At 41.1% G+C, this 66,535-nt stretch overlaps 2 protein-coding genes across 3 annotated transcripts; both read left to right on the plus strand.

Annotated features, from left to right (window-relative positions):
• Positions 1 to 583: 583 nt before the first annotated feature.
• On the plus strand, positions 584 to 33,832 carry TMEM209 (transmembrane protein 209). Of its 2 annotated transcripts, XM_043966762.1 has the most exons (16): positions 584 to 733; positions 10,451 to 10,587; positions 10,680 to 10,738; positions 11,050 to 11,181; positions 13,090 to 13,322; positions 14,682 to 14,886; positions 15,530 to 15,705; positions 16,691 to 16,762; positions 18,176 to 18,272; positions 20,132 to 20,257; positions 21,626 to 21,723; positions 22,098 to 22,212; positions 22,309 to 22,406; positions 22,979 to 23,052; positions 29,839 to 29,933; positions 31,474 to 33,832. In XM_043966762.1, exons 2-15 carry the CDS (start codon positions 10,451 to 10,453, stop codon positions 29,891 to 29,893), a joined length of 1,677 nt encoding a protein of 558 aa, XP_043822697.1. In that variant the 5' UTR covers positions 584 to 733; the 3' UTR covers positions 29,894 to 29,933; positions 31,474 to 33,832. The 2 variants fall into 2 exon arrangements, with proteins under 2 accessions (XP_043822697.1, XP_043822699.1); XM_043966764.1 differs by lacking the exon at positions 29,839 to 29,933.
• LOC122728802 (putative cation exchanger C521.04c) lies at positions 32,582 to 60,479 on the plus strand. The gene is given in 19 exon segments (XM_043967568.1): positions 32,582 to 32,587; positions 36,048 to 36,228; positions 39,241 to 39,384; positions 41,423 to 41,514; positions 43,997 to 44,140; positions 44,534 to 44,716; positions 46,245 to 46,341; positions 47,819 to 47,960; positions 49,193 to 49,376; positions 54,007 to 54,106; positions 55,424 to 55,542; positions 56,614 to 56,651; positions 57,443 to 57,570; positions 57,909 to 57,941; positions 57,944 to 58,056; positions 58,195 to 58,289; positions 59,285 to 59,363; positions 59,911 to 60,019; positions 60,406 to 60,479. Coding segments are annotated over 19 exon segments (2,061 nt in total).
• Positions 60,480 to 66,535: the final 6,056 nt, after the last annotated feature.

The following is a 66,535-nucleotide window of genomic DNA, read 5'->3' on the forward strand; positions in this document are numbered from 1 at the left end:
AACCTCTCAAGCACCTTAATATTCTAAGTTACAGAAGGGTTTTCTCACAAGGAGTGAAATCTCTGGCAACAATTCCCGCTTCTCCCACCCCGCAAAATTAAAAGTGTTAGAACTCTGACAGGATTAGAACTCTGAGACTTTGACAGGAGGGCACTCCTGCGATTCTATACAGTGGGAGGAGCAATTTCTTGTCACTCGCTGGTGACATTTAGACTATTTTTAACTAGGCAGGCTACAAGGCGTCGGATATTTAGCAAAAGCTGCGCAAACTGAGGAAACATCAACTGTGTTTGAGAAAAGCAAGGCCCTTGAGCCTGCGTACCTGTTTCTATTTTAATTTAACGCAGCTTATTTTGTCCTTTTTTAACTCTGTTTTCGGCTTTTTAAGTAGGCCGGTAACAGATGCAGAAATGTGACCCTCCCTAATTCGAGCTCCGCCCTCTCCAGTAACTTCCCAAGGCCAGTGTGCGCAAGCACCAACCAACAGCACACGTGCGCATGCGCCCCTATTTCCAAGGCAACGCTCCCTACTCTCGCAAGAAGAGATTTCAGACTGGCCCTTTACCCCCGGCTCTCGCCCTTCCCGCCCTCCATTCCACCTTGCTCCGGAGGTCCGATTTTCACGTTTTGATTGGGCCTCGCGCCCCGGGGCTGGGCATACGCGAGCTCACGTGACTGTGCGCAGGCGCGTTGAGAACTTGTGCGGGACCGCGGCTGCGGGAAGTTGAGCAAGGTTCGTTGTTTATATGTGTGTGTATTTGTGTCCGTGCGTGTTAATTTTTCCTCTCTGGGGAGTGGACGAAGCTTCCGCTACCCGCCGGGCTGGGGGAAGAAGGCTCGGCCCCGGACGGGGCGCGGCGGCGGCTGCGGCGTGCGTGAAGCGAGGCTGGCCCGAGACGCCCGTGGCCCGAGGCTGTGGGGGAGCCGCGAGCGGCCTGTGCTGAAGCGAGGGCGGCAGGGCCTAGGGGGTGACTGAAGGGAGTCCCGGGGTACAGCGCTGATTTGGGGAGGGGGCGGAGTGCAAATAGGTGTAAGTAGCCCCTGCTTTGTGGCGTGGGAGGCTGGGACCGGACGTCTCGGTGTAGGGAGGGAGCTGGGGGTTCAAAGATTTAGGTCTCCTACATGAAGGCCTATGGCAGGACCATAAGGTTGGAGCCGGAACAGGTTTTGGAGGCCGCCGAGTCCAATCCCCTCCCTTTACAGATGAAGAAACGGAGACCCCGAGAGGTTAGGTGACTTACCCAGGGTCACACAGCTATTGAGTATCGGAGGCAAGATTTGAACTTGCTTCTTCGTTACTCCTGGGTCCTTCGGTCTATGCATCGGGGCACCCGTGGGCTATAGCGCGTCACCACTAGTATTATGAACCTGAAGTGGGCTTTGCCATGCTCCCTGCCCCTCCCCTCCCCCGTCACTTGGGGCTCTGCAAAGGGTCAGGGCTTGAAACTCCATTCTAGTCTGGCTCCTGATGATGGTGTTCAAAGCGGTGTAACTTGTCTGAGCCTGATTTCTGCGTGTATCGAATCAGGCTACTGTCTGTAGTACCTTCTTGGAAGGGTTCTTGTAGGCCTCCAATGAAATCCTGCATAGAAAGCTGTAAAAAGTCAGCTGCTGTTGTCCGCCAACCCCCCCCCCCCAAAAAAAAATCCTGTGTGTGCGGGCCTTAGCAGATAGATCGTGTTCGAGAACAGCAACACAGTTTATAGCAACTCTTGGTGGAGGCTAAGAATTGAGAATCAAGGGAATGCCCATCAATTGAGGAATGATGGAAAAAGCTGTGCTATATTATTGCAGTGGAATGGTCTTGTGCTACAGGAAATGACAAACAGTATGATCCCTGAAAAAATCTGGAAAGACTAATGAACATCGATGTATGGTGAAGTGAGCAGAGCTGGGAGGACATTGTGCATAGTGACAGCAGTATTGTTCAATGAGCAATTGTGAATGACTTAACTACTCTCAGCAATGCAATGATCCAAGACAGTCCCAAGGAACTAATGAGGAAGCTTACTATGCACCCTTATAGAAAGAACTGATAAAAAGAACACTTGTGGATTGTACATATATAACCTGGTTGCAATCTTGTGGAGGGGGGAGGAAAGGGAGGGAGGGAGAAAAATTTGGAACTCTAAATCTTATCAAAATGAATGTTGAAAAGGACGCTTACATGTAACTGGACAATAAAATAAATAAAGAGTAAAGAGAACAGCAACACAGGTATACGCTGGAGCATTGGTTAGGACCTTCTGATTACATAAAAGACTGCTAGACTGTGGGATGAAAAACTTCTGACTTGGACCTTATATACATTTTTAAGCTACTGTGTTCCAGGCCAGGTGTTAGATTCTGGGAATACAAAGGAAAATTGAAAGAGTTTACATTCTATTGAAAAGATAAAACTGATACACAAGTGAATAAAAATTTTTGTAAAGGAATTTCAGAGTGGACAGAGCAAGGAGAGATGTTCAGGACAGGCCTCAGTCAAAGCATTTGCCCTTACTATGTGCCTGGCACTGTGCTAACCACTAGGGAGAGATAAAAGACACACAAAAAAAAGATTGAGGCTAGCTGTAAGGAACTCATTTTAATAGAGGAGACAAGGGGTTAACAATTAGATACATATAAGATATATACAGAGTAGATCTGGGGAAATCATCTCATGGGGAAGGCACAGGTTAGTACCAAGGGAGACATAATGCAAAAGGCAGAATTTGAACAGTCTTGTAGGAAGTGAAAGAATCAAAGCTGTAGGGGTGCTGGAGTTAAGAGCATTGCAGGCATGAGGGACAGCCAGAGCACAAAGGCATAGAGTGGAAATGGAGTATTGTGTCAGAGGAACAGCAAGTAGACTAGTACAGCCGAATCATACAGGGTGTAGAGAGTAAAAGTGTAAGACTGGAAAGGTAAAAAAAAAAAAAAGGGCCCATTGCCAAGAGCTTTAAATGCCAAACAGAGGACTTTATAGTTAATCCTGAAGGGAAACAGGGAGCCACTCAAAGTTTATCTAGCAGAGGTGATAGGTTCAGACTTAGAATTTATAGGAAGATCACTTTGGCAGCTGAGTGGAGGATGCATTAGAATCCTAAGAAACTTGAGACAAAACTAATTAAAAAGCTGCTGCAGGGGGCAGCTAGATGGCGCAGTGGTTAAAGCACTGGCCCTGGATTCAGGAGTACCTGAGTTCAAAGCCGGCCTCAGACACTTGACACTTACTAGCTGTGTGACCCTGGGCAAGTCACTTAACCCCCATTGCCCCGCAAAAACAAAACAAAACAAAACAAAAGCTGCTGCAACAGGTCAGGCCAAAGGTGATGAACACTGTTTTAAGAGAGATGATGTGATGGTAGAATTGACAGGGTTTGACAACAGTTAGGTTGTATGGGGAGAGTGTTAGGTAGAATTCAAGGATGTTACACTGAGGTTGTGAACCAGGTTGATGGGGAGGATGATGGTACCCTTTGACAGTAATGATAAACTTAGGGAGAGGGGAAAGATAATGGGTTCTATTTTGCCTATGTTGAATTTGAGCCTGTGGGATGTCCAGTTATTAATGTCCAAAAGATTTTTGGTGATATGGGACTGGAGCTTAAGAGAAAGACTAGGGCTAGATATAAATCTGGAAATCATCAGCTAGAGATAGACCATAGCAGCTAATGACTTTATCAAATGAAAATGTATAAATAGAGGGAAGAGGATCCAGGGCAGAGCCCTGGGCATCACTCATAGCCTGACTTAGATGAAGAGCCAGTAAAGGAGATTGAGAAGGAACAGTCAGATAGGACGACAACCAAGAAGGAACAATATTATGGAAACCTGGAGAGGAAAAAGTATCTAAGACAAGGTGCTCAATAGTGTCAGGTGCTATAGGGTGGTCAAGAAGAATGAGAAAGGGCCATTAAATCTAGCAATTAAGAGATCATTAGGTGGTGCAGTAAAGGACAGGCCCAGGATTTAGGAGGACCTGGGTTCAAATGCAGCCTCAGACACTTCACACTAGCTGTGTGACACTGGGCAAGTCACTTAGCCCTCATTGCCCTGCCCAAAAAAAAAAAAGAGAGAGAGATCATTAGTAACTTTCAGAGAGGGTAATTTCAGTAGAATGATGAGATCAGAAACCAGATTGCAGAAGGTTTGGGAGAGATTAAGAGGAGAAGAAATAGACATTTAAGATTAGATTACTTTCTCCAAGAATTTAACAGAGGTACAGATAAAAGGGTAGCTAGCAGAGATCATAGGATCAAGTGAGAGGTTTTTTAAGAATGGGGGAAAGATGGGCATATTTATAGATAGAAGAAAAGAAGAGAAGACAAATAGGTAAGATAGGGAGAGATTAAAGGTGAGAGTGGGGGATGATAGTATGAGCATTTTGCTTGAGAAAATAGGAGGACATGGGATTGAGGGTACTTTTAGACCAGTTTTGCCTGGGCAAAGAAAAGAGCCACCTCTGTGTAAAATGACCTGGGTCCATTTGAGATTACGTAACAAATTTGTAGTAGACCCAATTAACAGTTTCATGATTTTCTCCAGTACCATGTGAATAGGAAAAAAGGACTTGGCTGTGGTGGGAGTAATTGAAAGTTGGGAGCAATAGGAGAAGGGGACAAGGGATTTGAGATTATAAGATTGTGTAGAATTGAACTGTTTCACCAGTCAGCCCATATAAGGAAGGGAGGGTAGTGCAGCTAGGGATGGGAAGTGATAACCTGGGAAAGAACTGAGAGGAAAAGGCAATGAGGTTATTTATGGTGAGATTGAAGCACATAGTTAGGATTTAGTAAGGCATAGGGAAAGTTGAAATGATAGAAGATAAGATCAGATGAGAATTTCTGAGATCATGAACATGGAGATAGAACAGTTGTGGCTGATAAAGCCACGGGTATGACCAGCTCTCAGTATGTATCTGAGGGGAAGTAGGTCATGGAATGAATAGTCCAGTCAACACAGTGCTGCCAAAATAATTTTCCTTAAGTATAGATCTGATCATGTGACTACTCGATCAATTCTGTTGACTTCCTATTGCCTCTGGAATAAAATATAAGCTTTGTTTAGCTTTTAAAGTCTATGTAAAATGGCCCCAACCTACTTTTCCAACCCTAACTCCAGTTACCAGTTATCTCTTCTGATGGTCTTTTCTCAGTTCTCATCCTTCTCAACTTATCAACTGCATTTGACATTGTTGACCACCCTCCCCTCCTGGATATCCTCTCTTCTTGATGTTGGGCTAGCACAAAGCTTCTTAAACTGTGGGTAACTGAATGTGGGGATCATGAAAAATTTGGCAACAGTAAAAGTGTGTGTGCCCATTTTATCTACATATATCCCTGGGGGCACATAAAAATTTCTGATGAAAAGGGTTGTGAGTGAAAAAAGTTTAAGAAGCCCTGGTAGAGCAGATCTGAAGGGGAACGTGGTTGGGAGTTAGAAGCAGCAGGGTTTGTATATCAGCAGCTGTCAGGTGAAAGTCACTAGCATGGACTTTGTTAACCTCTTTTTTTTTTTTTTTTAGTGAGGCAATTGGGGTTAAGTGACTTGCCCAGGGTCACACAGCTAGTGAGTATTAAGTGTCCAAGGCTGGATTTGAACTCAGGTACTCCTGACTCCAGGACCGGTGCTCTATCCACTGCGCCACCTAGCTGCCCCTAGGATGGACTTTGTATGGCAGGTGGTACTTGAGCTGAGCCTCAAAGGAAATTTAGGATTGTAAGAAGGGTGTATTAATCTTCTCATGTTTGAGGTTTTTTTTTCATTGTTAATAACAGTGCAATTTTATTCCATCACAGTCTTATACTGCCCCATATTCAGCTGGTTTCCCAATCCATGGGCAACCACTTTGTGGTTGTTTACTACTACAACAAATGCTCTTCTGAATATTCCATAAATCAGATATTTTTTAAATCTCTTAGCTCCTTGGGGAAAGAGCTCTGGAGTGAAATCTGGTCAAAGCAAATTTTTAGTCATTTTCTTCCATGTTCGTATTGTTTGGAGTATTCGTAATTTCATCAACAGTATATTTAGTGTCTCTTTCCACAGCCCCTCTAATGTAGACCATTTCTTTTTTTTTTAATAATAAACATTTTTATTTATAGTTTTGAGTTCCAATTTTTATCCCTCTTTCCCTCCCTCCCCTAACCCTTCCCTGAGGCATCAAACAGTCATATATGGGTTATACATGTATGATTATATAAAACATTACCATATTTGTCATTTTGTACAAGAAAACTTGATTAAAAGGGAAAAAAATGAAAGTGAAAAATAGCATGCTTCAGTTTGTTCCTTCAGTATCACTTCTTTCTTCGGGGGTGGATAGTATGTTTCATCAGTAGTCCTTAAGGATTGTCTTGGATCTTTGTATTGCTGAGGAGTCAAGTCATCAAACAGTATTGCTGTCTTTGTGTACAATGTTCTCTTGATTCTGCTCACTTCACAATACATCATTTCATACATGTCTTTCCAGGTTTTTCTGAAGTCATCCTGCTTGTCATTTCTTTTATTTTATTTTCTTTTTAAGTGTTTTATTATTTTCCAGTTACATGTAAGGATAGTTTTCAACATTTGTTTTCTTTTTTTTTGTTTTTAGTTTTTCAACATTTGTTTTCATAGGATTTTTAGTTTCAATTTTTTCATCTGCCCTCTCTTCCCCCCTCCCCAAGATGGAAAGCAATCTGATTTAGGTTATATATGTACAATCACATTAAATATATTTCTGCATTAGTCCTACAGTTAAAGAAGAATTGGACCACAAGGGGAAAAAAACCCAGCCCCAAAATAGAAACAGTATGGTTCAATCTGCATTCAGAATCCACAGTTCTTTTTTTCTGGATGTGGAGAACATCATCTTTCTTTCTTTCTTTCTTTCTTTCTTTTTGTGTGTGTGTGTGGGGGGGGCAATGGGGGTTAAGTGACTTGCCCAGGGTCACACAGCTAATCCGTGTCAAGTGTCTGAGGTCAGATTTGAACTCAGGTTCTCCTGAATCCAGGGCCGGTGCTTTATCCACTGCGCCACCTAGCTGCCCCCGGAGAACATTTTCTATCATGAGTTCTTGGAAATTGTTTTAGATCACTGCACTGCTAAGAAGAGCCAAGTCTATTACAGTTGATCATCACACAATTTTGCTGTTACCATGTACAAAATTCTCCTGGTTCTGCTCCTGCTTGTCATTTCTTATAGCACAATAATATTCCAACACCATCATATACCACAGTTTGTTTAGCCATTCCCCAATTGATGGGCATTCCTTTGATTTCCAATTCAATGTAGACTATTTCTATCTTGTGTGATCTTTGCCAGTTTTCTGGCAAATGATATGATGTGAAGTCCCCAAAATATATGAATTTAAATTTCTCTTATTATTATTTGGAACAGTTTTTCATATTGTCATTAATAGTTTACATTTCTTTTGAGGGCTGTTCTTATCCTTTGACTACTCATCTATTGGGGTGTGACTCTTTATGTTTTAATGTCCTCTGTATTTTGAGTATCAGACTCTTATCAGAGATATTTGGTGCTGAGATTGTTTTTTTTTCCTATTTTATACTTTTCAATTTCATGTAATTGAAATTTTCCATTTTATCTTTTGTTCTTTCCCCTAATATATTCTTTGTATTCTCCTACTAGCCATTTTTGGTAGAATTTTGGAGTTAGAGGGGACCTTAGCCCCAATCCAGTCCAACCCTCCGTCTTTGTCCAATCTAGGCCAATTCCATGAAAGGAATCCTCACTATAACAGATTGGACAAATGGTCATTCAGCCTCTTCTCAAAGACCTTCAAGGAAGGGGAACCTACCATCTCTCAGCACCCCATTTCACTTTTTTTCTGACATCAAGCCGAAATTTGTCTCTTTTCAGCTTTCACAATTGTACCCCATTATTTCCTTTGGGGCTAAACAGATTTTAATTCTTCTTCCGTGTGACAGCCCTTCAAATACTTAAAAAGAGCTGTCCTATACCCCCTCGGTCTTTATTTCTCCAAGCTAAACATAACCAGTTCTTTCAATCAGTCCTACTTTGACAAGGATTCAAGGCCCTTCACTATGCTGATTGCCCTCCTCTGGATACTCTTCAGCTTTATCAATAGCACTTTTAAACCCTGGTGCCCAAAATTGTGGGTAACATCTGACAAGCAGATGTAGTGGGACTGTTACATTCCTATGCCTAGAAGCTTATGTTCCTCAAGACAAGATCATATTATGTTTCTTGGCTGCTTTATCACACTTTTGTTGAGCTTTCAGCAACTAAAACGTATTGATCTTTTTTCAGAACAACTGCTAACTATTCCTTCCCCGTCTTAGGAATTTGATTTTTTTTAATACCCAAGTGTAAGACTTATATTTATCAATAACAAAATTCATCTGGAAAAAACAAAAAATCAAGAATATCCAGGGAAATAATGAAAAAAAATTCACAGGAAGGTGGGTTAGCAGTACCAAACTTGGAGCTTTACTATAAAGCGGCAGTCATCAAAACTATTTGGTACTGGCTAAAAAATAGAGTGGTAGATCAATGGAATAGGCTAGGCTCAGGAAATGCAGTAGTAAATGACACTAGTAATGTAGTGTTTGATAAACCCAAAGACTCCAGTTTCTGGGTTAGGAACTCAGTATTTGACAAAAACTGCTGGGAAAACTGGAAGATATGTTGCCATCTTACACCTTATACTAAAATAAGGTCAAAATGGATACACGATTTAGACATAAGAGGTGATACCATAGGTAAATTAGGAGAGAAAGGAATAGTCTACCTATCAGATCTTTGGAAAGGAAAACAGTTTATGACCAAACAAGAGATAGAGTATATTATAAAATGCAAAATGGATGATTTTGATTACACTAAATTAAAAAAATTTTGTACAAACAGAAGCAATGCATCCAAAATTAGAAGGGAGGCAGAAAGCTGGGAAACAATTTTTGAGGCCAGTACTTCTGATAAAGGCCTCATCTCTAAAATATATAGGGAACTAAATCAAATTTATAAGAACCCAAGTCATTCCCCAATTGAGAAATGGTCAAGGGATATGAGCAGGCAATTTTCTGATGAAGAAACCAAAGCTATCCCCATATGAAAAAATGCTCTAAATCTCTAATGATTAGAGAGATGCAAATAAAAACAACTCTGAGGTACCACCTGACACCTATCAGATTGGCTAAAATGACAAAAAAGGAAAATAATAAATGTTGGAGAAGCTGTGGGAAAATTGGAACACTAATCCATTGTTGGTGGAGCTGTGAACTGATCCAACCATTCTGGAGAGCAATTTGGAATTATGCCCAAAGGGTGATAAAGCTGTGCATACCCTTTGACCCAGCAATACCACTTTTGGGTCTTTTTCCCAAAGAAATCATGGAAAGGGACCCACATGTACAAAAATATAGCTGCTCTTTATGTGGTGGCAAGGAATTGGAAGTTGAGGGGGTGCCCATCAATTGGGGAATGGCTGGACAAGTTGTGGTATATGAATACAATGGAATACTATTGTGCTGTAAGAAATGATGAGCAGGAGGAGTTCAGAGAAACCTGGAGGGTCTTGCGAGCTGATGATGAGTGAGATGAGCAGAACCAGAAGAACATTGTACACAGTATCATCAACATTGAGTGTTGATCTACTGTGATGGACTATATTCTTCTCACCAATGCAATGGCACAGAAGAGTTCCAGGGAACTCTTGATAGAAGAGGATCTCCAAATCCAAGGGGGGAAAAAAAAAAAAGAACTGTGGAGTATAGATGCTGAATGAACCGTACTATTTCTTTTGTTTTTGATGCTGTTGTTTTTTTCTATTTTGAGGTTTTTCATCATTGCTCTGATTTTTTCTCTTATAACATAACTAATGCAGAAATAGGATTAATGTTGTTATGTGTGTGTATGTATGTATGTATGTGTATATATATAAATAACCTATATCAGATTACCTGCTATCTAGGGGAGGGGGGAGGGAGGGGAAGGAGGGAGAAAAATCTGAAATTGTAAAGCTTGTATGGACAAAAGTTGAGAACTATCTTTACATGTAATGGAAAAAAATAAAATACTTTATTAATTTAAAAAAAAAGACTTACATTTATCCCTATTAAAGTTCATCTTATTAGATTTAGCCCAGTGCTTTAGTCTGTCAGGATCCTTTTGAATCCTGACTCTTCTCATCCAGTGTATAAGCTGCCCCTTTCAGTTTTTTGTCATCTGCATACTTGATGAGCATACCAATCGATTCCTATGTCCATCATTAATTTTTTTTTTTAAAAAGCAGAGGGGGTGCAACTAGGCGGCGCAGTGGATAGCGCACCGGCCCTGGAGTCAGGAGGACCTGAGTTCAAATACGGCCTCAGACACAACACTTACTAGCTGTGTGACCCTGGGCAAGTCACTTAACCCCAATTGCCTCACCAAAAAAAAAAAAAAAAAAAAAACCTCTCCAAAATGTTTTAGCAATGGTTCTTCCTTAATTCTGTCTCCAAATAGATGCAACGAGAACACAGTCCCTCTGCTTCCCTCATTGATAGAACCATCAAGATGAGAAAAGAGACAGAAGCTAGGAAAGTGGTTTTAGCTTGGGGACTCCTGAATGTTTCTATGGCCGGCATGATATATACTGAAATGTAAGTCCACTAACTAGAATAAAAGCAATTTTTTCAAAATATGTGAAAATATTTTCTAACAGGTATTTTAAAAGAATTTTAATTTTTTTCAGGACTGGGAAATTATTAAGTTCATACTATAATGTTACATACTGGCCCCTCTGGTATATTGGTAAGCTTTTTCTGTGTTGTGATATAACTTGTGTTTACTGTTATGTAAAAATGCAATTCAAATTTTTTAATTGCTTTTTGAATGGGATGCTCAAACAATTTAAATTTATTTTAATCTTTCTGGATAATGAATGGTGTGTGCTGTACTGTGGTGTACATTATTAAATAAAAATTGTGCTGAGAGCAATAAAGAAATGCAAAATTAAACTATAATTTCTTTATACAAGTTAGAGCTTTGTTTTTCATTAAGATTAGTAGGAATGATGATAAGGTGGTTGTTTTGTGTTTTAATTACCTGGTGTTTCATTCCAGAGCTTGCACTTGCATCTCTCTTCAGCATGAATGCCTTATTTGATTTCTGGAGGTATTTTAAATATACTGTAGCACCTACAAATCTGGTCATCAGTCCTGGACAGCAGACACTTTTAGGACTGAAAACAGCTGGTAAGTGTTTTGTATCTCTTGATGAAATTAGCAACAGCTATCTCTTAATTTCAGAAATTTCCTTTTCAAAGCTTGATATTGATGGAAGAAGCAAGCATCAAGACCATATAATCTATAGGGCCCGTCTTAAGCAAGTCTGAATCTAAATATAGAGGACAAATAATTGTCTTTCCTAATTTGCATGTTTGGAAAGGAATTTACATTTTGAACATGCTAAGTTTGAGATGCCTATGAGACATGCAAGTGGAAGTTGATAAGTGAATAGAACATAGGAGGAAGATTATGTATGGACCAAATATATTGATTTTTTGGTCACCTTTTTTGGGTAATGATACTATTCTTTATATTTTTCCCGAATTGTTTAGTTATATTCCCACTTTGGGATATCCTCTCAATATGACCTCATTGTTTTCAAATTTGTATTGCTTCCAGCATGGATTTCTTCTGTATTTACTTGGTCTGATCCATCTGTTCTTCCTAACTGAAGTCTTCTCATAGCACATCAGGTGCTGATGTCCTGATACGCTCCTGATGTAGTCCCCTTGTCACTGATGGGCAGAGTGATGCTGACAAACATGTTCCATTTTCCATGTATTAGTTTTCCTTTCATTATAAATGTTCTTGGGATGATCTAGCTTAAAGTCTAATACCAAGCTTTTTGTAGATTTGTTTGTGAACATTTTGTTATTTGGTCAGGCAAAATTGCTTGTGACTTTCTGCCATCCTGTTCTGTAATATTTTGCTGATGAATTATACTCAGAACTAGTCTTGCCTTTGTCTGCCATGCCTTTCCCTTTTGGTCAAGAGAACCAGTGTTTGCTGACTAAGATTGTATTTTTGGGGGGCAGCTAGATGGCGCAGTGGATGGAGCACCAGCCCTGGAGTCAGGAGTACCTGAGTTCAAATCCAGTCTCAGATGCTTAACACTTACTAGCTGTGTGACCCTGGGCAAGTCACTTAACCCCAATTGCCTCACTTAAAAAAAAAAAGATTGTATTTTTTTTAAAAATATTCCTTCATATTCATAAAACAACACCCTTATTCTTTGTCAGAATACCTGCATTCAAATCCTAGCTATAACCATGTGACCATGTAAGTCACTTAACTTTTCTGAGCCTGTTTCTTTTTTTTTTCTATTTTATTTTTATTTTTTATTTTTCTCAAGTATATATAAAGATATTTTCTGAGTTCCAAATTTTTCTCCCACCTCCCCTTCCCCCTCCTGAGGCCAGCAAGCAATTTGATATAGGTTATTTATTATAATCATGTTAAACATATTTCCACATTAATCAGAACAAAAAGAAAGAAATGAAAGAAAGAATAAACAAGAACAGTAACCAAAAACAGCAGCAACTAAAAGTGAAAGTAGTATGCTTCGGTCTGCATTCAGACTCCATAGTTCTTTTTCTGAATGTGGAAAGCATTTTCCACCATAAGTTTTCTGTGAGCTTCAGTCTCTTTAACTGTAAAATGGGGGTGATGGTACTTGCATTTATCTGTTTCATAGGATTGTTGTGAGGAAGGGTTTTGTTAACAGTGTTTATAGAAATGTAAGCTGTTTTACTTTGGTTTTTTCCAGACAAAACAACCCCAACCATTTAAACTTTTCTTCTTAGAAACTATTTTTCTTTCTCTTTAATCATTTTGTTGACACTTCTTTAGGTCCTTTAGGGTCTGTCCTTCAAACCTCTTTACTATTATAACCCTGACTTTATTATTAAAATTTTGAAATATCCTAATTCTTCTCATTCTTAAGGTCCTGGACTTAAGTCTCAATAGTATTTAGTTTTTGTTCTTTTTTAAAATATGGTGCCTTTTGTGACTTTGACTCCTTAGGGTTAGAAAATTAACATGTTAAATACCAAAGGCTGCTAACAAACTCTATTTTCCATTTTCCTTTTATTTCAGTTGTGCAAACTACTCCTCCACGTGAACTGGTGGCAAACAATATACCTCCCTCTACACCTTCTCCTCCAATACAGGGTCAGAGTGTGTTGAGTTATAGCCCATCTCGCTCCCCAAGTGCAAGTCCCAAGTTTACTATGACAGGATATAGCCCTCAACTCCAAGGTCTGTCATCAGGTGGCAGTAGTTCTTACAGCCCTGGAGTGACCTACTCACCTAGTACTAGTTATAGTAAGGTAAGCTTTTCTTTTGATTACTAAAGGAGAAACATTTTAGCACCATCTCGAAGGTATATACAGTATTCATGCTGGCATTTCACCACATTGTCCTGTTTAAAAGAAAACAAAATGAACTCTTAAATGTCAGTGGCTGGGGCAGCTAGATGGCGCAGTGGTTAAGCACCGGCCCTGGATTCAGGAGTACCTGAGTTCAAATCCGGCCTCAGACACTTGACACTTACTAGCTGTGTGACCCTGGGCAAGTCACTTAACCCCCGTTGCCTGCAAAAAAACAAAAAAAAATGTCAGTGGCTTTGGCCCATTTTCTTTTCATTGTTACACTTTCCCCTATTTTTCCTACTTCGTTCTGCAAAGCTTTTCAGTATCCTTACAGAATTCTAAGAGTCTTGTCTTTCATAGGCTCTCATTTTATCTGAACATCTTTCCAGTTAAAAACAAGTTAGGACTCTTCATCAGGACTTGAAGTGTGTACTCCAAATCTCAAAATAATGAGGGTTGTTTAGGCATGCATAGTCTATCTCCTAGTCATTTATCATTTTGGTCTGATAGTACCAGGATAAAGAGCTACGGAAATTAGAAGATATTTGGTTTCCTGAAGCATATGCCATTTCCTTTGGGAGGTATTGTAGTACAATGGAAGGCTGAGAGTAAGCAGTAGGGGTTTCTGATCATTGTATCAGGGAACTTGTCTATAGAGAATAATCTCCTTGTTGAATTCTGTGTTGCTCATTGTTAGGCTAGCAGTACCTGGAAGTAAAATTTACCCATTATTTTTTTCTTCCAATTAACTTTATTTTCTTTTAACATATTGTATGCATTATTAATTATATGTATTAAAATATGATCAATCAGATTTTGGGAGGAAATGAGAAAATTTTGTGGAAATAGCAGTTTTTTTGAGGTATCACTTAAAAATTTAGGCATAGCAGGTCTTTTCCACACAGCATATTTGTTATAGGGCCTTATTAACTAGTTTTTATGTAGCCTCTGTATAGTATTGCTCATGATTTTTGCTATGAATACTGGCATATTCTAGTTAGACTTTTCTTTCCATTTTCATGAAAGGACTTGTAATTTACCATAACTTAATATGAAATTGAAAGCAGTAATTTTCTCTGTTTACCTAGTGACCTCTATGTGCTGTCCTTTCTTGTCTTTCTGTCCCTTCTGTCTCAGACTGCCTCACATCATTGTGATAAAAACATTTTACAAAACTTTGAGCACTGGGGAAATAGGAGTTTGTAGGATACTTCATCCAGATGAAAGAGGGTTCATTTTCAAACCAGACTAACAAGATGAAAAAAGTCTTCCTACCTTTAAATTGCGGCTTTTAAGTAAATCTCTTATTTCAAATAGGTGTCTGGTTATAGTCCTTCCCCTGGTTCTTCTCCATATCCTACAACCATTGGTCCAGCAGAGAGCTCTGGCTTGCGATCTCGGTACCGGGCCTCAACAACTATCTATAACTCTCCAACTGGCAAAGAAGACTACATGACAGATCTCAGAACCTTGGACAGTTTTCTTCGAGGGGAAGAAGAGAAGCAACATAGGGTTCAGCTGGGTAAAAAAAAATGATTTCATTCAGTCATAATAAAATTGGATTGTGGTATTTGTTTTTTCTATATACAGGGTGGTCAGAAGAATATGCCATTTCCTCTGGGAGGCATTGTGGTACAATGGAAGGCTGAGAATAAGCAGTAGGAGTTTCTAGCCCCAGATATGCTATTAACTAACTAGCTGTGGAACTTTGGGCAAGTCATTTAACCATTCTGGGTCTCGGTTTCTTCATCTATAAAATGAGAAGGTTGCACTAGATTTTTCCAAGGACTCTGAACTCTTAAACTTTATGATTCTATGAGCTGAAATAACTCACTTTTTATTGGCATACAACCCCCAATTCAATTCCCTATGCACAAAGCTCTGCTAGGGATACAGAGGTAAAAAATGATACAGAGCCCCGGCCCTTAAGGAGATTACAATCTCCTAGAGGAGGTAAAAACACACCAAAAAAGTATGTCACAAGGTAAATATGGGAGCAAAAGAAAAGTGTTTGGTGGTAAGTCTATGACCTCTCTAGTGTCAGCAGTTGCTTTTACTTGGGGGGGGGGGGGGGTGGCGCACAAATTCAGTGAGGACAGAGTTCCATCTTTTGACCAACTGTAACAATTCCAGTAAACTGATGCTTACTAAATTGATAATTATAGGGAGTACAGATTCTACCTCACCTTCTAGCAGTCCTACTTTCTGGAACTACAGTCGTTCCATGGGCGATTATGCACAGACACTAAAGAAATTTCAATACCAGCTGGCTTGCAGGTCTCAGGCCCCAAGTGCTAACAAGGATGAAACTGACCTTGGTTCTAAACAGGCTGCAGAAGAGGTAAATGAAAAAATTATGACTTTATGATTTATAAATGTGCAGAAGTTCTAACTGTCATTTGTTCTTTAAAAAATATTTTAATCTCAACTTTTAAGTTGAAGCATTACTAGAATTAGAGTTGGGAAAGCTTGAGTTCATTCTCCCCCACTAAAGCCTACTATTTGTATGATCAAGAACAAATCATTTTATCTCTATGCGCTTAATTTTTTCCTCTGTAAAGTAGGAATGATAATACTTGTAATATCTACCTAACAGGTAGATATATTATGAGATGCAAATGAGATAACCTATTTAAAGTGCTTTGCAAACTTGAAAATCCTATTTAAATGTCAGTTACACTATAATAGGAATCATTGACTGTTTGGCACACTTGGTAAAACTTGAAAAATCTGCTATTCTTTGTCAGTCAGCCATCTAGCATTTATTAAGTGCCTACCATATGCCAGGCACTATTTCAAGCTCCATGGATATAAAGAAAGGCAAAAAAACAGCCTCTGAAGGTGCTCACAGTGTAATGGATTGATATTCTTTGTGTGCCTTATACTGAATTAGGTTGCACTTTTCATCATGTAGGTCAGGTAGCAGAAAGTACTATCCTATAGAGTGTTTTCTGCCATCACCATCATAAAATGCTTGATGTCTTATTTACACTTGGCATATACTGGAGTCTGTTCATTTAGTGACTTAGTTTTACTTAGATTTAGTTACTTTGTTTCTTTTATGCTTAATATATGTCTGTTTTTGTATTTTTTAACTTGATTGTTTAAAAAGTAAGAGAGTTGAATAGCAACTCTTAAATACTTAAAAAAGAAAAGTCTGAACCACAATAATTGAATAAGTGGTGATGTTTACGTAAATACGAGTTAAGATTTTCTCAGGGTTGATATGGTACTTTTAAAGGACTGGAAATGAGAATTACTGTGGTCTCTGGCAAACCTTTTCTACATTGATTGTCCTTTTCAAATCATGTACTATTTTTGAATAGGTGTGGGCAAGAGTGACTATGAATCGACAACTTCTTGAACATATGGATTCATGGACTGCCAAGTTTAGAAATGTAAGTTCTGTCATTACTCTAATGCAAAGTATAGTTAATATGTCACTATTGTGGGTGAGGGCAGCTAGGTGGGACATTTGATAGAGTGCCAGGCCTGAAATTGGGAAGACTCATCTTCCTGATTTCAAATCTACCTCAGACACTTACTAGCTGTGTGACCTTGGACAGGTAACTTAATTAAACCTGTTGGCTGCATTTCCTCGTTTGTAAAATGAGCTAGAGAAGAAAATGCAAACCACTCCAACATCTTTGCCAAGAAAACTCCAAACCAGGGTCATGACTGAAATGACCAAACAATTGTGAGTTAATATCCCAAAGAGATCAGAGAAAAGGGAAGAAGACTTATATGTACAAAAAATATATTTATAGCAGCTCATTTTGTGGTGGCAAAGAAAAAGTATAATGCTTTCAGAAAAACCTGGGAATGCTTATATGAACTGATCCAAGTGAAGTGAGCAGAACCAGGAAAACATTGTATATAGTAATAGCAATATTGTAACAAAGATCAGCTGTGAAAAATTGAGCTACTCACTTTATTTTTCTTGCTTTTTTTGTTTTGCAACATGGCTAGTGTGGAAATTTTTGCATGACTTCACATGTATAATTAATACATTGCTTGCTTTCTCAATGAGTGGGAGGGGCTAGAAGGAGGGAGGGAATTTGGAACTCAGTTTTTTAAAAAGTTAAAAATAAATTTTAAAAATGTATTTGTGGGTTGCCTAAAAAACTGCATTTGAATGTTACGTGCACAAAATAATCAATAAACACTTATTGGGGCAGCTAGGTGGCACAGTGGATAAAGCACCGGCCCTGGATTCAGGAGTACCTGAGTTCAAATCCGGCCTCCGACACTTAACACTTACTAGCTGTGTGACCCTGGGCAAGTCACTTAACCCCAATTGCCTTTCGGAAAAAAATAAAACAAAAAACAAAACACTTAGTAAGTGTCTGTTTCAAGACATTCTGCTAGGCAGAGGAGATGGGAGGGAGGAAGGGAACTATCTACCCTTAAAAAAACTGGTATTTTACTGGTAAATTGTGGAAAGGAGGAATCACTGAGAATAAGGGACATCAAGGAAGGCTTGACAGGAATAGCATCTAAGCCGAGTTCATCAAATTAAGAATAGAAATGAAGAACTGAGAATGGGATCTGCAGTTGGAGTCTGTTGGCAAACAAGAATAATTTAGAACATGGGTGTTTCCTTGAGTATTCTGTCTCAAAAGCTTAAAGTGACTTAAAAAGTATTGTTGCTGTAGAAAGTAAAATTTTGAAGCCCTTAGTTCTAAATCCAAAAATATTAATTTGACAATTGCCTTATCAGGGCAATAAGTCTGCTATCTACAATTTTCATAAATGATTAACTGTGGTTTAGTTTTCTGTCATGTTGCTTTATTTTAATTTTTTTTTTATAGTGGATCAATGAGACAATATTAGTGCCACTTGTTCAGGAAATTGATTCTGTCAGTACACAAATGAGAAGAATGGGCTGTCCAGAACTACAGATAGGAGGTATGGATAAAGTATACATGAGCATTTCCATTTTCTTGTGCTTCCTATTAGAAAAACAATTCTGTAGTGAGAATAGGTTATTTAGTCAGTTTCATTTGACTATTCTGCACTGACACCTGAAGTTGGGGGGGGGGGACATATTGATGCCCAAATTTTGTAAATTGAAGAAAATGCTTAAACTAATTAGAACAAATTGAAAACCTCCAGGAGTTAATCTTTTCTATTTTTTAAATTATCCTTTCACTATTGCAATAATAATAAACTCTCAGGCAAATTGTGTGTTGATTGTTCTTAAATGACAGATTTTCAACCATAAAACTGAGTCTGTTAGAGCTCCAAAATCCAGTGAGGCAGATTCAGTGTTAAAATTGTGCTAAAAGGGGGCAGCTAAGTGGCGCAGTGGATAGAGCACTGGCCCTGGATTCAAGAGGACCTGAGTTCAAATCTGGTTTCAGACACTTAACGATTACTAGCTGTGTGACCCTAGGCAAGTGACTTAACCCCAATTTCCTCACCCAAAAAAAATTGCTTAAATATGCCACTCTTAATTAGCATAAAAGTATAATTAATATTTTACCTGAGTAATTTTTAAATCACCTATTTTAGCCACTCTGCCCCCCCCCCCAAAAAAAAATGGCTGAGGTACTTGGGTTAGCTAGGTACCTATAATACATTTATTCTTTCTTATGTACTGTGGCAAAAGGCAGTAGAACTAAAGTCCAACTTCAGTGTTGCTTATCCAAGGCTATGCCAGCAGAGTAGGTTAGTCAAGAATCAAAGTAGGAAAGCTTCAAGACAGCACCTGGCGATAGATTCCATTGTCTGTAATCCAGCCTAAGTTCAAAAGCTCATTTCAGGGTTGACTACAGGATGATCAGATTTTTGTCACAACAATTCTCAAAGATGGCTACTAAATTACAGATGGATTGCAGTCTTCAGTAGGAGAGGGAGTACCTACTCAGATGAAATTGCAGATCCTTGTAAAAAGATTTAAGAACAGAATTTTGGAATGAATCAGATCAGATCTCTGTGAATAATTGGTCTTAGAAATATTTAGATCGTTTGGGTTATACAGTAGCTCTTATCATCAGGGTTATTTTTTTAGCCATTTTCTTCTCCCTGGACTATAAACAGAAATATGATCTCCAAAATATCTAATGTATTCTTGACTCTGCAAGATGCTTTTGCAACTATGCTTGCCCTTTCTGTCTTTTAGCAGTATTTTAATGGTTTCATGAATAGCATGCAACCCTTTCTTGATTGAGAGAACTTTTTTCTCTGCAAAATAATCACTTATTAATACAACAGGCAATTTTCAGAACAACTTTTTTAAGTATTAAACTAACAATAAAAATGTATCTTTGTGTTTACATATGTGTTTATCATGCAGATTTTTCTGGTGCATAAACACATGAAATATATATCTGGCTGATTGCTTGTAAATTTAGTCTTTAGATCAAAGCTTATTAAATAGTGGTTTCACTACCTCATGGAGGGTCACGAAAATTTTGGCAACAGTAGAAGGTTGTGTATACCTATTTTATAGACCTATATAGCCAGGGTTTCGTTAACATTTTTCCAGGGAAAAGGGGTCAAAAAAGTTTAAGAAACCCTGCTTTAGATAATAGTCTGAAAGTGAAGGAGTAATTTGTCAGCTTTTCTTCTGATGTAATAAGTAATAATGTAATATAATATAACAATTATAATAATATATAATAAGGTAATAATGTAATAAGGAAGACAGTTCTTTAAAGATGTCAAATAGACTTACGTGCACAATGATCTGTTGTGCATGATTTTTGTTGTGATAGGATTTCCTCTCTCTCTCTTACCCCCCCCCCCCCATTTATTTTTTCCAGAAGCTAGTATTACTAGCTTAAAGCAAGCTGCCCTGGTCAAAGCCCCACTCATTCCAACTTTGAATACTATAGTGCAATATCTAGACCTCACACCAAACCAGGAATACTTATTTGAAAGGATTAAAGGTAAGTTATTATTTTGAAGGTTTTAAAAAAGCCTTTTAGAATTAGCAATTTCATTGTGGGGGGGGAAATGGGGGGAGGGGAAATCCATTTTATTTGTAAAATAATCATAAGTCATACATATAATGATTATTTTTCTTCACTGAAATCCTACTCTGATTCATCATTGTGACACAGAAGTGACCCTGGGTTCTCAAAAACTTCAGGTGTGATGTCCTGTGATAGACTTATATATCTGTAGTCCAAAGACCAGCCTAGCAAAGTTTAGACACACTCATTACTAGAAGGTTGACTAGAAGTGGTCAATTTTTGTAGTCATGGCAACTCACAGAAACTATCTTTTGAGGTATGGTGGGGGGGCAACTATCCTCAGTAGAAGAAATTCATCTGTAAGCACAAAATCATAGATATTGTTTGTATGTATGCATACAAACTTGTTCTTCTACCTACCTACCTCTTAGGCATATGTTCACATGGATGTGGAAGCTTTTTATTGGTGAGTATTGACAACTTGTCTATTTAGGGAACAGAAAGAATGAGAACATGGTCACAGCTAATATGTGTCAAAGGCAGGACTTCTCTTCACTTCTACCCTGTTACCTCTCTTGAAGTGTGTATGTTTGTGTCTCTTTGTTGGGACTAAACTTTGTGAGGAGATTGTATATCAAAGTAGATCAGCATCTACTTTGTAGCGCTGTTGCCAAGTGGGAGGTTATGACAGAAACAAGACTGAAACACAAGTCGGCCTCAGTCTGAGGCTTGTTCTCTCTTCCTGCTGCTTCTTATTGTATGTCTTTGTGTTTGAAAGCTTATTAGTCACCAGTATAGAAAAAATAAGCTTCCTGTGGACAAGGTGTAGGCACTTTGAATCTTTAGACGTCATTTCTCTGTTCTTCAGAATACTAAAGGCAGACTCTCTCCTTGATGTCTTTCACCAGAACAATAGAACTTACTGAACACTATTTCTCCTAACGCATTTATATTTCTTAGAATAACTTAGTCATCTTTAATGTTAATGTATTTTTTCCTTGGATCTTTTTTCTCTGCCTCCTTAATAGGAGAGAAATGTGATGTAGTAATAATAAGTAAGCTACCATGAAAGTCATTAGCTCCTTTAACACTGAGTCAAAAAAAATTTCCTTATTCTTCCTTACATGTTGAGGTTGTGAAGGCAAATCAGCAATATGAGTAGTAATTTTTTAAATGACTTTTAGGAATAGTTTGGGGTTAAAAGACCTTAAAAGACCTTAAAAGAAAAATCCTTTCTGGGAAATCATTGGTTTATTTCATTAAGGTTCTCAGATACTATCTTTTCTCATTCTTATCATCCTTGTGATTCTAGATAACCTTATCAACTCTCTCCAATCATAGAACTCTCCCAAGGTGGTTGCATGAGCTCATTCCGATGGAATAGAGGTGGGGACTTCAAAGCACGAAAATGGGATACCGACCTACCCACTGATTCTGCTGTGAGTCAATATGATTGCTTTTAATTTTGATTAAATTTATCTATACCCAGAGACTGTTTTATGTCAGAATAAGAATTTAAAATGTTGAATTTAAAGCAACAGCTAGAAATTATATATGTGTGTTCTTAATTTTGGTTCTATCTAACTATGTGGGCTTGACTAAGTTCTAACTGATTATCAAAAATGTAATGTCTATTATCATTAAATGTTGAAATCAAGTATTAAACATTTTTAATGCATTTCCATGTTTTCTTTGGGAGATTAAGTTCTAGAGGAAAGTTTGCCCTAGGTCTCTTTTCACTGTAGTCGTCATCTGAATTAATGATGAATTTTGTTGATTGCCATTGCTCAGTGCTGATTTATTTTATTTACAGATCATTATGCACGTATTTTGCACTTACCTTGACTCTAGACTACCTCCACATCCTAAGTATCCTGATGGAAAAACATTTACTTCTCAGCACTTTGTTCAGACACCAAATAAACCAGGTAGAGAGTTTTCTTGAAATGAGATACTGGGATTTTTAGGTGGAATATCTCAATGTTCTAAGCTTAGCTTTCTCTTTTCAAATTGATACTCTGCAGACATTACAAATGAAAACGTGTTTTGCATCTACCAGAGCAACATTAATCCTCCCCATTATGAGCTAATTTACCAGCGTCACGTCTACAGTCTCCCAAAGGTACTTTAGTATTTTGTAGTTATCATATTCATATTTTGCATATGATTACTTTGGCTTTGAAAAAATATTCATTCAAGTTTATGAAACTGAGAAATGCTTTACTTATAGAAGAATGCATTATTACAAATTAACACCCAAAAAATCACCTATGTTGATAACTAATGACAATTTTTCACTATCATGTTTACTAAGACCTTTTACCTATAACTATATTCCTAATTTATGATCTCCACCAAATTCTAGTAAAGCACATATGGTTAACATAAAAGGCTGACAAAATGTTGCCAAATAGTAGATAAAGAATATTTGTAGTTAGCACATTATTTGAATGCTAAAATTCTTTGATGATGTTTGAAAACTTTTTTTTTCTGTAGGCTAATTATATTTTTTCCCTCCCCCAACCTCTATATAGCCATTTGCTTAGCAGATTTTTTTCCTATAGAGTACAAGGGAGTAAATCTCATTCTGTATCTCAATTAAGCAAGTTTTTCTAATTTGGGGGGCCCAAAATAATGAAGTTTGACTGTATTTACCTATCAGATTGAATTTTTTAATTTTTTTTCTAAATTCAGGACAGAAATAACATGTTCCATACGTTGTTAATGTTCTTATACATCATAAAAACCAAAGAGTCGGGAATGCTTGGGTAAGTATAAAGTGCTGTATCCAACACAAACACTTTTTAAATGGTTTCTCATATCTTTTCCTGTTGAGTTTCTATAGTTATGATTTATTCATTGTTAGCGTGAAGCCCTATTTCCAGTCAGTAGGGATTAGGGTTAATTCTATTAAATTGTTCTTAGTAACTTCACTGAAATGAAACTTAGTCAATTGAAATATATTGAGTTCTTTATTATCATCACTATTTAATGTGTAGTATAGCTCAAGTCCAACTCCTGCAAACTTGAGGCAATACTATAAATTGTTGATTATTAGGTGGCACCAAGATGGCAAAGTAGCAGTAAGAAGGGTAGTCCAGGGTCAGCTAGGTGGCACAGTGGATAGAGCACTGGCCCTGGATTCAGGAGGACCTGAGTTCAAATCCAGCCTCAGACACTTGACACTTACTAGCTGTGTGACCCTGGGCAAGTCACTTAACCCCAACTGCCTCACCAAAAAAAAAAAAAAAGAAGGGTAGTCCAGTTCTTCTAACATAGCCCCTTCACAAAGATCTATAAAAGGCACCAGACCAATCCAAATAAGAAAGTACAAGAAAGAAAAGAAAAAAACAATTCCTTTTTCTAGCCTGGTTTGGCATAGAGAGGTCTGTGGACACTGGGAATGGGATCTAGCCAGAAGTATATCGCATGCAAGGACTTTAAAAGGACCAAAGCTATGTATCAGAGCTAAAAAAGATCCCAGCAGGACCCTGACCTTGTGCAGGGTAGAGCAATAGGTGCCAGTTGGCCTCTTTCTTACTACCCAATTTTGTTATGATATAATCAGGTTTGCCTGAGAAGGGGGCTGCGCTGAGGAATGTCATTCCAGGATGAGCAGTGGTCACAGGCTGCAGACTGTGTACTGAGGTAGAAACAAGTTCAGAAACAAACAATGGTTGTGTGATTTAGACCTAAGAAACTTAGCAGGGTTCTCAGTTCTAGCCTTCAGTACAGTCTGAAGCCTATAGCAGAATAACTGGAGCAAGAATCTTAGATCAGAGAGGAGCTTGTATTTATGTCATTCAGAACCCTCAGAGCTTCCCAGGTGTCTGAGAGTGTCTGATTCCAGCACCAGTCTGCTGGAACTTCCAACCAGGGACAGGCCAACAGGACCCAAACCCAAATCAGTAACTTACAGAGTTTAGACACAGAGGGCAGAAATCAGACTTTGTCCTGAATCACACATTTTGGGAGCATTGAAAACTTATAAGTCCCCAGTCTCAGATGTCCCTGAGATCCTAGAATAATAGAACACTCAATACCCCAAGAAAGTATGAGAAAGGAACCAAGAGGACAAAAACTTAGTACCAAAGTGCTCCAGACATACAGAATCTGTAAAAAAAAAAAAAGAAAGAAGTAGGAAGAATCAGTAAATCAGAAAGAATAAACACCATAAAGAACTGTTATGGTAACAGACAAACTAAAGACACAATCTCTAGAAAAAGGAATTATTCCAAAACATCTATAAGAAAGGTCTCAGGAAAACAGGTTGGACATAAGTTCAGCTAGAATTTTTGGAAGCAATAAAGCAAGAGTTTTTTGTTTTTGTTTTAGCACTAGAGGGGAAAGAATGAGATCTATGAAAGAATGATTTATATAGAATTACAGCTTGGAACAAGAGGTACAAACCTCATCCAAGAAAAAACTTCAGAACTTAGAATTGAGTAAAATAGAAACCAATGACTCCATGAAACAAGAAATATTGAAACAGGTGTAAATCTCATTCTGTATTTGAATTAAACAGAAAAGAATGGAAAAAATAAAAGAAAATATAAAGTATCTCATAGCAACTAACCTAGAGAATAGAGACATAATTTAAGAATCATTGGACTACCAGAAAGCTATGATAGAAAGAAGAGCCTAAACATCACACTTCATGAAATCATAAAAGAAAATTGCTCATAGATCTCTCAGAACTAGTGGGAAAAGTTGAAATAGAAACCTCTTAGAAGAAACCCAAATTGAAAAACTCTGAAGTGTGTTATAGCCAAAATCTAGACCTTCTTGGTTAAAAAAAAACACTGCAAGCAAACAGAAATAGGGAATTCAAGTATTGAGGGTCCACAGACAGGATCACACAGATTAAGCAGCCACAAATATAAAAGAGTACAGAACTTGGAATATGATAGTTCAAAAGACAAAAAGATAACAGGTTTACAACCAAGAATAATTTACCTAGTCAAACAGAATATAATCCTACAGTGGGGGAAATGTACCTTTAATAGGACGTCTAAGCATTCCTGATGAAAATCCCAGACAGAGCTGAATAGAAAGTTGGAAATAACAAACATAGAATCAAGAGAAAGATTCCCAAGAAGTAAATGATCATAAGGATAAATATTTACACTCTAATATATAAAGATTACATATGGGGCAGCTAGGTGATGCAGTAGATGGAGCACCAGCCCTGGAGTCAGGAGTACCTGAGTTCAAATCCGGCCTCAGACACTTAACACTTACTGGCTGTGAGACCCTGGGCAAGTCACTTCACCCCAATTGTCTCACTAAAAAAAAAAAGATTACATATATACACGCATGTATATGTGTGTGTATCCCCTCAATTCTATCATCAGAGAGGAAATTTAATTAGAGGGCCTAAGAGTTCTGTTTTGATAATCTTAGAAATGGAAAGGCAGAGGAAGAGAACTACTCTTAAGGGAGCAAGGGAGAGGAAGGATGAAGAAATTATCTCATGATATTGGGATCCACACATGTAGAAGCTTATACAAGCAGAGAGAAAGTAGTTGGTGAGAGTGCATGGAACAAGCTGAACTTGAACCTTTCATCTGAACTGGTCAAAGGAGGAAAGAATATACAAATACATAATTGGGTGTAGAAATACATTTTACTCAGGAAAACAGGAAGGAAACAGGAGAATAAAAAAGGAAGGGTAGAAAACAAGAGGGATTGGTCTTAAGGAAAACATTCTTAAGGGGGGGGGCGCAATGAAGAGAAGGAAACGTTTTAAGAAAACAGGATGGAGGGAAATACATACTTAACAATCATAACAATATGAATTGGATAACTCACCTGTAAAATGGAAGATAATTGATTGGAAAGCAAAATCCATTGATGTTACAAACAGTAAACATACTTGAAACAGAATGGTGCACGCAGTTAAAATAAGAGGCTAAAACAAAATCTGTTATGCTTCAGCTAAAGTAAAAAAGGCAGAGGTAACATCATGATCTTAGACAAAGCAACAGTGAAAGTGGACAGCTAAAAGAAATAGAGAGACTACATTTTACTGAAAATACCATAATGTTGTGTGTTGATCGGCTGTTATAAACGTGACTCTTCTCAGCAGTACCAAGATAGTTCCAAAGGACTCATGATGGAAAATGCTCTCCAAATCCAGAAAAAAAGAACTGTGGAATTTAGGTGCAGATTGAACCATACTATTTCTACTTTTTTTCTTTTTCTTTTTGAGGTTTTTTCCTTTTGCTCTGATTATTTCACAGCATGACTAACGCAGAAATATGTTTAATGTGATTGTACATATATAACCTATATCACATTGTTTGCTGTCTTGGGGAGGGGGTAGGAGGGGAGAAAAATTTGAAACCAGAAATCTTTTTTTTTTTTTTTTTTGTGAGACAGTTGGGGTTAAGTGACTTGCCCAGGGTCACACAGCTAGTAATTGTTAAGTGTCTGAGGCCAGATTTGAACTCAGGTCCTCCTGAATCCAGGGCTGGTGCTCTATCCACTGCGCCACCTAGCTGCCCCGAAACCAGAAATCTTAAAGTGTTGAAAACAATCTCTACATGTAACTAGAAAATAATAAAATACTTTTATGATTAAAAAAAAAAGAAAATACCACAATGTCAGTATTAAAAGCATCAAATGGTATAGCATTTAAATTCTTAAAGGGAAAATTAAATAAGTTACACTGAGAAATAGTAAGGCTGTAATATTAGGGAATACATGGTTTACCCCTCTCAGACTGAGGTAAATCTAACACTGCCCCCCCCCCAAAAAAAATCACAACTTAATCCCAAAGGATAGGTCAAAGAATGAATAATAGAAACAATCAATTTTATGATACTGACAACAGTAGGACAGTATACCAGAATTTTTTAGGATGCAACTAAATCAAGCAGTCCTTAAGGGGAAAATTTTTATTTCTAAACACTTTAATCAGTAAAAGAGAAATAATAGATTAAAGAATTGGGCATGTACCTAGGGAAAAAACCTTGAGTTTTTTTAGGCCTCAAAATAGAAATCCTGAAAATTAAAGAAAAGTTTCAAAATCGAAAGCCAAAAAATTTGAATTAATAAATAAAATTGGTTTTTAAAAAAACAGCAAAATAATCTACTAGCTAACTTAGGTGGGTTTTTTTGTTGTTTTTTGTTTTTTTGGTGAGGCAATTGGGGTTAAGTGACTTGCCCAGGGTCACACAGCTAGTAAGTGTTGTGTCTGAGGTTGGATTTGAACTCAGGTGCTCCTGAATCTAGGGCCAGTGCTCTATCCACTGCACCATCTAGCTGCTCCGCTAACTTAGTTTTTTAAAAAAGAAAACCATATCATCAATATCAAAAATGAAAAACGTTAAATCACAACCAATGAGGAAGAAAGAAATAATTAGGGACTGTTTTACCAAATTTTATGACAAAAGTAAAATTTAAATGAAATAGATGAATATTTATAAAAATATAAAATGCCCAGATGACAGAATAAGAAACATAGGGCTAAAATAGCTGAATTCTAGAAAAATAAATTGAATCAGCCATAAGTGGGCTTCCAAAGTGGGGAGAAACAACTGAGTATCAGATGGACTTAGACGAAGAAAATTCTGTCACGTTTAAAGAACAATTCATTCTAATGCTACTAACATGTTTGCGGGGGGAGGAACAGAAAAAAAGAGTCCTACTATATCCTTTCCCTTTTGTGATAAAAATATGGTATTGACTATTACTGCCTTTAATTTGGTTCCAAGGATCCAAATATTGAGAATAGCTATAACTGTACTGTTACTGTGTAGCCTACATCTCTTCATCAGGTATGTTGAAAAACTTGGAGGTGGTTCCCTAAATTCTTAGTAAACTATCTACACAGTTATCTCTTATGTAATAGTCTAATTATCTTAGGGTAAAGAATTAGATATGTATATTTTGGACATAGCCAATGAGGTAATTTGATTTACTTGACTACACATATTTTTGCAAGAAATTTGTTTTTCTTGCATTTTTTCCCTAAATAAAGTGAAGGCTAGGGTGAGGAATGTTTCTGTTGAGTTTTTTTTTTTTAATGGAGAAAACATTTCTCTTAATTAAACAATTAATACACCCCACCCACAGAAGCCCAAATATGGCTTGATACCTAAGCTAGGGAAAGTGAAAACAAGAAGAAAATTATATACTTAATATCTCTAGTGAATATTAATACAAAAAGTGAATAAAATACAAGCAAAGAGACTATAGCAACGTCACAAAGATTATACATTATAACTGGTAGATTTATACTAGGAATTCAGGTCTGGTTACATCCTCAGTTCTTTAATCTGTTTCTCTCTTTTATTGATTTAAGTGTTTAGAAATAAAAATTTCTCCTTAAGGATTGTTTGATTTAGCTGCATCCTAAAAAAATTTGGTATATTGTCCTACTGTTGTCACTATCAATAAAATTTATTGTTTCTATTATTTGTTCTTTGACCTATCCTTTAGGATTAAGGGATTTTCTTGTATGATTTACCTCTCTCTGAGAGGGTTAAACTGATGTTCCCCAATATCACAGTTTTACTATTTCTCAATGTAACTTATTTAATTTTCCCGTTAAGAATTTAGATGTTGGGGGCAGCTAGGTGGTGCAGTAGATAGAGCACCAGCCCTGGAGTCAGGAGTACCCAAGTTCAAATCCGGCCTCAGACACTTAACACTCACTAGCTGTGTGACCCTGGGCAAGTCACTTAACCCCAATTGCCTCACTAAAAAAAAAAAGAAAGAAAGAAAACAAAAAGAATTTAATGTTATTTGTGAAAATTATTAACTATATTAATAACAATACCAAGAAAAGCCATGATTATTTCAGTGGATGGAGAAAAAAACTTTTGACAAAACACAATGACCATTCCTGGTTTGTTTGTTTTTTTTAAAACTACAAACCAAAGGAATAAGTGGACCTTTCCTTAATATGATAGGTTGTAGCTGTCTAAAGCCAAGAGCTAGCATTATAATGGGAATAAACTGGAAGTATAAAACAAGGATGTCACTGTTACTGTTCAATATAGTGCTAGTTATTGCTATATTGCTATTGCTATTCAGACATGAAAAATCAAGAAAATAAGCATAGGTAAAGAGAAATAACATTTTCTTTTTTCCCTGAAATATGGTGATTTTCTTAGAGAACCCTAGAGAGTCATAGGAATAATTAATTGAAACAATATTTTCATCAGTTGTAGAATATAAAATAAACTCATACAAATGGTCAACATTTCTATGTTACCAACAAAATCCACCAAGAAGAAATAGAAAATTTGGGTAACAAAACACTCTACACAAATACAGATCTAAATAACTGGAGAAATATTAATTGCTTATGCATAGGCAATATAATAAAAATGACAATACCGCTAAATTTTCTGTGTCTTCCCAAAAGTTATTTTACACAGCTAGAAATGACAAAATTCATCCAAGGAACAATCCAGCACTGTTCATCTTTATGATAATAGCTCACATTTATATAATACTTCTGATCATCACAATTATCATTATGTTTATTAAAGGAAACTTAAATATGGTCCAGATCCATCCAAACTCTTTTTTTTTCTTTACAGGAGGGTTAATCTCGGCCTTTCAGGAGTGAATATTTTGTGGATTTTTGGAAAATAGCTCACTTAATCTCTCCTTTTGACATCCTTTATTTTGACTGGTAATTAATCAAAACAGTGGGAAGGGGACCTAACCAGTACCAGATCTCAAGCTATACTACAAAGCAGTAATCCTCAAAATAATTTGATACTGGTTAAACAATAGCTTGATCATTGGAACATTTTCTATGGCTTAAGGTACAGAAGCAAATGAACACAGTAACCTAGTATTTGATAAATCCAATGATCCTGTCTATTTGGGTAGGAACTTGGTATTCAATAAACGTTGGAAAAACTAGAAGGCAGTTTGGCAGAAACTAAGCATAGACCTCACACCACAAACCAGGTTAAACTCCCAAAATGGATACATGACTTTAGGTGTAAAATATGACATCAAAAATAATTTAGAAGAGCAAGGGATCCTTGAGTGAAGGATGAGTTCATGACCAAAATAGAGAGGACTGGGACAGCTAGGTGGCACAGTGGATAGAGCACCGGCCCTGGAGTCACGAGGACCTGAGTTCAAATGTGACCTCAGACACTTAACACTTACTAGCTGTGTGACCCTAGGCAAGTCACTTACCCCCAATTGCCTCATCAAAAAAGAGAGAGAGAGAGGACTAGAGAAGGTAAAGTGGATGATTGTGATTACATAAAGGTTTTTTCACAGACAAAAGCAGGGCAACTAAAAATAGAAGAGAAGCAACATTCAATAACCCATAAACATTTATTAAGCCAAGCACTTTGCTAAGCACTGAGGATTTTAGAAAAATACTCCCTGCCTTCAAAGGAACTCTCTAATGGGGGAAGACAACACATAAAATAAAGCTGACAAACTTTTGGGGTCAGGGTAAGGAGTAGAAAGGAGCTACCCAAACCAGGGGAATGAAGTTCTACAGCCAGGGTGGGAAATGAGCTGAGCAGGTATAAGTTTGAGTCAACTTCATCTTGCAAAATGATGAGTTTCTGGAGATAATCTAATCCAGGAAGTCAGCAGGGTAGGAAATGATGAGGTGAATTCCCTGGTTGCCCTCACAGGTAACCGGGGAATGTGTTTTTCAACAAGTTTCTCTAATAGAGGTCTCATTTCTAAGGTGTAGGGGGAACCGATGCAAATTTATAAGAGTAAGAATCATTCCCCATTGATAAATGATGAAAAAAATATAAAGGCAGTTTTCAGAGGAAGAAATGTATGCTATCAATAGTCACTTGTGAAAATGCTCTAAATCACTGGAGAAATGCAAATTAAAATAATTCGAGTTCCACCTTACACCCATCAGATTATTTCTAAATATTGTTAAATGGAACAATCCAGCATTGTTCATCTTTATGATAATAGCTTGCATTTCAAGTAGTACTTCTAATTATCAAAATTACTATAGTTATAGGGGCGGCTAGGTGGCGCAGTGGATAAAGCACCGGCCCTGGATTCAGGAGGACCTGAGTTCAAATCCGGCCTCAGACACTTGATACTTACTAGCTGTGTGACCTTGGGCAAGTCACTTAACCCCCATTGCCCCAGGGGAAAAAAATTACTATGGTTATAAAAAGAAACAGATATAGTCTGTATAAAAATCTATTGAAACTGTTTTTCTTTTACAGGCGGGCGAATCTTGGCCTCTCAGGAGTGAATATTTTGTGGATTTTGGGAGAATAGCTTATTTAATCTCTTCATTTGGGGCTCCTTTAATTTGACTGGATCAAATAAAGATATCACCCTTTTTGAAGAAGATTCTAAGACTCCTGCTGCTGCACAGTCTGAAATAGGATATATAACACATTCTGGACAAAATGAAAGCCGGGGTAGTAAGAAGCTGTTGTTATAACAAACTTTGACAATCTTCTGTAACAAAAAAGTCGGGCAGCTAGGTGGCACAGTGGATAAAGCACCGGCCCTGGATTCAGGAGGACCTGAGTTCAAATCCGGCCTCAGACACTTGACACTTACTAGTTGTGTGACCTTGGGCAAGTCACTTAACCCTTATTGCCCTGCAAAAAAAAAAAAAACCCAAAACAAAAAAAGTCATTAACTCTGGTTTACATACATTTCGGGTTTTTGTAACTGTCTGCCATGTAATATTGCCCTCTAGAGTTCTTTTAAAGAAAGTGTGTCATCTTTTTAGTAAACTCTGGTTTTGAGGAAAGCCTCAGAAATGAAACCAATCCATAGGATTGCAAAACTTCATACGTAAAATAGTTTCACAATCCATTTTCAGTCTCACGTATTTTAGCATAGCTTCATATCTTAAAGACAGTAAATTGGGAACTTAGCTGGTAATTTGTCCCCAAATTTCACCTGTCTTATGAATCACCCAAAACAAAAGCTTAACTCTTGGTTAAAACTAATTTATCAGAGATAGTAATACTAGTAAAAAAATACTTTACAGTATTAGCTCCAAGGAATCTGAATTTAAGTTAAACTTGAAGTTTTGAAAGAATTTCATTCAGCTCTTTGGGTTAAGCTTCTCAGGGATATTAGGGATTATTGAGTAATAAAGAATTTTATAATACTTGGTTTTAATCACTCAAATATACCATTCACAGTATTGTATTATTTGAACATTTCTGTCTTTTAAGATTAAAATATCAGCCTAACCTGTTTTAAACTCTCCAGAAAAAAAGAATTATTAATGCCAGGAGGAAGTAAATTTTTTGTGTGTTTTCTTGCTTCTTTCAAAGAGGGGAAAGGGTAGATTTTAGATAATACAGTATGATGGTGAGTGTGACATTAGAAAGGAAACTGAGAATTACCAGGAGCCACCATGGGTTTATTTAAAATGTCATGCCAAACTGGTTTCATTTCCTTTTTCTTTTTTTTTTTTTTACACAATATTACTAAATCTGGGGATTGCTGGAACCATATCTGGATATCTGTAAGGATATCTGTAAAACTATTTTACAGTCTGTCATGATACACTTGTGGAGAAGTATAGATGCTAAGTTAGATGGATTCATAGGTGTCTAACCATACCCAAAGAGCAATCAGATGGTCAGTTGTCCTAAAAGAACTCTAGCAACATAATACAAGGCTGCCTTTAGCTCTGTTTTTATCAGATTAAATAAAGAAATAAATGGGATGTTTACAAGAGAGAGCTGGTAGGCTAGCTGATATATTGGGTAATGGAATCATTCAGTCTCACTTGGTAAAGCTATGGACTAGATTAAGCTCAGTATGAATGATTAGTGAGAATGGCAGCTTAAAAAGCTAATGTGACTTCAGGGTGTATTCTCACTTTTATTTAGTGCTCTAAAGTATACAAAGCACTTTCCTTACTGCAGCTCTGTGAGGTACATTAATGCAAGTGGTACCCCAGTTTTATAGAAAAGGTACACAGAAAGGTTAGGCAACTTGACCATAGTCACAATGCTCATCATGGTCAGAGCCCAGATTTGCTCCCTCACTCCAAGCCCAGTGCTCCTTCCACTGTACCATTTCCTGTCTAGTAGCCTTTAGTGTCCAAAAAAAAAGGAACAGTGCTTGTTCCACTTTTACTCAGCATTGATCAAATTGAACTTGATGTGTTTGGTTCTGGGCACTAACCTATTTTTGCTGTAGATAGAGAAACTGTTGTTTTAGGTTAAGAACATTGGCTGTGATGTCTTGTAAGAAAATGTCAACTGAAGTTATAAACGTGAAGGTTTGTCGTATTTCAGTGGATGATAATTGAAAATATCATTGTAAAACAGTTGATGGGAAAATGTTTATAGTTCATTTTAAAATGTTTGAAACCAGAATACTAATGATTAAGTATTTCCTTTTCCTTTATGTCTTCTACCCCGGATCTTCAAAAAATTAGACCCATGATAGATTTTTTTATATATATATTGACAGTAACAGTCTGTCTTTGGAGTTTACAATAAACCATAAAATGTAAAAAACTGGCTAGATGATGTACTTGGGAAACAACCCAAAAAATGTCTTCTGTGGGTATTAAAGACTATTATTTGGTGTATTATTGAACCATGACTTGACTTTGGCTTTAATGTAATGTGTTTTTATTTAATTCCATCCTAAGGTTAACCAAATTTTGTGCTATACCGAACTTGGGAATCTGTAACCTTTTAGTATTACTGCTACCACTAAGACCACTGGGAAACAGTTCTGAGTTTGAACTTCTAGAGGAATACCAGTGTAGTAAATGGTGGCTCAAGTACCTCGTTTTAAGTGAAAGAGTTTGGATTGCGTTTATATGTGGCCTTTTCTCTAATTTCTAAAACTTAAAAACAATGTCTTAGATGTGTCGTTTGAATTTTGGTTATCATTCCATTTCTCTACTTAGAAGTTATGTTCGTTCTGTTAGTCTGTCTTTCTGTCCCCCACTCTTTCGATCAATTATAGGTTGACATGAGTCAAGGTTTTGTTTTTTTTTTATGACAGCTATATTCATGGGACTAAAATTTAATTTCATCAGACTTGTAAATTTTGTGTTACTTGGCTGAAATGGATATTCAGCAGTTCTAATGGTAGAAACCTTATTCATTACTTTATTACGACTACTCTACCATCTGCAAAAGCCCAGTTTCCCCAGTCCCTCTGTCCGCCCTACCCACCCCCCCTCCAATGTGCTACTATCAAAATGATCTAAGGCACAGTTTTCATTGTGTCTTTTTATCTCAAAAATATAGAACCATAGAAAGTTAGGAGTGAGAAAAAAATCCTAGATATTAGTTCAGCACCTGCGTTTTACAGTTGAGAACAGCCAAGAGAGGTCAGATGACTACGGTAATACAGTAAAGTCCCTGGTGGGTCTGAGGTTAGTACCCAGGTCTCTTCAATACCAGCCATTGTGCTTTTGCCTTGACAGTGAAAGCATTTATTAAACACTGTATAGCAAGATAAAAAGCAAACCCTTTATTTAGCCTTTTATTCTGAGCCTTCTACAATATGACCTCAACCTACCTCTCTGATCTTAATGTCTTCTTATCCTGCACAAACCCTCTGTTCAGCCAAAACAACCTGAATATGTTATTTTGTTTTCTGACCTCTGTGCCAGCCCTCTTCTGTAATGCCTACCTGTCTATTTCAAATCCAGTGTACTTTGGGAATACTGACCAACCTAGAAGGAATTCCTGCAACAATGCTTATTCTCTATCTTCATTTGTAGATTGTCATTTCCCCAACCAGGGTATGTAAGTTCCTTTTAGAAAAGGATCATTTATGGGGGCAGCTAGGTGGCACAGTGAATAAAGCACTGGCCCTGGATTCAGGAGGACCTGAGTTCAAATGTGGCCTCAGACACTTGACACTAGCTATGTGATCCTGGGCGAGTCACTTAACTCTCATTGCCCCACCAAAAAAAAAAGGATCATTTATTTTATATAACTCATTATAGTTCAGTGCTTTGCTCATGGTAAGGTGGTCTTTATTGGTTGATTGACAAATTTGAATAGTTATTAAGTACCTGCTGCCAGCTACGCAAACACAAAGACTAATACTTTTTAACCACATTCACTGTCCTTAAATTCCTTGTTACCTCCTGCCCTTCCATTAGATTCCTGTGGCAATAATCCATGCTCTAAATAAGTGGGCAGACAAAATCTAAACATGTTATGTTAGTGCATAATTAATTGCTAAATTGTGGGATGTAAACTAAATGCCAACATTTTGAAAATGAAGGCATAAATGAGGGCAGCTGTATCCTGAGATTAGTTAGACCACTTGTTTGAGTAGTCTCAGGAACCACAGAAATTTATAGCTAGAAGGAAGTTGTTTTTTGGGGTTTTTTTCGGTGGGGCAGTGAGGGTTAAGTGACTTGCCCAGGGTCACACAACTAGTAAGTGTTGGAAGTGTCTGAGGCCGGATTTGAACTCAGGTCCTCCTGAATCCAGGGCCGGTGCTTTATCCACTGTGCCACCTAGCTGCCCCAGCTGGAAGGAATCTTAAGAGATTCAGTCATTTTATAGATAAGGAAACTGAGACCCAGAAGGTGAAGTAACTTGTTCAAGGTCACACACCTGGTTAGTGGTAGACCTGCGACCAGAACCTACATCCGACTACTAGTACCTAAACATGAAAGTTACTAAGCCTTATCTACTACACGCTGACCAGTCATCTGGAGGGCAGACGAGGAGGGAGTGGAAGGAACTTCCCTGGGACAGGTACATGGGAAGAATGGTGCAACAAAATCCTTAGTCATGCTGCTTCTTCAGTGGAAGATCATTATGTGCTGAAGCAGGTGCACCTGCAGTCAGCCCAGGAGAGTTTAAGTGTGGTCAGGGAGCCTTTTAAACGCCCACTGGCGAGACCTATTAACCCCACGCACACCCCTTCGTGTGGGCGTTTTCTAGCTCTGGCTTCCTACCTGCTTCCACAAGCCATGGAGCTGGGTTCACAGGAGGAGTTAGCTGAAGGAGCAGGTCAGAAGGACAGCATGGGCTACATCTAAGAACATCTCGGTAAGTGGTGGACTCCAGGGCTTCCCTGTTGGGAACAATATGTGGAAGCAGTGCTAAGACTTCACAGCCTTCTCTTTTCAAATAAGGGTAAGCCAGGGAGGGTTAGCAATTGCTGCTACCCAGAACTCTTAATTACCCCTGCTGCTTGGCCCCATTTCTACCTTCTTGGGGTGATTTTTGGAGTTTGAAGAAACCAGTTTCTCCTTGCTACATCCAGGATGCCCAGCTTCTTGTCTGCATCTAGAGTGGTCCTTACATGGTTGCTGGCTAATCTTGTGAGGAAGGTTGGATTGCTCATCTAGTTATTTGTCAACAAGGTGATGTCTCTGCTTTTTAGTATGCAGTCCAGATTTGCCATAACTTCATAGACTGTTCATCTTAACACCTGCATGTAATGTTTTAGGGTTGCTAGGTGGTGCAGAGGATAGAGCATGGGGCCTGAAGTCAGGAAGATTCCTCTTCCTGAGTTCAAATCTAGCTTCAGACACTTAGCTGTGTGATCCTGGGCAAGTCACTTAACCCTCAAGTTCCTTATCAGTAAAATGAACTGAAGAAGGAAATGGCAAACCACTCCAGTACCTCTGCCAAGAAACCCCAAATAGAAGAGTCAGACATGATTGTTTACAGAGTATTTTACATATATCCTCTCACCTGAGCCTCACAACAACCCTATGAGACAGGTGCTACAGGTATTATTTTCCCTATCTTACAAAAGAAACTGAGGCTCAGCGCAGTTAAATGATTTGTCAGTAGGGTCACATTACTTAATAAGCATCAGAAGTGGGCTTTGAGTCTATGTGTTTCTGGCTCCAGACCCATATTTCCATCTACTCTGTCACACTTAACTTGATATTTATCACTGAGTAAGTTGATACCATTGACTTGAGTTGGGTTTGCTTTTTCCTCAGGAAATAACAGAAATAAACCACTTTCTCCCCCACTTTGGGCTCCCTTCTGTTCTATCCTATTCCCCATCCCCCAACAGTTTCAGCCTATGAACACCAGGAATATGCAGATAGTTTAAGTGTGTCTGTGGATTTGGTTTGGAGGGCTGCTATTTTGGTCTGAAGTGGTGGTCCTGGGAAAAATTCAAGCCACTGAGATGAATAAAGTCTTTACAGATTGCAGCCCTTAAAAAATAAATCCTGGGGGCAGCTAGGTGGCACAGTGGATATAGCACCAACCATGGAGTCAGGAGGACCTGAGTTCAAATATGGCCTCAGACACTTAATACTTACTAGCTGTGTGACCTTGGGCAAGTCACTTAACCCCAATTGTCTCACCAAAAATAAATAAATAAAACCTGGTTATTGCTCTGCCAGGGGCAGTGTGGTATAGTGGAAAGAGCACTGGGCTTGAAGTCAGAAGATCTGAGTTCAAGAACACAACTAACAGTTTTAGTACCTGGAGCAAGCAGCATGAAATGCACCTTCAAATGAACTTTGTAATTCATGACATGAAAAAATAATGCAAGAATTAAAACAAACTCAGTTGAATGGAATGAGAAATTAGTAGTATGTCATACTCCAGAAAGAACATCTGCATTAAATCATCAGACTCTCTTATCTCTCTCTACCATGTAATGGACACTGTAATAGACACATGTTTAAATAACTTATAGTCCCTAACCTGGTGGAGCATACAGCCTCATAGAGGGTTAGGTAGGACATACAAAAAAAATATTGTGTTCTATCCTACATATACTTATAAGAGCTCGTAAGAGAAGTCTAAATAATGTAAGGAGAGGATGGGGACTGAGGAGACCATTTCTTTTGTGTATGTTATGTAGCTATGAGATATACTAGCTGTGTGACCCCGGGCAAGTCACTTAACCCCAGTTGCCTCACCAAAAAAAAAAAAAAAATGTAGCTATGAGAGTTGGGACAGATGCTTACTCTCTTAGCTTTCTATTAACTCCTATAATTCCTTACCAGAATCTTCCAGTTCTTTTAAATTTGGGGCAATACCAATGGGGTTCTTTATCTCCTTTACCTGATCAGGGAGGGTTTTGTTTGGAGGACACCAGAGGGCTGCTTGGTACCTTAGATGTATACGTTGCTGTGGTGGACCACATCCCCTTGTTTCTATCCAATCAGTCCCTCAGGTTGTGTATGGAGTCACAGCACATTATGGATGCTCAGTAAATCCTAAAAGATCACAGAGACAGATAAGAACCCATAAAGCTTCCAGGGCTATTGCTGGCCTTTTCCCTCGCTTTTTTCCTCAAGCCCACTTACTTGATATAGCCTGAGATTGTTCCGCCACCATTAAACGTTCTCTGATGGGGCAGCTAGGTGGCGCAGTGGATAAAGCACCAGCCCTAGATTCAGGAGTACCTGAGTTCAAATCTGGCTTCAGACACTTCACACTGGCTGTGTGACCCTGGGCAAGTCACTTAACCCCCCATAGCCCCACCAAAACAAAAACAAACAAACAAACAAAAAAACGTTCTCTGACAGACAGATCCTCCCCAGCTCCTACCAGCATAGCTAAGAAGCCTTCTGAAATCCTGGATGCCACCATGTACACGTAGAACACTGGTCCTTAATCTGGGGTTCACCAACCCCTAACAGGTATGTAAATATAGATGTCAGAAGTCCACCTATTTGGGTAAGGGGGAAAATTATATCTTTATTTCCACTAACTCTGGGGAGCTCCTCTAACATAGTGAAGGAAATGTAACATTTCCTTCCATTGTGACTTTTAAAAAATTAACCTGAGAAGGGGCTACGCCAGTGTACCAAAGGAATCCAGAACACACAAAAAGTTCAAAGAGCCCCTAATTTAGAACCTGGAAAAGAGAAGAAGCAGGTGCCTACACAGCCAATTCAAGACCCATGGCAACAGAAGAAATGTGGGACTTCTTCCTCCCCACCCCCAAGCTGACCTCATAGAAAGAACCACAGAGCATATAGAATGTCATTGATAGAAGGGAGCTGAGAAAGCATCCAGTCCAAACCTCTCATTCTACAGATGAAGAAATAGGCCCAGAAAGGGTAAGTAGCTCACTCCAGGAAACAGTGGCAGAGCTGAGACGAGAGCCCCAGGCTCCTGACTCCCAGCACTGTGCCCTGTCTAGGAAACCAAGAATTCTGAGGGAGCGAGTGATGCGTGAAGGTAATTTTTTTTTCCTAATTAAACTTGATTTAGGAAAAATGAAATCTATGGTAAAAAAAAATGACCAGATATGACCTGGATAAAGCAAAATTAATGGATATTCTCTCAACAATAGAGGTATAGAGCTAGACTTGGAGTGCAAATGGCCAAAATGTGGGTTTGTTTTGCCTGACTCTACCTATTTGTGGGAGTGCTTCTACTCAGCGTGGTGGATTGAAGGAGATAAGGAAAATGGGTTGAGGGGAGACATGAACGTAGGGGAAAAGAGGAAAAATTATAATAATATTTATTGTCATTAACTTAGTTTGAGATGGTCACTAAAAAAGCAAATAAATAAAAATCCCCAAACATCATGCTACTTGTTGGTTCCAGACTACTTCTCCATCCCGTCACCGGTCACCAGGGCTGCTGATGAATACTGACGCTAACCGTGTCTGTCTTCATCCTTTTTTCCCTACCTAGCATGGTGCAAATCAATTGTGAAGTAGCTTACTGATAGCAGAAGTGGAATGGGAGAGGGGGAAAAAAAGAATCTTGAGATCCGAAGAGCTAAAACTAAGCTGTGATCATGAGTTGTTGACGTTTTTGACATTGCTGCAATGAGAAGGAAACTGGATTTGGAATCGGGGGAGACCTGTATTCAAATCCTGCTTCTTTTCCTTACTACCTGAAGAACCTTGGGAAAATCACTTAAACTCTCTGCTCTGGGCCTTAGTTTCGTCATCTTGTAAAATGAGGAAGTTAGACTAAATGGGCTCCAAAAGTCCCAGCTTATGTTCTGATGTGAAGTGGGTACAATGAGTGGAAACCAGAGAGACAGATTCTAGCTCAAGATTCCCAATGGAGCTTTCCTAAAGGGGAATGGGCTTGTAAGTAGCTGGTGTTTTCCTCTTAACTGGGAGGCTATCTGAACATGTTATACAGGAAATTCTTAGGTATGCTTTAGATTAGTAATATAATAATGTTTGCAAAGCATTTTACAAACATTGTCTCCATTTTATTTTCACAACAACCCTCGAAAGGTGAATGCTGTCATTACACCCATTTATTTATTTGTTTGTTTATTTATTTATTGTGAGGCAATTGGGGTTAAGTGACTTGCCCAGGGTCACACAGCTAGTAAGTGTTAAGTGTCTGAAGCTGGAATTGAACTCAGGTCCTCCTGAATCCAGGGCCGGTACTCTATTCACTGCACCACCTAGCTGCCCCTACACCCATTTTATAAATAAGGAAACTAAGGCAGACAGAGGTGTAACCATGACTTGCCCATGGTCACACAGCTGGTAAATGTCTGAAGCTGTATTTGAACTCGGATCTTGCTGACTCCAGCTCCAGGGCTTTCTTCGTTGCACAACCTAGATGCCTCTATATAACACTAGATGGCCTTTGAGGAGCCTTTCCACTGTGCAGTTCTGTGGGTGAAATATAGAATGAAGATCATCATGTGCTCAGATTCTTCCTGGGGTGCTTGGTCTGTGATAGGTGCTTAATTCTTGCAGCTTGAAGTGTAAGAAGCAGAAGGCAGGCTGGCTAAGTCAGTCAACATTTATTTAGCGGGAGGTGGGAGAAAATGAAGTAAGGAGAATACTTCTCACATTACAAGCAATTGGTGATGAAGGCAGGTCCCACGGGTCTCATCTGCCAATTGAAAAGGTCTCATTCAATACCAGGAGCTGTGTATACAAAGACAAAAATCAAAGGGTCTCTTGCTAATGAATGGTAAGAACTCCTTGGCCGGGCTCAGCAATAGAACCAGCAGCACAAAGAATTCCTATGATGACATCACAAGGTGAAATCTGTATTCTAATCCCCAGCTCCCCTCACTCTGCCTGAGCCTAAAGCAAACTTGTTTGCACCCCTGCCCCCTTGCTTTTGAAGACCCCCCTCCCCCACATAACTGGTAGTGTGATGCTCCACCCGTTTGCACTGAAGAATTCCCTCCTCTGAGGCCAGTCCTCAGGAGCCCTGCCCAGGAGATTCCGAGCAGCTAAGGCAGGCACCAGGCTGGCTCCTTTCACTCCCCTGTCATCCTTCACAGAGCTGTCCACTCCCAGGTGCTGCCGGCTGGACCAAACTACCATCCTGGCGGAGAATGAGGTAAAGGTCAATAAGTTATCTAATAACTACAAGGTAAGTCTCTTCCTAGTATCTAGTGCTGGGAACGGGCGGCTGCCCCTTCCCCTGATCCTCCAACGAGGAAGCTCTTGTTCTGGTCCCAAGTTCCGGGGGTTGGCGGCATAAAGGAGAATCTGCCACTTCTTACGTGGTGTCTGAAGATTATTAAGGGCCAAACAGAGCTCGGCCTTCTGAAGAGAGCCCTCCTCTCCCAGGGACTCTGGTCAGAGCTGTGTGTCAGCAGATGCTCTCTGTAGGCTTGTGTGGAGTTCCAAATGTTTGGCTCTTGCCAGAGAGACACTGGCAATGTCTATTCTAAGTTCCTGCTTGTTGAGGAAGGGAAAGGGGGCAAAAATCACCTCTTCTTCCCTCTCCCCAAATTACTCTTGAGTGTCAAATCTAGTGAGTAGAAAACTCTGGGGCTGGGAATAATAATAATGACAATAATATTGCCATTATGCTTTAAGGTCTGCAAAGAGTATTTTTAATGCCTTATCTCATTTGGTCCTCACAACCCTGGGAGGTAGGTCTTACTATTATTCCCATTTTGCAGATAAGGAAATTGAGACACAGGGAGGTGTCAGAACTACACAATAGAGTGTCTGAGGATAGATTTGAACTCAGGTCTAAATGATTTCTGTGCCACCTAGCTGATTCCCAAGAATTACCTGCCCTACCCTCTCTAATAGTTCATCCCCCCAAAGCTTCACATGTTCCTCAAATGACATGATGATGTCTATAATGTACTTTCTAAGCATTAACGTGCTTTCTAAATGTTAGCAGTTGCTAGTAGAAGCTCTCACTGCCTCCCTCCTCTGTACTTTTACCCAAAGCTGGTGGCAGCTCTGACCCCTTTTGGATGGGTCTCAAATGTACAAAGCAAGCTCTGGTGGAAACTCCTTGAGTGAGCTCAAAAAGGAAGGCCAGACCTTGATGAGGAATAAAGGGCTTCATACAGAGACCTGGAGAAGGGGCCTTCCCAAACTGAGGAGCAGTGAGGAGAGGCCTGCTGCCCCTGCATTTGCACAGACTGTCCCCCATGCCTGCAGTGCCCTCCCTCCTCACTTCCTCCCAGAATCCCTCATTGCCCTCAAGAGCCATCTTTGATAAGAAGCCTCTCCTGACTGCCCCCTTCCCCAGCCTCCAGCACCACTCCCCCAATAGCCTCGTCTGTATGTAATTGTAAAGTTGGGGGAATGTCTTCTATGTGCTGCTGTTTGGCTGGTGGCTTTCCCTGGTCTACCTCCTTTTGTCCGTGCTGATATTCCTCACCATCCTGGCGACTCCTTACGGTGCGTCTTTCCAAAGGGATGGGCCACCTCTAGAGTTGCACCTGGTGATCTCCACCCTACCTGAATGCAGTAGAGAGAGAGCTGGATTTGGTTAGGGAACCTTGAATCCAATCCCAACCCTCATACCTACTATCTGAGTCACTCTGGGCCAGTCATTTCCCTCTCTGAGCCTGTTTTCTTGTCTGTAAAATGGGAGTGATGATAACATTTGCCCCATCCTCCCACACAAGATTGTTATGGAGTGTTTCATAAACTTGAAAGCTCTCCATATGTGGGACTTGCTATTTATTTCCAGAATAAAACCACTAACTATGGGAGAGCCTGGCCTAGGATAGAATTCTCAGGGGCCACCTGTACTTACTACCCCACTGGTATCTGCCTGTCTGGTGATTTTTTTTTTCTGGGTTGAAACAGTGGCTCAGCAGAATTGGGGAATCTGAGGGCTTGGTTATGCAGCTCTCTTGTGCCCAACCTGATCTCACTATAGTCCCCTTTTACCCTATGGCTCACAGCATCCCCCGTAGCCTCAGAGGTCATCGATCTAACCCATCCCCGAAGGAGAGTTCCTTCCACAGTACCCATGGGAAGTAGCCGTCCTGCCTTAGCCCATATACATTCTTCTGAAAAGAACTCACTGGGCTCTTCCTCCTCCCATTCTCTCTCTTGCCTACAGGGAAACTATGCTGGCATCTTGCTGGATATTTGCTCTGGCCATTTGACAAAGTGATCCAGAAGGTATAGGCGGAGAAGGGTAGGGGTAGGGAGGCTGAGGTGGCTGTAGACTGGCCGAAGCAACGTTGTAGGTTGGGGGAAAGGGGGAGGAGTGGGAGACAGAGAAAATCCCACCTTAGGAGTTGCCGAGGGTGTTTAAAAAATCAGTCTTTGTAGCATGTTGGTGTAGACACACCCAGCTCCTTCCCCGACAGGGGCTGTGGAAGGCTTAGCTTGGAATTTCTAGGCAGGGCTTCTGACTGTTCCTCTTCCTCCATTACTTCATCTTGAGGGGCTGGGTCTGCCCATATGTGAAGGGTGTGAGGCCTCTGATGCCTCCCATACACACACGCTGCTGCTTTCTAAATAGCTGGTCAATGGGCTGTATAAAGCCCTTAGGTACCAGGCTCTTTGGCTGTGCCAGAAGCGCTCCTGGACTCCTGACTCTGGGTTTCCATCTATCCCTTCTCCGATTTCCTTTTTCCTTCTTCCAGAAACATTTCTCCCTTAAGTTGTGCGAGGATGCCAGTCAATGTGATTTCCTCTCTGAACTCGAGACCGCCCCGCTTCTTGGCCACCTCCACAGGCCACTCAAGGCTCAGAAAGTATATGCAAACCACCCAAAACATGGTCGCTGGGTAAGCCTTCTGCTTGTGCTCCCCCTCCCCTCCTCACTTCAGCCCTGGCCCCTGGGATGGAGAGCTCAGGGACCTGGAACTCTTGTATCCTCTCTCCGTGCCTTGTGTAGCAACGTGACACATTTTCTGAGCTGTGTGTTTTTGTCTTGGGTTGGTCTCCTTCACTGCCTCCAATTTTCTCCATCGCAAAATGGGACCGGAGTCAGCATTATCAATGGAATAAAAAACTCCGTAGGTTGTTTTTAAAGGCGGTGACTTAGAATCTGGTCTTTCTCCATGAAGACCCTTCTCTGTGAGGACAGGGTCAAACAAAGCTTCAGGATCCCTGTGTAAGTTGTTGGTGTGGGATGGAGCAGCGTGAGGGTCATTCCCCTCTCCGTCTTCTCTTGCTAGCACCGAGTCAGCACTTACATCTGGCTTTTCCTGGGCTACTCCGTCCTGTTCATCATTCACAGCCTCATCTGCTGCTTCTCTTGGTTCTTGGTGTTCACCATTCCAGTTGCCAATATGAATGCCAGGATGGTGGCCAGGATCCTGCTGGCAGACCCAGAGAGGGTGCATATGCGGATGATAAAGGTGAGTTGTCCTTGGATGGAGGGGAGAGGAGGAAACCGAGGTCCTGGAGAAATTCAGCATCTTTCCCAAGCTCACAAAGGCAATAAGCAGCAGAGCCAGGACCTCTGATTCCAAATTCAGCCCTCTGTCCGCCTGCTCTACCACTTTCCAATTGCCTGCCGTTGGCCAAGTCACTCAGCTTCTCTGAGGCTGTTAACATGGGTGTGATAACATCTGCACTAGCTACCTTACAAAGTAGTTAAGGAAACCTTGGAGAAAGCTGAAAAGAGCAGTTTGGAGAGTCTGAAGCTCTCTGTCATTGTGAGTTTCCCATGTTGTCTCTAACCTTCTGTTTCCTTCCCTCCTGCCTTCAGCTGCTGCTGGACTCATTTGAGCTCCAGATAGAGCCGAGATCTGAACTTGCATCTTGTTGAAGGAAAAGGAAAGTTTGAGTCTCATCTGCTATTATCCTTTATAGGTCTTTCTCCACACCTACCTGACCCCTGCTGGTAGGGACCCTAGGATGATAGTAGCTAGAGTTGGAAGAGGCCTTGTGGGTCATCTGTGCTAACCACATGCCCTATTTTAGAGATGAATGGAAGTCAATGCCTAGAGAACTTAAAAGTGACTTGGCCAGGGGGTGGCTAGGTGGCACAGTAGATAAAGCAACGGCCTTGGATTCGGGAGGACCTGAGTTCAAATCTGACCTCAGACACTTGACACTCACTAGCTATGTGACCCTGGGCAAGTCACTTAATCCTCACGGCCCAGAAAAAAAAAAGGGTGGTGGGGGGGGCAGCTAGGTGGCGCAGTGGATAGAGCACCGGCCCTGGAGTCAGGAGTACCTGAGTTCAAATGAGGCCTCAGACACTTAACACTTACTAGCTGTGTGACCCTGGGCAAGTCACTTAACCCTAATTGCCTCACTAAAAAAATTTAAAAAGTGACTTGGCCAGAGTCCTGTGGCTCCTTAGTGGCTTATGTGAGGCTAAACCCCAAGCTTTCTCTAAGTGGAAGGGCAAACACACAGCTGGAATCTCACTTTACCCCAGAAGTCCACTCTTAGGATAAGAGGTACAAAAAGAAAGTCCCACCAGAGGCCTCTGGGACTTAAGGCTCATATATCTTGATGGATGTCACAGGCCATTTTGTTTTCGTAGAATTGTTGGAAGTAGAAAGTAGTGTTCAAATCCCAAAGGACCCAGTCGGCCCAAGTCTCGCTCTGGCCCCTTCTGCTTGCTTGTCTCCTTCCCTCACAATACTACTTTTTTAGACAACAGGAAAATACATCCCTATCTCGACTGTCCTCTGCATTCCTATGTCCTGCTTTTTTCTAGGACCCTTTTGCTCTATGCAAAAGGAAGCATGGGGTAGGAGTAGGGGTTTCAATGAATCAGGGAAGGGTCCAAGACCAGAGCCTACATGCCCAAATCCCTATACTATAAAGGGTTGTAGGAGGGATATCGGGAACATAGGCTTAATGTAAATAGCCCTTCAGAAGAAAATCTGCCCTTCTGAATGTCTTCCATGACCCCCATTTTAGACAGAGGCGCCCATGGATGCTGACACACTCTTGTGCTGCTGTCATGCAGCTAACTCCTATTACTACAAGTATACTGTGGATGGTGTCAGTATCTTTGCTGTCAGTATCCTTTGCCACGTCCGAGGGAAGTCCACAAATGCCATTCCACCCCAGCAGCCCTGTGGCTGCAAATAGCAGGAAGAGACAAGCTGGAAGAGACAATCTGCGAAGAGGACAGTAGTGAATGAGGAAGACTCTCCCCCAAGTGGAAGGAAGCAAGACTTTAGCCACAGAGCTCTCCTGTGCGTGGTCCTGCCCTGTCAGGAGCAGGAGAAGCTTCTCTGACAGTCCATGGTTGGGTGGTATGAGGCACTAGTTCTAAGTCTGAGATGAGGGGGGAAGATTGGGAGGAGGAAAAGGAGACTGCCTAATGTTTGTTGTGAAGCAATGGGCACAATTGGTGGTACAGATGGACATTTCCCAGGCAGCACTGGTTGATCAGAAGTGGTTACTATAGCTTTCCCAAGCTCAGACAAACTTTTATGAACAGTCTGTTTGAAGAACAACCTACAACAGAAGATGGGGAACCATTAGATTCTGATAGCCCATGGGACAATTCTGTCCTATATATATATCAAGGTTCTTGTCAGAAGTTGGTCATTCCTTCAAGATAAGTTCCAGAACACATGGACGTTTTAGACTCCCTTTGCCCCAGATGCTTCAAGACATAAGGCAAGCTGACGTTGTTGGCCCTTGGCATGTCAGCCTGATTGCCTTCATGAAACTACCTCTGAAATGTTGAATATTTTCATGCTGAGAAAGTTACTCTAATTTTGCGATTCTGAATAATCCTGCTCCTGCAAGTTTTACAATGACCTGATCCCCCCCCCAAAAAAAAGAAATCAAGAAAAGGTGGTTTGCATTGATTCAAGTTGTTGGCAAAGAGACAGGTAATCCTCAAATTGAAGGGGACTCGCACCTCGAATAGATGTGTTGAGTTTAGATTAAATATTAGACCAACCTTACAGTAATGCTAGACACTGACCTGTTCCATTTCACTAGGGATAGCAGAAAAGTAGCCTTGTGAAGCCCATTGGGGTTGGCAGTGGGGAGAGGGGAGAGTGTGAGGAGGGAGGGAGAAAGGGCCAGCTGTTGTTTTGTTGTACAAAAGGGAGGAACCGGCATTCCCAAAGAAAGCATCATAGAGGCTGATAGCAGAGCTGGGGGAGGAGCTCCTCACTCCCTGTAGATAAACCATTTGATTTGTTCTGCTGAGGGATGGCCTCCCCCAAACAGATGTTTAGAGGCATGAGATGAACTTTTGCGGAGGGAGGGGGGCAATGAGTGTTAAGTGACTTGCCCAGGGTCACACAGCTAGTAAGTGTCAAGTGTCTGCCCTCCCGGGCAGCTAGGTGGCGCAGTGGATAGAGCACCGGCCCTGGATTCAGCAGGACCCAAATTCAAATCCGACCTCAGACACTTGGCACTTACTAGCTGTGTGACCCTGGGCAAGTCACTTAACCCCAATTGCCTCACTAAAAAAAAATAATAAAAATAATAAAATGAGCCTGGAGTCCTGTTCCTTAACCCGTTGTCTCTAGACCTCCTGCCACTGGTACTCCTGACCTTAACCTTGGGCTACATGGACAGCCAGAACCAATACACGAGCTCTCTTGCCAAGTTCACCCTCTCCCTCCTCTCCATCATACCCCTCTCTTACTATATTGGCATGGCCATCGCCAGGTAAGCCTGAGGGTGCTCAGAAGCTGCTTGTGCCTTCCCCCTGTTTTCTACATCCAAAGAGCACTGCACTGAGAAGCTAGAGACTTTGGTGTCAAGTCCTAGTTTTGGCACTTGTAAGCTATGTGAGCAGTCAGGTGGAGCAGCCAATTGAATACTGGGCCTGGAGCCAGGAAAACTCCTCTTCCTGAGTTCAAATCCAGCCTCAGACACTTACTAGCTGTGTGAGCCTGAACAAGTCACTTCACCCTGTTTGCCTCAGTTTCCTCATCTGTAAAATGAGCTGGAGAAGGACATGGCAAACTACTCCAGTACCTTCCCCAAGAAAATACCAAATTGGGGTCATGAGGAGTTGGAAACAACTGAAACAGCGGAGCAACAGCAACAAGCTATGTGACTGTGGCTGAGTCACTTGACCCTCTGAGCCTTGATTTGCTTATCTGTAAAACTGTCACATCCTTAAAGTGCCCTATGAATGTAAGTGGACTGGGAGTTAGGGGACCTGGATTTGAATTCCACCTCCTAGGTAAGTCAGTTTTCTCATCTGTAAAATGGGATTAATAATATTTATTGATTTTTTTATATGTCGATCTATAAATAATGAAGTTAATGCCTCCCTTAGAGTTGGTCTCAGGAAAGAGCTCTGCAAACCTTAACTATAAGCAGTTGTTATTGCCAGCCCAGCTCTCAGGCATTCAAATGGAACAGGCTGACTTGTTAAGTAATAAATACTCCATAGTTGGAGGTCACAGGATCTTCGTTCTAGAACTGGATGGAGACTTAAGAAACTATCTAGTCCAAGCCCTTCTTTCTACAGATGAGAAAACTGAGGCCTGTGGAGGACAAGTGACTTGCCTAAGGTAACACAGCCAGTGTGGGATTCGAACCCAGGTTCTGTGACTCTTCTCTGTTACATGCTCAGATAGAAGCTGAATTAGTTTTTAGAGGCTGTAGCAATTTATGTGCTGGGCAAGGGTTGGATCGGTTGATGTCTGTGGTCCTTTTCAACTTGGAGTCTACCTTATTCTTTGAATATTAAATGACCCAGAAATACGAAAGTCTCTTGCAGTGACCTCGGCACAGCTATTTGAGGGGAAGGATGGTGTGGTGCTGACTGTACTGATCTGTGTGGCCTCTGTCCTGTTTCTGTGCTGTGGGCCTTCTCAAAGGACTGCATCCCCAATGAGGTGACAAGGGACAGTGGGCTCAAGCCCTGTTTTGGTCTTGGTTCCCAGCATTTCAGCTCAGAGCACTTTCGCCGTGGGCGCCGTGGTGAATGCCACATTTGGCTCCATCATCGAGCTGACGTTTTATATCACTGCACTGATCAAGGGGGCCCAGGAAAGGAACAAATGCTACGAGGAGGTGGTGAAATCTGCTTTGACGGGCACCGTGCTGGGCTGCGTGCTCCTCATCCCAGTGAGTCTCGCTGAGAGGGTTCCTTGCTCCTTTTCAGAACCAGTTGTGGAGGGCTCCAGAAGCCTGGGAAGGGCCGGGTGTGGAATTCTCATTTGGTTTATGAAAAAACTTCCTGAGCCCTGGAAGGACGAAAGATCTGAGCGATGAATTTTGGCTTCTCTGCTCTTCGGCACGTCTCTTCCCTCTCCTTCCCTCTCCATGCCCGCCCTCCCAAATAGGCTCATGGGCTTCTATCCTGAGCTAGAAATGCCCTAGGGGGCCATAAGATTCGACTCCTTCATTTTTCACATGATGAAGCAGAGGTCCTGGTAGTAAGTAGGAAAGACACGATTGGAAGCCTGGTCCTCTAACCCAAGTCAGCCCTAAGCAGCTTCATTAGAACCAGTCTACATTCATTCATTCATAAAATGTTTATTGACGGAGGCAGCTAGATGGCGCAGTGGTTAAAGTACCGGCCCTGAATTCAGGAGTACCTGAGTTCAAATCTGGCCTCAGACACTTGACACTTACTAGCTGTGTGACCCTGAGCAAGTCACTTAACCCCCATTGCCTGCAAAAAAACAAAACCAAAAAAAATGTTTATTGAGCACCTACTATGTGCAAAGTACTGCAGGGTATACTAAGAGAATGAAGACGCCATTACTTTTCTCATAGGGCTTAACAACACCCTTTGAACATGAAGAGTGTTGTAAACCCCAGAGCTTCCTGGTTCTTCCTCTGGACCCCGAGGGTCCATACCCTGGCTTCCCCATAGAGCTCTGCCTTACTCTTCCTCTGATGGAAGGGCAATGAGCACCCCTGCCTCTTCTCCTTGTACCTTGACCTACTCAAAGGATGTGTTCCTGAAAACGAGTGTGCTTTTAGTCATTCAACTCCTCTCGTAAAAGCCACAGAAGACATTAATTTTTAAAGTGTGCCTCATTCCAACTGTGTTGGGATTTAGGTGGATGGCTTCCTACTTGGCCCACTTTCCTCCCTCCACCCTAGTCCCCAAGATCTAAGTAAGTGGTCTCTTGTGGGTAATATTTGTAATACAAGGGTGCTTCTTCCCTGATAAAAGATCAACCCTGTCCTGTTCTTCTGGTGATGGAGGCAGGTAAGAGAGGTCATCCACATGGATCTTTTGCTTCATAAGAGATCCATGGAAATGAAAACCTTGAGAGCCACTGCTCTGGAGAACTTGCTCTTGAAAGCATGATGTTCCTTGTTTCTTTTCTTTTTTTTTTTTTTTTGTGGGGCAATGAGGGTTAAGTGACTTGCCCAAGGTCACACAGCTAGTAAGTGTCAAGTGTCTGAGGCCAGATATGAACTCAGGTCTTCCTGAATCCAGAGCTGGTGCTTTATCCACTGCACCACCTAGCTGCCCCATTCCTTGTTTCTTGATTAATATTTTGTTAACTTTCTTATTTTATTGTAATCCTATAGATTCTGTTTTATATATTTAAAAAGCATGATTCTGAGAAGAGGTCCATAGATATCCCCAGACTAGCAAAGGTGGGGGAATGTCTATGGACATAAAAAGATGAATAATTCTAAGAGCCGAGATTGTCTTACTTTGTTTTTTATAGTCCCAGCACTTTGTACAATAAATGCTTTAGGGGGCAGCTAGGTGGCGTAGTGGATAGAGGATCGGCCCTGGATTCAGGAGGTCCTGAGTTCAAATCCGGATTCAGATACTTGACACTTACTAGCTGTGTGACCCTGAGCAAGTCACTTAACCCCAATTGCCTCAAAAAAAAAAAAAAGATGATGAGACATTTTTAGGGGGGAAGCTAGGTGGCGCAGTGGATAAAGCACTGGCCCTGGATTCAGGAGGACCTGAGTTCAAATTTGGCCTCAGACACTTGACACTTACTTAGCTGTGTGACCCTGGGCAAGTCACTTAACCCCCATTGCCCCACCAAAAACCAAAACAAAACAATAAATGCTTTATTGATTTAAAGGAAGGTGGTCGAGGAATCCCATTTTGGTAAGCAGTCATATTAACATTCCCTGAAATGGGGGTAGAGGCCAAGCTGTGTCCTGATGAATTAGCTTTCTCCAATTTGCATAAATTCAGATTTTTGCATGACATGGCTTTCTTTTCCACTTGGGCTTACTTCTAGTGCAATGGCAGGTGCTGGGGCAGCTAGGTGGCGCAGTGGATAGAGCACTGGTCCTGGAGTTAGGAGGACCTGAGTTCAAATCCAGCCTCAGACACAACACTTACTGGCTGTGTGACCCTGGGCAAGTCACTTAACTCCAATTGTCTCACCAAAAGCAAACAAACAAACAAAAGAAATGGCAGGTGCTGAAAGCTACATTTGTTAACACAGCTGACTAAATCACAGCTGCATGACAAGCTCTTTCTTTCCTTTGTAATCCTATCTTCTAAATACATTCTGTCTCAAAGACCTTGCCCATTCCCAGGGAGCCAATTCTCCAAATCCCAGTAAACATTTAAGTGTGTGCAAAACATGGGCATAGGAATCATAGAAGTCTAAGTCCCTGCCCTCCAGAGCTTGGAGTCCTTTGTTTTATATTTCTAAAATGTATTTGATGTAATATTGTCACATTACAGTTATGTGAGGTCTAAGGTGAGGGGGGCTTGGGAAGGGGCAGGTTATCATCCGTCAGGTTTCTGGCAGAGACAATATTTGATTTGTGTTTTAAAGCAGAGGGATCATACAGTGGGTACAAAATATTTGTATGACCCGAACCAAATTAAAATGTGATTGGCAATATTTAACAAAAAACCACAAAATAACATTATGTTGTATTCCATTTTTATTTTGTTAAGTCAATATGTGGCCTGCAAGGATTGGTTTCTATTTGAATTTGACACCACTGCTTTTAAATATGGGTAGGAATTAAATAAAAGTTGGCGGGGGGGGGGGGGGATATTCCAAGCATTAAGAATACAAGAGGGGGGCAGCTAGGTGGCGCAGTGGATAAGGCACCAGCCTTGGATTCAGGAGGACCTGAGTTCAAACCCCGCCTCAGACACTTACTAGCTGTGTGACCCTGGGCAAGTCACTTAAACCCCATTGCCCCGCCCCCCCCAAAAAAAAAGAATATAAGAGGGGGCAGCTAGATGGCACAGTGGATAGAGCACGGGCCTTGGATTCAGGAGGACCTGAGTTCAAAGCCAGCCTCAGACACTTGACACTTACTAGCTTTGTGACCCTGGGCAAGTCACTTAACCCCCATTGCCCTGAGAAAAAAAAAGAATACAAGAAAGGAGGGTCCTGAAAGTAAAAGTTAGGCATGGTGGAAGGAAGAATAGTCTGATCTGGTTAAAGCATTGAGGGAAGCAGTATGAGAGATCTGCTGCCAAATCATGGAGAATGCTAGGGAGCTATTGAAGAATTTGGGGCAAAGGAGTGATAGGAACAAATCAATAAATCAAGCAATAGGAATAAATCTAGATTATTTTGGCAGCAGTATGCCTCGGAGCATGAAGGAAATGATTGCCACAATCTAGGTGGGTGGGAATGTGGTATTATATGAGGGAAGCCATGGGAAGAGGAGGAGATAGATATGATGTGTTATGGAAGTATAATCAATCAACAAGGCTTGGTAACTTGGAAGGGTGAGAGAAAGTAGTGTCAGTTAGGAAACACCAGGGACCATTGGTGAAGGGTGGTGCCACCAAAACAGAAAGAAAAGAAGGTTGAGGTAAGATAAGTAACTGGCTCAGACACAATGAATTTGAAGGGCTAAGGAGACAGCGAGGTGAACATTTTCTATAGGCCGTTATAGATGTGGGTCTGGAGTTCAGAAAAGAGATCTAATTCAACAAGAGTTGACTGTGCCAGGCATTGGGGATAGAAAGGCAGCAATGAGAAATAGGCTGTTCTAATGAAGTATTCTCTGCTTTTTGATTGCAGATTAAACATTATTTCTCACAGGCCAAAGTGAAACTGTGAACTGGGGGGTTCCCTCTTTCTTTTTTTGGGGGGGTTTCTTCTTTCTGGAGGGTCTCAAGCCAAAGCTCAATGGCCCCTTGTTGGGATGACATAATAGACTAGAAGAGTCTTGTTCAGGTCTGGGTTGGACTAGCCATCCTGAGATTGGATGATTCTTGTGACCTGGGCTCAAACCATCAGTCTTGGCTCTTCAGGATTATTCACATTCAGTCAGTGGGGCATACTTGGCATTTGGAGCAAATGTGCAGCAAATGATATGGGCCTGCCACGTATTGGGCACCATGCTGGGCGTGAGGATACTTCGAGGTCCAGTCTGTCAGCAGGCATGAAGTGCACCATTGGCTTTGGCAGCTGCTTGGACAGATGCTTAATGAGTGCTTGTTGATTTGTTGTGGTGGCCGAGGGAGAAGGGAAGTCAAAAGTGTGGTTTAGGACCAGAGCCCTCTGGAGCTTTTCTCCTTTTAGACAGAGACAGAGACAGAGTCCACAGCAAACATGGAGGAGCAGGGAGGGAGAGTTTGAATGAACAGCTTTCTAGCGGAAGGAATTAAGATTTTAAATCGGAGGATCAAAGGTCAAACGTGGCTTCTGCTGCTTACTACCCATGTGTGCCCTTGGGCTGACACCTTTCATCTGGAAAATGAGAAAACTGGGCTGGATGACTGATCTCCAAGGCCCCTTCCAGTCTCACATCTGTGATCTGGTGATCCTAATGTTTCCAGGGTCTCTGCATGGTGATAGGGGGAATCCGCCATCCTGAACAGAGGTTTAACAGCCGGTCAGTGGGGGTCAGCTCTACACTGCTCTTCCTCTCTGTGGGAGGTAAGCCTGGGCTGTGGGGAGTCTAGGGCAATAAATAGAGAATTTCTATGATGTACTTACCTGGATTAGACTCTGGACACAATGAACCAGAACACCAGATTTTTTTTTTAGGGGGTAGAAGGAAAGCTAAATTTAATCAGGGTAGAGTACACCTAGGGACACCTAGGTGACTTGGTAGATAGAGCTCTGGGCCTGGAGTCAGAAAAAGACTCATCTTCCTCAGTAAAAATCTGGCCTCAGACACTAGCTGTGTGACCCTGGCCAAGTCACTTAACCCTGTTTGCCTCGGTTCCCTCATCTGTAATATGACTAGGAGAAAATGGCACACAGCTCCGGTATCTCTGCCGAGAAAGCCCCAGTTGGGGTCACAAAGAGTCGGAAATGACAAAAACAACAGAGGGGGTGCTTACAGCCATATACAGGAAGGTGGACAAAGCTTTTGCTCAGGACTTGGAGGACTGAGTTCCCTCTCATCTGATTTCCGCTCCTTTTTCAATGACCTCTCCTTCCTTTAATGGTGACGAGCACTGAAGCTAGAAGGAACTCTGAAAGTGACCTAGTGCCGCTCCCCCTGTCACTCATCTTTCCCAGATGAGGGAGCTGAAGTCCAAGAAGGGGACTCGCCCAAGGTTACACGGCTTAAAAGGGCGGAGATGGGAGGAAAAAAAAAGGGCAGAGATGAGACCTGAACCCAGGTCTTTTGATGTTCTTCTGTTACCCCTTTCTTCTCTCAGCTAAGGGAGGTCTCCTTTGTTGGTGTAGAAAGCTCTAAGACTGTTCAAACTCAAAGTCCCAGAAAGGAAGGCTAGAACTAACAACCTAAGTGGCTCCAGGTGGGCTCAAACCTCAGGCTTCACTTAACTCAGCTCCTGATTTCCATGTCTTGCCTTTACTTATGCCTTTCTTTTTCTTTTCTTTTTTTTTTTTTTTTTTTGTGAGGCAATTGGGGTTAAGTGACTTGCCCAGGGTCACACAGCTAGTAAGTGTTAAGTTTCTGAAGCCGGATTTGAACTCGGGTACTCCTGACTCCAGGGCCAGTGCTCTATCCACATGACTTCCTTTTAGCCTAAGAAATGGTGTTTTCATTCCTTGAGATTCTAGGTCTAAGTCCCTTTCTTAAAGAGTGTGTAGGACCTTGCTACTGGGGCCAAACGAGAGGGCAGCAATGATTCTGGGACCAGTGAGCCAATTTGCTTGACTCTGGAGATGTCTGGAGAAGTTGTTCAGAGCCTCTAGCACTCGGATGTTAGCAAGTGTAGGGACTGGGAGAGTGAGATCTCAGAATCCTACATCCACATCCATGGGACCTGACACTAGGTGTGTTTGCCCCAACACTCTTCTCCAAGGTCTATGGAAGACTGATCTGCGGGGAATGCCAGAACATCACCCAGGACCTCTCAGGGAGCTATCTGTGCCACAGTTGCCGATTTGACCTGGTAAGCAGAATGTCCTGCCCTGAGTTTCCCTGGGGACCAGCCAGAGAGGAGGATGGGGCCCAGCTGAGGAAACCTCATGAAGTGCATATGCACTCCCATGTAGTACTGGAAAAAAAGAAATGTGCATTAGCTCTCAGGTTGTTTTTGAGAGGCTATAATAGGTACTATAGGAATTTGGAGAGAGGTCTTAGAGGGCTAGACTAATCTGGGAAGACTGTGGTAGACTTTGGATGAGGGACGGAATCAACCGCATTCTAGTCAGATGAAGATGAAAACAACCTGACTGGGGTGAAGGATGCATTAGGCATCAGTAGGAAAGGGAGCTCAGAGCCCGGTGATAAAGGGCCAGAGAAGCTGGGTGATAGCCCCTAATGGCAGAATATGTAGATTTTATGGTTTGTTGTGGGCTTCATGTTTTAAGCCCAATGTTGACACACTAGAGCATGTCCAGAGTAGAGCAAAGCATGTCATCAGGATTGGTGAGAGGAAGGATGCTTAGCCTGGAGAAGAGAAAACCAAGCACATTCATCTGAAGCAAACCTTCTCGCATGGTAGCTTCTCTCCTCTGAGTACTTCTACACTCATAGCCTAGGGTCTTTGCAAGGCAAAGCCCTGTAATTAAGCAAGTGTAACAGTTCAAGGCTAGTGGGAAAAACTCAAAGGGGATTTTGTATGGGGAAAAATTCCCACTGCAGTAGCTGACCTTGCCTGTTTTGGTCAGTCCAAAACCTTGGACTGAGACTAGTGACATAAGGATTCCATAACTACCTCTCTAGAGGAGTTACAATTCAATCGAGCCAGATCTTAGACTGACTCCAATCCTTTTTCTGTTCCCCACAAGGAGAGGTTTTCCAACCCTCTTTTGAGGGGGTCTTCTCTTTATGTGGCCTGGGCTAAGCTGGGGTCTGGGAGAGGATAAGGGGGATGGCCTGAGGGAGAACCCAGACTCAGATCTTGGGGAGGCCCAACAATCTTTTGGGGGAGCATAAGACATGGACATTGGCACAATGCAGTAGCTCCCAAGGGTGGTAATCCCTGTCCACCTCATTAATGGCCCAGTTTGCCTTTCAGATGGAGAACAATGGAACTCTCTACTACAGCCATGTACAGTAAGTATGACCCTGTGACTTGATGGGATCCACTGAGAGCCCTATGGATGAGGACTCCTTCCTAACCAGGATCTTTGCCCATTTCCCCATTTGGCCTAAACACTTGGTTTAGTCCTGGCTAGCTTTGTAACCAGGGCAGTTCCCTTCCCCTCACTAAGCTTGTTTCTTCTGTAGAAGGGAACGTGTGCCACCTACTTTGTAACGTTGTGAGGTGTGTGGTACAATGGAAGGGGCATGGAATTTGGAGTCACGGGACCCATGTTTGAATCCAAGTTCTGCTGACTGCTCCTTATGAGATTTGTCCTATCTACCTCTGGGTCTCCCTCAGCTTCATGTGTAACATGAAGGGGATTGAAATAGATAAAGTTCATCATTCCATGGACTTTTGACTCAGAGATCTCCAATAGGGTCTCATCCTTTATGGTCCCCCACAGGCAATAACGTGAATTATTTATTGTTGTCCAGTGGGAAATGGGCAGATAGGATGGGTATGGATGCTGAGAGTTAGAAAAATGACTATAAAATACTGCTGTTAGTGTTATTTGTGGTGGCATCAACAGGCCGTTGACAAGGTAGCGCTTGGTTTCCTCGTCCTAAACCAGTGTAACTGCCTATTTCTCCTGTTGCTTCTCACTGTTCTTTGCTTTCCCCCTCCCCAGCAGACATGAGCTTACTCATCTTTGTCATTCTCAAAAGACCCTCCCCCTTATAGGAGGGAGATATTGATGTCCCTGTTGAGGCTGTTAGCCTCTGCCTTCCTTTTCCACCTTCCCCCTGCCATTACATTCCAGGCCCTTGGTATATACGGTGTCTCTCCTCCTCCCTGCTGCCTACATTGTGGGCCTCTTCTTCACCCTGAAGACACACTCACACATCTATGACATCCACATCAGTGACTACCCCTGTGAGTTGCCCGAGGGTTAAAGTCAGCCCTCCTTTTGGCTCATTTCTTCCTCTACCTGGACCAGGGATCAGCAAAGAAATTAACCAAGTTTCTCAGTTATGAAAGCGAGAAGAACAGGGACAGTTTATTAAACTGGGCAGAACCTGAGGGCGCTCCTGCACCTGGACTGGTATGCCCCTTATAACCAAATTATTCAGCTTGGGAGTGGTATCTTCCTTGCCCCCTCCCCAAATCCTTGGAGTATCAGAAAGGTGAACCAGAGGCACACAATGGAGTCCACAATGTTGAGAGGCTATAACTGTTCCTATCTTGCTTCCACCTTCTCCCTCCTTCCTTCTACTCTTCCCTGCCAGTGCCTGGGCACCACCATGGTGCTGTGGTTCACTGGCCCGATGGCGTGCACTGCTCTTCCTGCTGCTGTCCACCTTCTGCATGTCTGCCTGTGCTGACCTGGCCACAGAGCACATCAGCCCCATTCTGGAGAGTTCCACTGTGTCCCAGGTGAGTCAGGACCTCCTGTCACCTTCACTATGGATGGAGTGGCTCCAGACAAACGGAGGTGGGACAGGATGAGTTCAACAGAAGTTCCTGGAAAGTCGGGGCCCAAGTGCTTTCCTCTTGTCCTTTTCCTTCTCTCAGTACTTCATAGGAGTGACTGTCCTTGCCATGGTGCCTGAATTGCCTGAGATTGTCAATGGGATTCAGTTTGCCTTGCAGAACCACCTGAGTCTCAGGTGAGGATGCTACCCCTGCAGGGATGGACAGGGCAGAGGGTGGTCAGAAGATGCTACCGGACTCCTGGGATAGCCCTAACACACTGGTGGAGGCTTCCTGTAGAATATGCTTCCCTAGTCCCTCAGCTGGAGGTCCTGTGATTGAAATCAGCATCAATGTGCCGGTTAAAGAATTCTCAGCTTGAAGTTAATGGAACCAAAGTACAGTAGGAAGTATCTTCCAGTAACTTTGAGGGCCAGGCATATTATAAGTTGGAGAGTAGGGAAGCCAGATTAGCCAAGGGAAGAGGTAGACTGAAAGACAGGAGGTGCTTTCTGACTAGGCAGTATGACCAATTACAGAGTAAGGATCTAGGATGTTTAAATCCTTGCTCTGCCATTGCCCAAGGCTACACAGCCTCAGTTTCCTCTTCTGTAAAATAGGATTGGAATGGATGATTTCTAAGGTCCTTTCTAGCATTATGATTCTGAGTACTCTGGATAAAATCATGAGGGGTCCTGGATATTTCAGAAGGATATGAGCTGCAGTTGCCACCTTGGGGTGGAGTTGAAGCAGTATTTGAGGTGTACCCAGGAGGCAGATACTGTCTCCATGGGGAAGGGAAGGGAAGCCCTCAAGCACAAGGTAAGTATTAGTCATGTTGCCCAAACAGCCCTGATGTTTCCCTCTGCTCTCAAACTGTTGATTTTGCAGATAAACTATGAGCCTCTGTCCCTCTGGTAGAAGTTAGCTTATCGGCAGAAAAGGCTGATAGAATACTTTGAATGGAGGGTCAAAAAAGCTGAGCTTAGATCCTGGGGCAATTTTCTTTTTCCATCTTCAGGCCTGTCTGTAAAAGGACTAGGCGATTTTCAAGCTCCTTTCTCACTCTCGGGTGTATGGGGCACTTGCTTCTGTGGCCCAGCTTCCTTTTTTTGATCCCTTCCCCATTTCACAACATAAACAGGCCTTTCTTTTCCCACTTCTCTATCTCCTGTTCCAATCCTCTCTTCAACATCGAGATTGGCAGCTGCATTGCAGTACAAGTCTGTATGCTGCAGATCCCCATCCTGGTGCTGTTCTCTACCTTCTATGTAAGTCAACCTGGGAGTGAAAAGGATGTGCCGAGGTCGCTGACTTGACCACTTTCTCCAGGTCTCTTCCATGGATATTCATTTAGCCCTCTGGGTACAACTCTTGCTTGTGAGCAGCTTAGACCCAATAGTTCTTAGCTATCTTTTATGGGTTACCTTGGACTTTTTATTATATGTTCACTAAGGCAGGCCCTCTGCCTCTGTATATGAATGCTGATGGATTATTGAGTACCTCTCTCGGACTGGAAGAGACCCAAATAATTTGATGTGCCCGGCCTATTTCCTCACTGATAAAATGCGATTTGGGGGTCAGAGAATGGAGGTTTGACTTGTGGCTCTGCTCCACAGTGCCTTTTAGGAGCTTAGGCAAGCCCCAGTATTCATTTTTCTAGGCCTTAGTTTTCATATCTGTAAAATGGGGGAAGATTGAAGGATTTCCAAAATCATTTTAAACCATGAAAGATGTTAAAATGGGACCCCTTGAGGTCCTACGCCCTCCAACCCCCATTACAAAGTTAAATTACCACAGGTCTGTTACTCTCTTCAGCCAGCAGGGTTTATGCTGTTCTTCAGTGATCTCCACGTCTATTCCAGCATGTTCAGTGTCATTCTCATGAATTATATCTTCATGGATGGCAAGTATGATTACTTTCAAGGTAGGTTTGAAGGGGAAGGGAATAAAGGGGTATGGGCATACAGGTTACCCTAGGATGGTCCTGGCTATTAGAAACTCTCCAAGTTTGAGGTTAGTTCTACATAGTGTAACAGGTGGCATGTATGTCCTAGGTAATCCTGGGTAGGGTGGCCCCTTGCAGTGACTGTCCACTTACATATGATGGAGGGGAGCAGGTGGTTTTGAAGGGATATGTCAAGGAGTTCTACCTAAAACCACATAGCAGAGAAAGCTCTTAACTAGCCTCCAATTTCCAAGGAAACACAGTGACGGCTTTCTGAAATGGCTATTACCAAACCTTACACCAAGTTTTAAATCTGCTCCCAGACAGTTGAACAATGACCCCAATGTGTCCCTCTCCCTCCTCAGGCACTGTGCTGGTGATGGTCTACCTCATCCTCCTCGCGGTCTATTTCTTTGCTCCTTCCCCTGCTGGCTGCTGATATCTGCATCAGAGAGGACTGGGTACTTTCCTTTGAGGCTGGGGGCCTGTGTAGGTTTTTAAGGATTTACCTAATCTGATTTGAAATCTAGAGAACAACGGGAAATCAATCCAAAGCTTTCTTCAACCTTACCCATTTTCTCTCTCATTTTTACACTGTGGGAACTTTTTTTTTTTTTTTTTGCGGGGCAATGGGGGTTAAGTCACTTGCCCAGGGTCACACAGCTAGTAAGTGTCAAGTGTCTCAGGCCAGATTTGAACTCAGCTCCTCCTGAATCCAGGGCCGGTGATATATCCACTGCGCCACCTAGCTGCCCCCTGTGGGAACTATTAAAGAACAAAAGGCTTTGTACTAAAACTTCATTACCCTTGATTGTTTCTGAGGGAGAGAGAAGGGACTCGCCTAATGAAATCCCTTTTTCCTTGGTCATTTTTGATTCTTGCCACATCCAAGGATGATGAGTCTCCAAAGAGAAAGTGGTAAATTGGTCCCATGTTTTTCAATTTCAGTTTGTACCATTCTCCTTACCCAGTGAAGCACAATGACTTTACATAAACAGCAGGTGCCAAGATTTTTGCCATGTCTTAAAAGTGTAAAGGCAGATTAAAGGTGAAAAAGACATCTTTGTTTTAAGGTGTCAGAATAGTAGAGTTGGTAAAGTCCTTCTCTCTAGGTGGGAGGAGGAGGAGGAGGTGAGTTACTCAATTCTCTTCTCTTCCACACATCCTAAACTCCCATGCTATTCACCAAACACAGTTTAGAAGCTTAAATGGTGAGGGAAAGGAATAAAACAGACATCTCCTTATTACTACTAGTGCTACATAACGAGAGCACTACTTCAAAAGAGATTCAACAAAATAGTACTCATTTACCATAAAACAGAGCAGTTGGAGTTGGTTATGAAGCTGCTTTTCCAATAATGACTTTGATATAAGTTATTCCCCTACTCAGAGACATTTAAGTAATTAGTGTTAGGACAAGATTAAGGGGGTTTGCATTGACAAAACCAAGTGGATACCTGATTAAGTTGGAAACATGGGTCTACTTACGGAGAGCATCAAAAGCCCTGTCCAAGTTCTTCTGTGGCCCTGACCAAAAAACTTCAGGCAGCACTATTTTGATTGCTCCAAATTACTTTGGGCAGATAGCAGGGTCAAGTGTGTTTGAGTTGTAACAAATACTAGCCAGCACCCAGCAACAGAGTACTTCTGGACTAGCTCATTCAAGTTTCTAGGCCTGGACTTTTCTCCTCTGATTCTCAGCTCTCATGTGATAAGGAAGGAGGATACATGCTAGGAATTCATTAGCAGATATTTGGGGCTAAGGTAATAAAAGCTGGGAGGAGAAAGAAAGAAAAATTGAAAGCAAAAGAAATATCAGGGCTGTTTCTAGGTAGACAAAAGGTAACTGGAAACAGCAGGATTTCTTACCATATCCCCTATTAGAATAGAAGCTTGAGTGTTAGGACTGGAGGAGGGGGGTCGTCTTCGATGGAAAAATCTTTCAATCAAAAAAGGGAATAAGCCGTCAATACTCTCGGATTTCCCTGGCCCTTTACAGGAAAATTTCATGTTCAGAATCAAGAGGATCTCAGACCACATCTTCACCAAGGAATCTGACTTGGTCCCCCACAAGTATAATCTGGCCAGGGACAGGGCCTTGAAGAAAATACATCCCTCTCTTTTGGGGGTGGTGTTTAGTGCATCAAGGTCTCTATAAATATGAACAAAGCTGAGTTGCGCACTCCACCCGTAGACTGTACAGTGAGAAGCTACTGCTGTTCCCCCTTAGTCATGACTATAGCAGGGAGACCTGGATCATTGCTTCAATGTCCATGTTAGCACCAAGTGCAGCCCTCTCACAGTTCTTTTGTCTCCACTGTGATCTTATCAAGGTTCTTGCCCTTAGCTGACAGTGAACAGGCCCCCACACTTGGCCTCTCACTTTGCCCATCACACCATCATCTGGTAAAGCACATTTAACATCCTTGCTATGTCCTAAATTGGTCATGCAGGGGTGGCATTAGAATCAGTTTCCTGACTCCTCTAAACTTCTAAGCATCTAGTTCAACTGAGGCTCAAAGGTGATCTCCTTCAAGGTCACACAGCTAGTGGCAGTCGGGCCTAAAATGGATTAATAATGACAGCCAACCTTATGGGGTACTGTATATATATATATATATATATTACATCATTCCATCCATATCACCCTGTGTGTTGGATACCATCAAATTCCCACTTGCTAGATGAGGAAACTGAGGCTTCACCGTTGAGCTGTTTGTCCTTGGTCACACAGCTCATGTTAGAAGCACAAATCAAAACCAGCCCCCTTTCCCCTCTACCACAGGGCCTCTCTCCCACATCTATTTCCAGTCCAATATTCTTTCAACTATGCCCACCATTTTGTTTATATCACAGGGTACTAACCAGAATGCTACAAATGAAATGGTCTAAACTTTACTGAGTTTGGAAAAAAAGGGGGAGCAGTTTGTGGCTAAGGTGTGGAACCCAACCCACAGTACAGTACTGGGCTGGCCATTAAGCAACTGGATTTTGAACAGGTTTATTGAGCAGATCTCTTTATCAAACAAACAGCAGAACAGTGATAAGGTACATGAATACACACAGTGGATATACCAAGGAAATTCCCCTGTGTTTCCTACTGCACATAGAAAACCAGGCAAGATGGAAAAATTGTTCTCATTTCATGCACGCCAGACTACAAAAAGATAGCTGGAGCACTCTAACAGGGCTACACCACACAGCCGCGAGGCAAGGTAACAGTATGGCCCCAAGCATACAATTCTTCTGGTAAAGAGCTAGACCCAGGTTCATTCTTTAGAACCTTGATTAATGTCTTCTGGCACATATATGAGTTATTTACCAACACGCCCACATTTTGGAATAATGGATGTTAAAATACTTTGTGCCTTCCTTCCTTCCTATAATAAGGGGACAGCTGGACAAGATGCCAATTGCTGACATAAGGACAGAGTTCATTACTATGAACTCTGAAAACCACTGGGTTTACACCCTGCCTTTAAAAAAGAGCCACAGCACTCTTTGGAACTGTAAACCTCAAAAACCGAGGGAGCCATCTCCTTATCTTAAACACGACTCCAACTTACAACTCATTTGTCCTGCTAAGAGGCCCTGGCCCTTCCTGCATATTTGCGAAAGCAAGACGAGCTAAGGTAACCTGGACAAGATTTTAGCTTCTAGATGTCATGGTCCCTAGAATTCAAATTTTTATCTCCTCCCTCCCCCCCTACCCCACCCCAGTCGGAGCAAAAAAATATTCAATAGCAGAACTGTTGAGGTGAAAAGAGGGCCTTTTGCATTAATTCAGGATCCTGGCAGGGAGTAGCTTTTAATTCAGTAAGCTATGAGCATCTTTAGTTTCTGTGAACATGGTAAACCAAACCCACTTTGAAGAATTGAGCCAAAAAATGCTCCTTGAAAAAAATTTCCCCTTACCTGTTTGCAAAACTCTGCAGTCAAATAAATGCTCAAAAGAGTAAATGGGGGCTCCAACATTAATGGTGACATGAGTAGCTGCAAAAAGTCAAATGCCTTACTTGTTAAATAATGTTTTCCCTTGTACCATATACCAACCTCCTTTTTCCTTACCTGCTAGGAAAACAGAACATCTACGGCAGAGCAGGTGTGTGTCTGAAAGACACTCTAAATTTCTTCCAATCTGTGCAACATGAGGATCAGAAAGAGATCCCTGTTACAGAAGTGGGCAAAAAGCCAAAGTGAAAACGGTGGTATGAATAACCTTGTTTGAAAAAAAACCAAGAGGGGCAGCTAGATGGCTCAGTGGATAGAGCACCGGCCTCAGACACTTAACACTTACTAGCTGTGTGACCCTGGGCAAGTCACTTAACCCCAATTGCCTCACTAAAAAAAAAAAAAAAAATTAAAAAAAAAAAAAGAAAGAAAACCAAGGGCTAGAGCATCATGGTCATAGTATGAGAGGCTAAATGGTTATTCACAACTGTTTATCCAATGGAACCCAGACACACCTCTACTCATTCTTCCCCTATGATTGAATACTTATTAGCTCCTCTTCCAAAAAAAATGGGGATAAGGGCCATTGACAAAACTGAAAACAAAAAAATAAAATAAAAAAAATTTTTAAATCAATGATCCCATGATTTTAAAAAAGGGGGGCAGCTAGGTATTGCAACGGATAGAGCACTAGCCTTGGCTTCAGAAGGACCTGAGTTCAAAGCCGGCCTCAGACACTTGACACTTACTAGCTGTGTGACCCTGGGCAAGTCACTTAACCCTCACTGCCCTGCAAAAAAACAAAATAAATAAATGAATGAATCGATCCCATGACAAAAATGAAAATATACTGATCAGAAATGGATTCAGTGTTTCACACTGCTCCCACTCTACCACATTGTCATTACTATTAACCTTGCATTCCAAACAGACACTTAACATCTCCTTTGCTTGAGATAGCTCCACCTCAAATACAAGGTAACCAATGATATTTTTGTCCTTTTTTTCTCCTAGCTATATTATCAATGCAAATTCATCCATATTTTCAATTTTAAGTCACTGGAAAAACCAACCTCCCAAAGAAAAAAGTTTCACTTTGGCCTATGAAGAATGATTAAATATTTCATTTCCAGTCTTGTAGAGGTTTATAGTTCTTAAAGAACTTAGAAAATACTTCATTAAAACATTCTTCCTATTCACAGATAAACTACTTTGAACATATTTTGGGAAGAATGGCATTAAGAAGTAAATTCAGATTTCTCCACTGATAGGTAAATCCTTTGTTCCTAGGAAGGGAAGACTGATTTCCAAATGAGAAATAGGTACCCTAATTTTAAATCATTCTGGAAACCTAAGTCATAATTTTAATGCAGGGACAAATACAGCTAGGAGATGTGCAAAGAGATGACATGAAAAAATTTTACAAGAGACATTCCAACTATCATATGACACTGAAAACTAAGTCCCTAAAAGCTGAAGCCAACCTACCCTATACCCCCAGAATTGAAAATCCCAGCGTTGCCAAAAATTGGCCTGAACCAAGCTGTCCAGCTAAAATTCTGAGTCTGGAGAAGCTCATCACCAGAAAAGAGGCAAATGGGTAAATTTTTGTGGCCTCAGCAATTCGTGAAGACTGGCTACTAAGACAGATTTTTATCTGGAGAAAGGAGCTGGTACTCGAAGGTGATGAAATCCTGTATATTTGGAAGTATTAAAGAAGTACATACACACACATGTCTACATGTGTGTATCAAAAACATGTTATATATATATATGTATGTATTATTACACTTAAATTTGTAGATGGAAAATAGATGGTTATGGATGTCTGAAAGAGGCAGAGAAGCAGGCATACGCTTCCATGCAATAGGCACTAGAATCAAGGTGAAATCATTTTGCTAGCTAGTTATATAATTAAATCCTTTATAAATTCTTAAATTAATTCCAATAAGATCACTTAAACATACACTACACACATGGGCACAGTGGGATAGAGCGCCAGCCCTGGAGTCAGGAAGACCTGAGTTCAAATCTGACCTCAGACATTTACTAGCTGTGGGACACTGGGCAAGTCATTTAACCCTGTTTGCCTTACTTTCCTCATCTCTAAAATGAGCCAGAGAAGGAAATGACAAACCACTCCAGTATCTTCACCAAGAAAACCCCAAATTGCATCACAGTGTGTCAGACACAACTGAAAAGCAACTCAGCAAAAAGACGGTGTAGTGGAAAGGGTAAGGATATGGAGTCAGAAAGATGTGCCTAATTTGTGGCTCCAAACCCTTCAGTGGCTGTGGGACTGTTCATTTAGCCAGTCATGCCAACTCCACCTGTTTCACCTATAAAAGAGAGACAATACTTGATTTCCACAGGGCTGTAGTGAAGGAAGCACTGGGTGTACTCTTAAAGTAGTATATAAATATGAGCTATCATTCAGGAAGTGTGTGCTTCATTATGCAGCATTTGGAGAGCTCCCGTTACATGCTTTCTTTCACTACTGTTGATTAGAACAGGATACTCTGGACAAAGGTTGGAGGGGTCCTT

Source organism: Dromiciops gliroides, chromosome 5, assembly GCF_019393635.1.
Source record: "Dromiciops gliroides isolate mDroGli1 chromosome 5, mDroGli1.pri, whole genome shotgun sequence".
In the NCBI taxonomy this organism is placed as follows: Eukaryota; Metazoa; Chordata; class Mammalia; order Microbiotheria; family Microbiotheriidae; genus Dromiciops; species Dromiciops gliroides.

Bases quoted from the DNA above. Each gene is read 5' to 3' on its own strand.
- TMEM209 (XM_043966762.1), top strand. From the start codon at position 10,451: ATGCAACGAGAACACAGTCCCTCTGCTTCCCTCATTGATAGAACCATC. The intron at 18,273-20,131 runs GTATGGATAAAG...TATTTTTTCCAG, and splicing joins TCCAGAACTACAGATAGGAG to AAGCTAGTATTACTAGCTTA. The intron at 22,213-22,308 runs GTAGAGAGTTTT...GATACTCTGCAG, and splicing joins TCAGACACCAAATAAACCAG to ACATTACAAATGAAAACGTG.